The sequence below is a fragment of the Ceratotherium simum genome, chromosome 20, assembly GCF_057802395.1.
Source record: "Ceratotherium simum simum isolate JZ-2026a chromosome 20, ASM5780239v1, whole genome shotgun sequence".
Classification (NCBI taxonomy): domain Eukaryota; kingdom Metazoa; phylum Chordata; class Mammalia; order Perissodactyla; family Rhinocerotidae; genus Ceratotherium; species Ceratotherium simum.
In genome coordinates, this window is record NC_141919.1 from 26,697,420 (window position 1) to 26,761,191 (window position 63,772).

Consider the following 63,772-nt stretch of genomic DNA (forward strand, 5'->3'; position numbering starts at 1 on the left):
CTATTGTATGTCAATTATACTTCAATAAAGCTGTTGAAAAAAATTTAATAAATTTAAAAGACAAAGAAAAGAAGTGTATAGATATGTAACCCTCAACAGACCACTTCTCACCTCCACTAGCCCCACCACTCTAATCCAAACTACCATCATCTCTGTGGAAACATTCCTCACTGATAGCCCTGCTTTTAATCTTGCCCAATCCAATCTCCTTCCCAACAATAGTCTATCATCTACACCAAAGCTGAGTCCTTTTTTAAAGATGTAAAGAGATCATGTCCTTCTTTTAATCCAAATCTTCCCCTGCCTTTCCGTTATACTCAGAGCAGCTCTGCTTTTAACTGATATAGATGTATGGCTCCAACTTATTTCCCTTGAAGAAATGGTTCCACGGCTAATAAAATTTTGAAAGGCCCTTTGAGGGCAAAATAACTGACACTCATGTGTCCTGTCCCTTTCGTCTTCAACCATGAGAAGTCCTCAGGTGGGAGAAAGCCTTTGAGCAATGATGGAAGCATGGAAGGTGGAGCAGGACCAAGGTTTGGCACTCATTGAAAGGAGCCAGTTCACTGCTCTCCCTGTCTAAACCTCTTAGTAACAGGTAGTTCAGATGATGGGCAAACTCAATCACAGCACTCAAAAGAGCTTGACTACTTTACTTGCTCAGTCAACTATCAAGCACTTATTGAAAATCTAGTTCTGTTCTACAGAGCACTATCCTCAAGGGTCTGACTCCCAGAGTTCCAGCCCAGCTGCAAAAGATGGTGTGCATTATTCATTTGACAAACAAGATTGGTTTTCAAGGGCCTGCTACTGAGAAAACTGTGGAAGGCTTCATGAGAGAGACAAAGAGGTACAGATAACCACCTGTGTGGGTGACTTGTGAGGACTGGTTCATATTCAGAAAAGGCTATTAGAAAAGAAAGAAGAGCTTCTAATCCGGATTGATAAAGAGCGCCTTGCTTTCTCTTACCCTATCTCTCCTCTCCTCCAGACAATCAATCTATAATTTGTCTTCCCAGCTCCACTCCACCACGGTTCAATGCTTCCCCAAAAGATTTGTTTACGAGTCATTTCCCTGTTTTCAGGAGTGAGGAAATCACCAAATCATGAGACCCAGCAAAACTACAGAAGGCCCTGATACTTTCAATTGTCTGTTTCAGATCCGGCACAGAACATGTTCCTCCTCCTGCTACTTGTGAGCCTGGGAATGCAGCTTTGTCAGACAGCAGGTAAGAAAGCACAAACGGAGGGGTCTGAGAGAGAGAAGTAGGGGACGGCGCCTAGCTGAAGTCAATGATGAGAATGTGGTCCTCAGGCTGATGGCTTTCTTTGAGAGGAAGTGTGAATACTGGCAATTACAAGCACAGCAAAAAGAATAGTGCCTAGGGTGTGGCTTGTGCACACCCACGTCCCTGTCTTACAGAAACAGGGACCGAGAATATTAGCCCATCTATCCCCACTCTCCAATAAAGGTAGTGACAAGAAGACATGACCACTCAGACCACGCACCCCTGAACTGATGCAAGAGGGCGGGGATTGAGTGTCCTGAAAGGTGAGATGCAAAGCAGCTGTCCCCTTCTCTTCTAGCTGGGAGAGTAAGGAGACAAAGGTCGGGGGGACACCTAAAGGACTCCATTACTCTAAAGAGTTTCCTGCAGACATTCTGCTGATTATTAAATATTCGTTTGAGTTCCTCTTTTAAAAAGCAACAGTAACAGCCATTGGTCATTCTTGCATTAATGTGGATTACTTAACTGCAAAATCAGTCTTTCTATCCTCTAAAGGAATAATGAACCTTAAGGCTATGCCTTTGGATTTTGAAGAACGGAGTTCTCTGGAGGGTGTGGGTGGGCAGGAAGGAAAGTAGTTTCAGAGTTTGTTGCTTTCCTGGGAAAGGTAGTTCAGAATATTTGCGTGTGCAGTCAGGACCATGAGGGCATTATTTTGGGGGAACATCAGAAGGTCAGAGAGGAAGACAGAGGTGGGCACAGGAGATTAGGTCCCTGATGATAGCAGCCCGAATCCCATGGGAAATCATTCAACATTCTGCCTTTGATAGAGAAAGAATAGCTTCTTGGGCACTGAGATCCTTTTGAAGAGCTTTTCTCTCCCTTCCAGGTGGTCCCAAACTGCTCTTTACCCAGTCACATTCCTCCCCCTCCCTTGGGCTGCCCAGCCAGGTCTGGTACTGGAAACGTCGACTTGGGGCCATCCTTGGAGAGACCCCAATATTCTGCTTACTCTAGCCCTGCTCCTGCAGTGCCAGCTGAAGGAACCCTTCATGTTTCCTTTCTAAGGGACTCTGCCTAGCTGGGATTTTAGAGACATTGAAAGGGGCAAACGCCTCCTTGCTACCAAAGAGCTTCACGTTTCCATAAAGAGACAAGAAAACAGAGGGTCAAAAGAAGGGTCCAAAGCTGCCACTCCCCGTTCCCTGACTGGGGGCTCTAGGAGAAACCTTGGGAATTGTGCAGCCTCTGTGGGTTTGCAGTTTAAAAACACTGAGACCCTGTTTTTTTGGTTTTGTTTTTGTTTTTTGCCTTTTTTCTTAGGAAAGGAGTGAGTTACTAACAAGGGGCAGCATTTTTTAGCCCTCACTGGATCTTTCTACAGAGAAAGTATCTTTCCTTCTAAGAGAAGCAGTACAAGGCAATGAAGACAAGCACTATCAGGGACAGCAACAGGGTGTAGGGACGAGAATGTACATTTACTGAGGACTGAGTCCACACCAAATACTGTGCTAGGCAATTTACGTAGGTTATCTCATTTCATCTTCACAATAACCATTTGGCAGGTTGAGGAAACTGAGACTCAGAAACTTTATTTAATTTACCCAAGATTACATAGTTACTAGGTGGCATGGGCAAGCTTCCTACAAAGCTAATGTCCTTTCTACCTTACCATGCTCCAGTGATGACGGTCGTCAAATAAGGCAGACGATCCCTAACCTTCCCACTTTGGAATGCATTTTTGGAGTTAAGTTTGATTATGGACATATATTGTTTATTCTGTACATTCACAAAACCAAAAAATAGGTATGATGAATTATGTTTATGAATTAACCAAAAGGAAACTATAAACATACTGTATTTTTGCTTTCTCCACAAACTTGGAATTCTTCTCTGCTTTCCACCATACACTATGCAGATAATACCAGTTCAAACAAATATTAAATATTTGTCTAAGTTAGAACACCTTTTCTGCACGTTTTTTTTTGTCTTATCATTTCACACCTCCCTAATTAAAGAGTTTTCATTTCAAAGGTTTCTTATAGAGGCTTCCTGAGAAAGAAAGAAAAGAAAACTAAAGAATCTGAGGACTGATTAGAGTCCCCTTCTGGGGAAGGGAAGAGATCTAGGATGGGGGTAAAAAGCACAATCTTATCCATTATGCTTACTAGGTTTGGGTTTGTTGTTTTCTTTTTACAAGAAGTATGCATTTACTTGTATATTAAAAGCAATCAGCAAGAAGTATTACTAGTATTAAAAAATATAATTTTTTTAAATATAAGAATCCTTTCAAAAGCATATGAGAGCATCCAGTGCCCAAGGAGAGCCCTGGCTATCAGGGTGGCTAGACTGATGACTTCACTTCCCTCATTGCCCTTGTGCATCCCTAGACCTGCACTCTTCATTGAAAAGAAAACAAAAAGATATATAAATTGGATCAATATGATTCCTTATTACCTCTCTGTGTAAATTTCTATTTTTAAATTTTAAAAATAATTCTTATAGGGGCCGGCCTGTGGCAATAGCGGTTAAGTGCACGCGCTCCGCTGCTGGCGGCCCCGGGTTCGGATCCCGGGCGTGCACCGATGCACCGCTTGTCCTGCCGTGCTGTGGCGGTGTCCCATATAAAGTGGAGGAAGATGGGCACAGATGTTAGCCCAGGGCCAGTCTTCCTCAGCTAAAAAGAGGAGGATTGGCAGATGTTAGCTCCAGGCTGATCTTCCTCACACACACACACAAATAACGCTTATAGCAGCATTGTTAGTCATTTCAAAAAAACAAAACCCAAATGCCCATTAATGGGCGAATACATACACTGTGGTATATTAGCAAAAGGGAATATTATACAGCATGCCAATAAATTAATTACAAAAACATGCAACTACGTCTAAGAATCTTAGTAGCATAATGTTATATAGCATAATGTTGAGTAAAAAACAAAAAGTCAAGCACAGAAGACAATACATAGCACAATGTCCTTTTTATAAACAATACATTGCTTAGGCGTATGTATTTTTAATATAAAGCTAAAAAATAGCAAGAGATTGATAAACACAATATTCAGGATGGTGATTTCCTCTGGTGGAGCCAGTAGATACACGTCATTAGTAATGTTCTAGTTCTTGGCGTGGGTGATGAGTTCACAGATGTTCATTTTACTTAATTCAATATTTAAAAATTTCTTTTTGCATTTAAACCTTTCTGTTGTAAAATATACCTTTGTGTTGTAAAATATAAAATATACAAAAGATACAGAAAACCACTTGAAACAAACGTAAAGCATCATGTTACTGTAAGGTAAACACTTTTGTAACCACCCAGGTCAAGAAATAGAACTGTGCCAGCCTCTCCAGAAACTCCTCACGTGCCCCAGCTCAATAACACCCTCCCCAAAACACTCCCCATAGCTCTATCCTATCTGCCCTTTTTTTCAGTAAAAGAAATTTTAGTAAGCACTTAGTAAGTATATGTTTTCCAAATCAGCAAATACAGATATCCCTCACTTTTATGTGGCTCTGTATATATTTCATTGGACATGCTATTTATTTAACCAGTCCTCTATTGATGGATGTTGCAGTAATCTTAATTTTTTTTTCTGAATTAACGCTTGAAAAAAATGGGTATCTCCTAAGGACTGTGATGAAAATTGAGTCTGAGTATGACTCAAGTAAACTGTTAATCATGAACTCTTTCCTTACTTGTATGTTCTGTAGATGCTCTACTGTGTTATCTATAAAATAATTTAAAGCTTGAAGTGAAAAATTAGTGGAAAACATTTTCATTTCATTTTTTAAATATGTTCTCATTTTGAAATTGACATACAGCAAAATTTACTCTTTTTCATAAAAACATCTATGAATTTTGACAAATGCATAGTCATACAACCACACCACAGTCAAAATCTAGAACAGTTCCAACACCCGTCAAACAAAAACCTCTCCCCTAACTCTTAAGCCCAGGTACCCATTGATCTATTCTCTGTCCTATAGTTTTAACTTTTCCAGAACGTCATATAAATAGGATCATTCATTAGTTGCTCTTTTTGTCTGGCTTCTTTCACTCAGCATAATGCATTTGAGATTTATCTATATTGTTGCATGTATCAATAGTTCATTCCTTTTTGTTGTTTAGTAGTATTCCACTGTATGTATGTACCACATTTTGTTTATTCATTCCCCAGTTGAGGGACTTTTTGGTTGTTTCCTATTTTTGGCAATTACAAATAAAGTTGCAATAAACATTTGTATAGAGGTTTTTGTGGGAACATGGTTTTCATTTCACTTGGGTAAATACCTAGCAGTGGGATTGCTGGGTCATATGGTAAGTATATTTTTAACTTTTTAAGAAATCATCAAACGTTTCCACAATGTCTACACCATTTTTGCACTCTCATTAGCAAAGTATGAGAGTTCCAATTGTCCCACAGTCTTGACAGCACTTTGTACTGACATTGTCATTTCTTTTTAAAGATTTTATTTATTTATTTTCCCCCCAAAGCCCCAGTAGATAGTTGTATGTCATAGCTGCACATCCTTCTAGTTGTTTGTCATTTCTTTTTATAAGTCACTCTAATAGGTGTATAGAAGTAGCTCCTTGTGGTTTAATTTGCATTTCCCTAATATCTAATGATGATAAGCATATGTTCTTCTGACTATTGGCCATTCATATTTCTTCTTTGGTGAAGTGTTTTTTCAAATCATTTGACCATTTTTAATTGGGTTGTTTCTTTTCTTATTAAGTTTTGAGAATTCTTTATATATTCTGGATACAAGTCCTTTAGCAGATATGTGATATGCAAATATTTTCTCCTCGTCTGTGGCTCATCGTTTCATTTTCTTAACAGTGTCTTTTGCAGAGCAAAGATTTTAATTTTGACGAAATCTGATTTATCAATTTTTTCTTTTATGGGTTGTGCTTTTGGTGGCATATCTAAGAACTCTTTGCCTAACCCAAGATCTAGAAGATTTTCTTCTATGTTTTCTTCTAAACATTTTACAGTTGTACATTTTACATTTAGGTTTATAATCCATCTTGTGTTAATCTTCATACCAAGTATGAACTATAGTTTGAGGCTCTTTTTTTTTTTTGCATATGGATGTTCAGTTGCTCCAGCTCAATTTGTTGAATAGACCATCCTTTCTCCACTGAATCGCCATTACAACTTTGTCAAAAATCAATTGGCCATATTCATGTGGGTCTATTTCTAGACTCTCCATTCTGTTCTATTGATCTATGCATATACGCTTTCGCTTATATCACACTCTTTTGATTACTGTAATGTTATAGTTCTTTTTTTTTCTTACATTTTCATTTCAAAACCTAAGACATCTTGTAACCCAAATTCATTTAAGGGGAAATATTTATTTTTGCACTTTGTCATGTCTTGGAGAAAAAAATTACTCCAGTCTTACTCCTTTCGTTGGTGTTTCCTTCTTTCTTCATCCTTCAGAGATGGACAAAAACCAAGGGGGCACATGACCATGGTGATGCTTGAGGTCACTCTGGGGCAGGGACCACACCCTGGGTCACTCCATTTAGCCCATCTTCAGCCTCCAAAATGACTTCTGCTGACCCCTGAGGTATACAAAGCAGAAAAATCAGGTTAGGAAAAGGATTTCTAAGAGACGAGATGTCTCCATGCAGTGTTCCTACAAAGAGGAGCACATACGTCAGGAACCAGAGTTTTCTGAAGACTGTGGCTGTGCGCAGCAGGCACCCCCCCCCTCATCCCCTTCAAGTATATTAGGTAGAAAGTCTGAAAATCTTAAGCTTCTGTTGTTAAATGGAAAAAAAGTATAAAATTAGCTTAAAGAGGAAGCTATCTTGGGAGATAATGCAAATAATTTGTTTTGTGTTTCCTGGAGATGTGACAGGTGCTGACTCTCATTGATGTCTGATTGCAAATAAAATGCAAAGTTCCCCCAAGAACTTTCAAAAAGGCTCCAGTATTACTCAATCCAGCTGCTTTAATCTGTCTAAAGAACCTGCATGCATGAATTCTTCATGCCCTGGCCAAGTCCTTTACCTTTTAATTTAGTCAAGAGGCCTAAATGAATGGGAAAATCTGTTTTGTCTGCTTAATTTCGTAGTCATGAAAACTTTCCGATTTTCTCCTTTGTCTGATACCTTCAAAAATTCAATGCTAGATTGAAGCTTAATTTAATGACCATGTGGCGTATGAAACAGAACACAAGTGTCTCTTTTTTTTAGCATAAAGTTGAAAAGTATACCTATCTGTTTCATGGATGTAGTATATACATGCCAGTGGATATACAGTCATATCTGTAGAGTTGTTAGGAGTACAGTTGCAAGATAGAGAGATATGAATTTGAAATCCAACTTCATGAGCTACCACTCTTTGACCTTGGGCAAGTTGTATGACTTCTTTAAGCCTCAGTTTCCCCATCTGTAAAATGGGGATAGTAACTCCTACCTTGCAGAGTTTGGGGAACAACAAATGAGATAATGATGTAAAGCTTACCCCACTGTTTGGCTCATTGTGTTTAATAAATGTTAACTATTACTCTACTTCCCAATAACAGTCCATGTGCATGTGAATCACCTCAACCTTATTAAAATGCAGATTCTGCCTCTCTAGGTCTGGGGCAGTGCCTGAGACTCTGCATTCCTAACTAACTCCCAGGTGAAGCTGAGGACATTTTGAATGGCAGGATGATAAAAGATGTTTGCAAGTACAGGTGTTTTATTTCTCTAACCATTGGTTTTCAATATTGTCTGCACATTAGAAGCTCCCAGGGAAATTTTTTTAAAAACTCATGCTGGCCTCACAAAAGAACTAGAATTTGATTTTAAAGGATCCGAAGTGGGGCCTGGGCATTAATGTGTTTTAAAAGCTGCCCAGATTGACAGCCAAGGTTGAGGCCCTCTGCTTAGTGATTCTAATGTGCAGCCAGGCTTGAGAAAAACCTCTTCTCAGAATTGTTTGCAAGAGTGTTTTGGTTTCCTCTGTAATTTACAATAAATAAGAATATTTTAGGATTTCAAAAGTGTGTCGCATTTTCTAAACTCCTCATTTTATATGGGGTAATCAAGCTCAAAGCTTGGCATGTCTTAGAAGCTTTAATTAGGGCAAAATTAAACCAAATAACAATTAATCTTCCAGTTATTCTGAGCTGCTCAGATACTTCATACATGTTTGCTAATTGCTAATTGCTCTTTCCTCTTTTGAACATTAGCTGAAAATGTCACCTGCCTGAGAGGTAGCATACTCTATGCCTACAACTCCTGGACCCATAGACTATCTGGGTCGAGGGGAAAAGCAAGTAGAAAATGGATTTTTGTTAAAGGCCCAGACAGAAAAGAGGGGAGTTCTGCTGTATGCTACGGGGAGTTCCAGAGGAAGTTACAGGCGTTCTCTCTCTCATGAGAAGAAAGCATAACTGTGGTAAATAAACTTGCTATAAATTCAATAGAGACTGCACCCAAGTCCTCTAACTAATTCTTGTTATAGTGCAGACTCAGCAACTAACCTTCCTTGCAAGCCCCATTTCTCTTCCCTGTTTCCTGTTCTATTGTCTGTAATAAAAGAATAGAAAGAAGTAGTATGAGGAGAGTAAAAGTAGTATAAATTCCTGAACCTGGTACACAGAAGATGGTTAACACATATTTGATGGATTAATAAATAAATAGTATTCTTCAGGGTGGAATGGATTTGGTGTCAGGTGGCTCTGTCTTAGTTATAAGGGGAATTAATAACTCAAGTATTTGGAGACGATTCCCATCATAAAAAGATTTACCCTTAAGAGTGTCCTATTCTGGAGACCCAGGTGAGAGTTATTACAAGTGTTCAGTGGATTCCACAAAAATGGAATCATGTAGGAAATTCTGAAGCACAACATCTCTCTGCACACGTATCATCCCAGAGTCTTCTCAACCTGGCCAGGCAGGTGCAGGTGTAATTAGCATTGTTTTACACAGAGGCACTCATGTTATAGCTCTGCCCCTGCCCCCATCCTGCACAAAAGGATGCTGGGTGAAAGTAACTCCTTTCTGTACCGTAGATCTCTGCTGGAAAGGCACATTAATGTTCTAGTTGTGCTTGCCTTGCCGATCTTGGGCAAGCTGCAGTTTGATGAAAGGAAAACAGAAGTGAATACGGTTAGGCTGATCCTTTCTTGCTCCCTCTTCTTCTTTCTGTCATTTATTTGCCAAATGCTTAACTGGAACTTAGTATGGACTGGGCACTCAACCTGGTCACTGCTTTCAAACAAATTCAAACTGGTCACTGCCTTCAAAGACTTGCAGGATAGTAAGAGGAAAAACTTGAGTCAGAAGAGAATTGCAATGTGAATCATTCAAGCAACAGAAAACCCAAAATTACTTATACTGTGAAATCTGTTGCCCAAGGTGGTCAGGAATGGGCTGTCCTAGTTAATAAAATATTGTGGTTAATAAAGAATGGCCACGCGTTCCATGTATGGATTACCACTTTCCCAAGAATTAAAACATGGTACAAAAGAAAGCAACCAAGGTTTGCTGATGGCCTACTGCCTGCCAAAATAAGGCACTTCACATGTGCCATTTTGTCTAGCTGTCACCACAATCCTGAGAGGTAGCTATTAACCTTGTACCTTTACAGATAAAGAGGCTGAAACTCATGGAGGTTAAATGACATGTTCAAGATCAAAAGGCTCATAATCCTGATACAGTCAGAATTTGAACCCAAGTTTGTCTGTCACTAAATCCTATACTCTTTCCATATTGTGTTTTACATGGAAATAACTTCTAAAATAGCATCTGCTTAGACACCACCCCCAAATATTTGTTGAATGGATGCTTTGACTGATTAAATTAATGAATGAGGGCTGGCCCCGTGGCTTAGCAGTTAAGTGCGTGCGCTCCGCTGCTGGCGGCCCAGGTTCGAATCCCGGGTGCACACCGACGCACCGCTTCTCCAGCCATGCTGAGGCCGCGTCCCACATACAGCAACTGGAAGGATGTGCAGCTATGACATACAACTATCTACTGGGGCTTTGGAGGGAAAAAATAAATAAATAAAATCTTAAAAAAATAAAAATAAATTAATGAATGAATGAAGCAAGTTCTACTGAACATCATTCTATCTAATCTGTCATGATTCAGAAGCTCCTTCAAGATCTTGCTGTACCTCAGTCATAATGAATATCCTTCATTATGTTGAAAGCAGCATAATTTTGTACAGTTTCTCATACTTTATTCATGCATCCACTACCTTCATTGGTTTTGCCATGTTTGACCACTCTTTATGCAACTGTTTTTATAGAATTCTTTAAATCAACTCAGCTTTATTTTTTTAATAAAACGGTATATCCCTGTGGTAAACGAATGACCAGTATCACTAGCACTGGGAAATAGAGGATATGAGCAAACATAAATACAATGAGAGTAAGTGGTGTTATTAAATTCTACCCAGATACCATTATCTACCTGGGAGCCTCCTGTTTTATTAAAAGGAAAAATAGCTAGTGTTAGAGGTGTGAGGGTCTAGTTGCAAGTTACACATAATTTGAAGGATTGCAGTAGAATTGAAAAGGGAATAAATTCCTCTCTGAATAATCCAATTCCCTTTAGGCCTGGATTCTGCCCTATCTAAAACCATTTTGCATACTTCTAATGATACGTGCCTCATATTTTGGGAAATACTCTTTCAGTGGAAACTATAGATATTGAAGTGAAACATCTGAGTGGCTGCGAATTTTATTAACTGTATATCCTACAGTGAACCTCTTGGAGCCAGTTTCCTCAACTATAAAAGAGTAATGATAATATATATTTCATGGTCATATTTTCAAGACTAAATGATATAGTTATAAAGAGCCTGGCACATAGTAGGTAATACCCTAAATATTAGTTCCAGTCTTCTTTCCCCTTGTTGATAGAAAAGGAGAAGCTTCTACAGTGGGCTTGTATGATGTGGTGGTTAAGACTACTGGGTGGTTTGTATGATGTGGTGGTTAAGAGCACTGGTGGTTAGGGGCACTCAGGATTTAGCAATACATGGATCTGAGCCTGACTGTGCAATCTTAGGCAAGTTGCTTAACCTTTCTGTGTCTTAGTTTCATTCTTTAAAAAGAGGATGGCTCTGGGAAGACTAAATGAGATCATGTGTTAGCAGAGGCCTAACATACAGTAAGAACAAGTGATGGTTGTTTCTATTTCTATCACTGGTGAGAGGAGGGAGTATTTGGAAGACAATAATGTAATTTGATCCATATGAAGAAAATGAGCCTGGATAATAGGTGGCGGGAGGGCAATCAGCTGCACAGGTGGGGCATGTTGAGAGGTGAGAACTACCTCAGAGCAGTGGCTCAAGAATTCCACTCTTGCCCAAACTGGATCAGGCAAAGGACAGAAAGCAGACCAAGGGATTGCCCAGATAATGACAGGAATCTCCTGGGAAATGGGGGTGGGACGGGTCTCCTCAGCTCCCACTCTGTACAGAACTGAACTGTGAAGGCAGACAATGGGAGAATGTCTTGTTTTCTCTTCAGCTTTATTCATAGTGACGGTCCCTAAGGAACAGTACACGGTAGACTACGGCAGCAACGTGACCCTGGAGTGTGATTTTGACACTGGAGGTCATGTGGAACTCACAGATTTAAAAGCCAGTTTGCAAAAGGCGGAAAATGATACATCTTTGCACAGTGAAAGAGCCACTTTACTGGAGGATCAGCTGCCCCTGGGGAAGGCCTTATTCCACATCCCCCGAGTCCAAGTGAGGGATGCGGGGCAGTACCGCTGCCTGATCATCTATGGGGTCGCCTGGGACTACAAGTACCTGAGTCTGAAAGTCAAAGGTGAGTAGCTTCAGGGACTGGAATCCGTGGAGGCATCTCTTCAACCCAGGACTTGTATTAGCTGCAAGTAAGAGAAGCCCACTAAAGCTAGCTCAAGCAAAAACTGGGGGGATAGTCATAAAGAGACAGAGCTACCTTAGAGAAAACAAAAGTATCTGCCCAGAAATATTTTTTGACATCTGAGTATAAAGCAGCTGAGGTGATGGTATACAGGAGTAGGAGTTGCAGGAATAAAAGGGGTCTAGAGGAAGCCAGGAAAATGAATCCCTGAAAGGCGGGGGGGACCAAAGATAAATTTGCCTAATCCACAATTCTTCCTAGGAACAACCCTGACTTTATTATTAAGCAACTCTTTCAGAGTCCAGAGTTTTTTAAACCATGGTTTGCCATCCATTAATCTCAATTTAGTGAGTAGCAACCAGGTGGCTGATTTTTGCCCAATAAAATGAATAAACCAAATGAATGGAATAGGTCAGAGTCCATCACATAGTAGGGCTGAGTGTGGTTTTGTGAAACTCTTATTTCAGAGGGGTGTATGTGGTGTGTGTGTGTGTGTGTGTGTGTATTGGCTCATGGTGTAAACGTTTTCTCTCACTGAGTTATAGTCTAAAAAGTTTGGAAAATACTACTCTAGTTCCAGGCTCATCTATTGCAGATGAAGCAGCTGAAGTCCAGAGAAATGAAGTGGGGCCCCTGACGAGCCCAGTTAAGTCAACAGCTGTCCCCATTCCTCTGGTTCAGGGCTCTCTCCACCACAACCTGGGCCAAGAACCTAAATCTGAAGAGAATCTTAAAGTTCTTATTTGTTCTGGGAAAAGTCATTGAGGAAAGACAAGTAACAACTGTAAAAGAATAGATTTGGCTCTGTTCCTTGGCTTGTGATTTCAGCCTTCATTGACTTTCTGAGTTAAACTATGCCAGTTTTTTCCTGTCCCCTCCCTATTCCACCCATTAGGCCTCAAAGGCTCTGTTCTGTCTTCTGAAAGTTCTGTGTATTTTGGTCCCTAAAGACCACTGACCTTGGCAGCAATCATGTGACTTTATGATCTGGTACAAAGAAGGACAAACTAGAAAGATTAGACATAAGGGTGAATGTTGTTTTCACCTGTGACCTTGAATGGATTATTTCACCTTTAATAATCTCACATTTTTCTTATTTGTAAAAGGATAGTAATAGTAGCACCTACCACATAGGATTATTGTAAGAATTAAAAGAGATAATGGACATAAAGAACTGAGCGTGTGGTGAATGTCCAGTGATTTGGTTAAAAGACTCTATTATAGGGACAGTGACCTCCTCATACCTCAATTATCAATGAGTCATCAGGAAAGCTATTAGCCTGGATATAACTGCCTTCTATCTTTAATGCATTTCCCACGTCCAGGCATCAGCTGGGAGGAACTCCAGAACATTGAAGTTCATCTGAGTTCAATTAACAGGAAGAAAGAGGTTTATACATTCTCATGACCTTCTAACATACTTGGGTATTTGCAGTCCTACATCACTGCCCCCATGTCTGTTGATCTCTATTTGAAAGCTATAATGCATCTAGGGTCTTTGGGCAATTTAGGGCCAGTCATCCCACTCTTTCTCTCCAGCTGAGGGCTGCCCCTCATTCCTGGGAAGACACTCTGCCTGCTTCCCCACCTAGACCAGGGATGGCTCAGGTGTGGAACAGATTTATTCCTTAAATCTTAATTATTAATTCTTTAAATCCTTAATGGTCTTCAAACTAGGGTATATGGGGGTCACAAAGACTTTGTAAGGGATGCACAGGCACACGCAGTTTTAGGAAATGAATTTCTAGATCTTCATCTTCCCCAAGCACTTTTCCCCCAAATTGAGTGTGCCTGAGAATGTGCCTTCCAGGCAAGGCTCTTGGAGTTCCCCTAAAATACTTCCTCTTTTATTATTGCTTTCTCCCACTTCAGAAAAAGCCCACCTCTCACCCATCATGAATATAGTACATTGTCCCGGGGTACAAAAACCTCCATAGTGCTAAACAAAAGAGTGACTGGAAATATTGATACCTTATCAAACTGTAATAACTAACAAATCCTTTTCAAATCAGATAATATCAAATTCTCTGTTTTAACACAATTGAAAGAGGCTCTAGCAGAGTTAATAGCTGACAATAAAAAATGAAGTAATTTTTGCCATATAAGTCATAAAACATTCAAAGAATGAAATGGCATTACTATAATAAAACTGCTTCCATTCCCACCTACTTATTCATATGAACAAGATTCTTTAGCTCTTATAGCTACAAAAAATGAAAATAGAAATAAAATTGATACTGAACCTTGTCTTATTCCAACCATAAGTTATAGGCATCCTTAGATTCACGAGCAAATTGAAAAAGAGTCCCATTCATCCCATTAAGAGATACGTTTCTAGTAAATTTTTATCTTTATGTTTAATAATTATCAATATTCAGACTATTTTACATTTTTATTTTACACGTGCTGATAATAATGGAAATTAGATTTCAATGCAGAAGAAAACTTTGATCACTTAAAGCCTTATGGTCACAAGAAAAAAATTAATTTCAATAGCTATCCATATTTTGTTGTTGCAAAGAATCATAAGGATAGTCAATAAAAGAGCTTTCATATATGTTGCATTAGGATAAAATCCTGTAGAAAAAGTGGAATGGGAACTGAGGTTCAAGGAACAAAAAGGAGCAATGCAAAGCTCTGACCATTAGAGAAGAATTTTTGTATGTATTTTTCAATGGATGGTTGTGTGTATAAAAGACACCTTCTTTGATATCTAGATGACATTGGATACATATGGAAGAGTGAAATAATTGTTTTACTAAAAATATAAAAGTTCATAAAATGCTAAGCAACATATATTTTCCAATACAGAAACTTAACGAAAAACTTGAAAAGAATCAACTTAATAAATATGTGAGAGGGTGCACACTGCATCACAATTCTTTTAGGAGGAATGCAAGCCAAAAAAAAAAAAAAAAAGTTGAAGATAATTACCTAAGAATATTCTACCTTGTCTCTGAAGGAATCAGGGGAAATCTGGGGCCCCAGTTAGGATTTGCTTAAATGGAATAGGACTAGACGAAGGAAGTGCTTTTACCTTAAAATGCCTGATCTATGGCATAAACCTAGACAATGGGTTTATAGCACCTTCTCTGATGTTCGGGTAACAGTTTGTATTAAATACAGTGAAAAGAGAACTGATTTCAAAAGCACAGGGGGAAAAATACTAGCTAGACTGGATAGTGAGTCTAGAAGAGACAGTAGTAATAAGAGGCTACAGTTTCTGAAAAGCCAGGTTGCGACTATAGGCTGTGAGTAATCTGTCTGAGGAAGGGCAAGAAGTGTGCCTGAAGACAAGAGCACAGTAGCCCAGAAAGGCCTGGAGAGTCCAGGGATCTCATGGAGGAGCTTGGGCTGAGAACTGGCCTGTGCAAAGGCTCTCAGACAGGCACAGAGCAAATACTAAGAACAGAAGGGCCGAACCAGCCTGATGGCCCGGGCAGGGCGTGAGAATGGGCATGGGAGAGAGCCAACACCCGGCATGGGCTGAGGCTTACAGAAGTACTTCAAACAAGAAAAAGGCCCAAGATAGACAGGAGTGCAACTTCAGCAAGTGGAGGAAGGAGGCAGTATGGCTTCCATTTTCTCTCACAAGAGAAATGGCCTTCGCCCTAAGAAGAGAAGACAAAGGGCATGGGGAGGAAACAGCCCAAAAGAAGCAACGCAGCAGTGAAAAGATGACTGTGGTTTAGCCTCTAGGCCCAGAGAAAGCATTTGCTAAAAGAACTTACTGATGGGGCTGTCTGTTCTCAGTGTCTTTTCTCCATTGGAGAAACAGAAGGAAATAAGAAAAGCTAAGAAAACAATGTCCTGAAGTTTGAAGGGGGAAAAAGCTCCTGGGAATTACAAGCTGTTTAGCCTAATGTTCCCCTCCAGGCCGTTTAATAGATGAACTAGGAGCAATCCTAAAAGATTATTTCAGTGATTACTGGAAACCTGCCTGAATTCTCTAAGACCAAGGAATGTAAAACTACATTTTTTCACCTTCGTTACTGTCATGATGATAATAAAGCAGATGAACTAGTAGCTGTGTACAGTTTATTTCAGAAATGATAGAGTTGCCAGTAACATGTATCAGATTGTCAGAGACAATCAGGAAAACAGAAACCATTTAATCCAGTGGAAACTGAAATCTGGAAATAGTGATTCTTTTGATGGAAGAGACTGAGAAGCCAACCAGGGAACAGGAAAGCAAATTAGTGATTTGCAATAGCAGAGAGCTGCCACCACCTCTGGGCTGGAGGGAAAGGAGGAAGGCAGGGGAGCCCAGGGGCCAGAGTCTCTTGACAGACACTGGAACCCCAATGGGCCTATCCAGGGAAGAGATGCAGCTGCTGCTGGAGAGGCCATTATACGCGTAGGGCGTAGAGGAGAAATGCTCTAAGTTCTCCTTATGCTCACCCTCCAGTCTTCCTATCTTGCCCCCTATTGGCTATCAAGAGCCTGGGGTACACAGCCTACAGGAGTCAGCCTTCCCGCAGTATAGAGCAGAGAAGAAAAATTGAAGGATGGATCTGAGGGCAGGCAGGTCCTGGACTCACACAGTGCACATCTTGTGCACAAAGTGGTAAAATGTAGGATGAATAATAGTATAGTTGACTGGATCTATAACAAAATGAATGAAACTAGTACAGTCAAGTGCCACATAACGACATTTCAGTCAACGATGGACCACATATATGACAGTGGTCCCATAAGATTAGTATCATATAGCCTAGGTGTGTAGTAGACTATATCATTTAGGTTTATATAAGTACGTTCTGTGATGTTCACACAATGATAAAATTGCCCAACAACGCACTTCTCAGAATGTATCCCTACCATTAAGCGATGCGTGACTGTAGTTGTTGACTCAGAGCCAACAAAGGGTGATTGATGGTCTTGGGTCAACCTGGAGACAATCTCCAAGTGCCAAGGGGTCTGTTATAGCCAGCCTAGCTGGGCAGTAGATCATTTATGTAAGAAAATTGATCTTATGACCTTAGGCTGTATTAAAACCCTGTGTTGAGCCTAAAGTGTGCTCAGCGCATAAGTAATTAGTCACACTATACTTTGTGCTGCTTAGATAATATCTGGAATATAGGTTGTGTGACATTGGCAAAAATAAATTGAATCCAAAGACCAGTATCCGGAACTGGGTCTGAAAACTGTGTCCTGCGAGATACAGTGGAAGAAAGCAGGCACGTTTTACCTAGACGTGAAAAGACTATATGGAGTCTTGCCAGTTATCTTCAAATACATGAAGTGTTGCCTTATCATATGGAAGAGCCAATAATAATTGCTAACACCAATTGAATATTTATTATGTTCTAGGTGCCTAACTCATTTAATCATCCTAACACCCCTGTTAAGGATAAGTATTATCGCATCCATTTTATAAATGAGAAACCTGAGGCCTTGACAGGTCACGTAACCAGCCCTTGGCTCACGCCTAGTCAAAGTTTTCAGAATCTGAAGCCCACGTTCTTAACTACTATGCTTACCATAGTTGTTTTACTAACCAGACAAGTACGAATGGGTTGAAGCTACAATGAGACAAAATTTGAATTGGCATAAGGATGGTCTTCCCAAGGAGAGTTAACTTTTGTCTAATCATGGCAGTGACTGCTTCTGGAAGTAGAAGCTTCCATTCACAGATATATTTAATCAAAAGTTAGTTATATAGGAGGTAACAATATCAGAAAAGAACTATTATTAAAGGTAAAAAGGGACATTTCATAATGATAAAAATGTCAATTCGACAGGAAGACATAACAATCCTAAATGTCAATATATCTCTAACAATATAGCTTCAAAATAAATAAAACAATAATTGACAGACCTAAAAGGAGAAATAAACCAATCTACAATTACATTTGAAGATTTCAACTCATCTCTATTATAACTGGTGGAACAAATAAAAAAGAAAATAGAAGAGTTGAACAACATAGTTAGCCATCTTGACCTAAGTGGCATATATAAAACTTACACTCAACAGCTGAAGAATACACACTATTTCCAAGTACATGTGAAACGTTCATTAAGATAGTTATCTAGCAAAGTTGCTGCAGAATATATTTCTCATTAAGTAGGAAGTTGGGCTAGTTGAATTTTAGCATCAATTTCACCTCTGAAATTCTAAAATTTACTCATCTTTTCCTAAGAATATCACTCTCAGTCCAGCTTCCCCATTGTGTGTTGCTGATAAGGATGCCTCCTCAGCCACTTCCCAAATACAAAAGAGGCTGTGGTGGCACCTTCAATATTGTATAAATAGGATGTGGGCTCCTGTCCCTTCCCCAAACCTTGCTGATTCTTTTGGTTGAACATCTCTCTCCTCTGATCCCTCATTTCTACATCCCAAGTCAAAGCCTCAGCCCAGCTCCGATTCCTGGCCCTCCTACCTGAAATCACCTCTCAACTGGCCACTAAGATCAGCTTCTTGTCCCAAGCTACCCTGAGGGAACAGGCCAGACTCTCACCCACAACACACTTAACCTATGAATCCATTTATTCTCCTCCATCCCCACAAAGACCCCAGAGCTTACAGAAATAAACTACAATATAATAGGGTGAAATGATTATAAGAGGACATCAAACCAAGGGAAAATAAGTGTAGATAGATAACATAAAACGAGAGATAAAGTGAGTACTCAAAATGTATGCTTCAGATACTGTTTGATTGATAGAGGTAGACCAAAATTTGGCTCCAAGGAGACTGGTGCGTCTAATCAGTTCAAGGCCTTCAGTAGGCTGCTTCAGATCCTGATTCTCCTATATTCTGCTAGTTCTGAGTGCCCTTAAGTCCTCTAAGAAAACAAATCCTTCTTCCTGTGTATGTTGCTCCATCCCTAGACTTTTGCAATTACGTAGAGAATCATCTTTTTATAATGATTCCAGTGCAGAATTCAGAATACCGTGGCCATGAAGGGCATGAGTTCAAGGCACTCCACCCACCCCGCAGATTTCAGCTTTTCCTTATTTACAAAATAGGAATACGCATTTTACCTACCTCATAGGGCACTTCATGCAGTTTAAATGACATAATATATGTTAAGGGGATGGAGTCAGGTTTTAGAGCCTCTCACCCCTGCTCCTTTCCCAGTTCTTGACTAAGTAAGATATACCCAACTGTTGACTATTTTAGGCAGAATCTAGGTTTTTATTTTTTTTCCTCCTAATCTCAAAGAGAACAGAGGAAAGGGGGGAGTGGAAAGTCAATTTTCTCTTGAAGATATTAGAAAAAACACTAAAGAAAGTGAGATATGGGTGTTATCTAGTGATTTTATTTATCCATCCTCTCTCCTGTCTCAGTCCCAACTGCGAAATTATTTACAGTAATACATGAAGCCACCAAGTATGGTGGTGTAAAGCACTGTTGCTCTATAATCAAGCTTACAATGTGCAAATATTGGCTCCACCAGTTATTAGTCCTGTGACTCTGGGCAAAATATTCAACCTCTCTATCTTCAGTTTCCTCCCACAAAAATCTGGAATATCAGCAATGCCATTTTTACTGTGTTGCAAGAACTAAATAACTTAATGTGTGTATAATAGCATGATATCTAGGACAAAGGAAATGTTTAAAAACTTAAAACTATTATTACTTAATATTGATAATGATAATTTTATTCATTTCACATGGCATTGAGTACAGAGCTCTACAGGAATCAGAAAAGAAAGACATTTCTTTTTCTTTCTATTGTCCAGCTTCCTACAAGAAAATAAACACTCACATCCTTAAGGTCCCAGGGACAGATGAGATAGAGATCACCTGCCAGGCAGAAGGTTATCCCCTGGCAGAAGTGTCTTGGCCAAATGTCAGTGTTCCTGCCAACACCAGCCACACCAAGACCTCTGAAGACCTCTACCAGGTCACCAGTGTTCTGCGCCTAAAGCCACACCCTGGCAGAAACTTCAGCTGTGAGTTCTGGAACGCTAATGTGAAGGAACTTACTTCAGCCATCATTGACCCTCAAGGTAAGAGCTGCCCACCCTTCCAGTTCTATCAATCAGAATTCAGGCAAGAAATAGATGGCACACTCAGAACAAGTAATTTGAGGAGAGTGTAATAAAGGGACTGTTTATGAAGGTGTGATCAGGATTTAGCGAAACTACTAAGGATAGTGCAGGCCCCTGGGGCTTCAACAGCGGGGGAGCAATTACCACTGTTGGAGAGGTTACTGGAACCTGGAGAAGAGAGCTGTAGAGAAAGCACCACTTGACAGGAGCTGTGGCTGCAGTAGAGGGATGTTGCCATCTGCAGCAACTCCAAAAGGCGGAAGCTAGGTGAATGAATATCCCAATCTCCTTCTCTTCCCACCCTCCAGTCTCCTGCTGGTGCCTCCCATTGGCTGAACCCAGCTGGAAGTCAGAGAACAAAGGAGTCCACTAATATGGACTCAGGGCTCTCAGAGCTCAGAACAGAGTGTTCAAGTATAGAGAATGGATCTGAAGAGGAAACAGAAAATATCCAGCACAAAAGCCAATCATGATGATTCAGTGCTATGAGTCAGCAGGATAAATATTACTGCTGGCTTCGCCAAGTGGTTTTGGGGATTTCCAGGAAAACTGGACTCCTACAAAAATCTTTCAGAGCCTTCGCTGGCTATGCTGAATCCCATACTTTAGAACTTCATACACCAGCAAAATTTCAAACAATTTTGGGAGTCTGACAATTTTTTATTTGCCCAGTAAGAACATTTATTTGCTAAATAAGGGCAACTAACGTCTAGTATCACAATTATTTCATAAGACACAGATCATTGCATCACCAAGCCCATATGTTTCCTATTGCTCCTGTAACAAATTACTGCAAACTTCGTGGGCTTAAGACAACATAAATTTATTAGCTTACACCGCTGGAGGTCAGAAGTCCGAAAAGGGGTTTACTGGGCTCAGATTAAGATGTCAACAGGATTGCAGAGGCTCTAAAGGGAAAATTTATTTTCTTGTTTTTTTCAGCTTCTAGAGGCCCCCTGCATTCCTTGGCTCATGGCCCCTTCCTCCACCTTTAAAGCCAGCAATTGCATTACTCAGACCTCTGCTTCTGTCATCACATCTCTGTCTTTAACTTTTCTGCCTTCCTCTTCCTTCTTTTAAGGACCCTTGTGATTATATTAGATGCCTCCCTCCTACCTCAACCCAACAATTCAGGATAATTTTCCTATTTCAAGGGCCTTAATATAATCACATCTGCAAAATCCTTTTGCCATGTAGGGTAACACATTCACAGGCTCCAGCTATTAGAACATGGACATCTTTGAGGGGAATAATTATTTGCTATGATACCCATAAAGGATATAATCTCAGAATAAAGGACAGTCCCTAGTACTGATTAAATTTGACTTTATAGAAAATTCACTATGTCGTCATTATATTTCCCTTTTTTCCCTTTGTCTTAGTTAGACAAAATAGAGCCTATGATAGGGACTTGTGTGGCATGCAGGTGGTGACCCCAGGGAGCAGAAGTGAGAGGTTTAGGAGATTAAGGCAGGAAAGAAGGAAAAGCAAATGTAAGGGTGCACTATCAAAGTTGTTGGTGTGGGCGACCAGAGCTCAAATACTCAAGGATCACCTGAGAAGTGTACAGATGGCCTCCTAAGATGTTTACTCAAAGGACTCCAGGCGGGAGACTAATCCATCTGCTTTCACTCCCTGTGGTTGACAGTTGTCCCTAGGAGTGTGAACTCCCTTCTGCTGTGAGCTGAATGAGCACACCACAGCATCTGTAGCATCAGAGACATCCCAGGGCAGAAAGCGAAGTACCCACTTGAAGTGAATCACTAACCCTGAAGTGAGTCGAAGCCTACCCAGAATTCTACTTGATCTGTGGCTGAAATCAGAGGTGAAACTGAGAGGAGGTGAGGCAGGACTACAACAGTCTATCCCTCGCAATGCTCAAGTCTACTCCTGCCCTACATTAAGGCCAGTGTCTCTGAGCCTTCAGGCAGGAAAGCAGACACAACCTCGGCAAAAGATTTCATATACAAGAGTTCGTGGAACAAGCCACAGATCCTGCTGCTGCAATTGAGCCCAAGCCATAATTGATATTTGTTATCTCTCTCATCCATCATACGTTCCAGATTTCCCTCACTCAGCACTCCAGGTGGAATAGTTTGTTTGCCTGGGGGCGAGGTATGAGTCAAACTGTTCACCCTGGGAGATCTGAGCCCTTAGTTGCCTTGCCCTTAACAGACTAAGGTTACTGCAATTGCCTTTTCCTTGTAATTACTGGGCATGGAAGTAACAAGAATCAGAGAATCAGTGGATCCCTCAGTTCCAGACATAGTCTTCCTTGCCTCCATTTTGTAGCGGCATTCATGTTCTTCATGGTAATCAAGATTCCTTACTCCACCAGTACAATAATTCTTTTCTTTGCCTGCCAGTCTGCCAGTGGGTAGAGCTCAAGCTGACGAGGCAGTAGCTATAACTTTAGATGCGGTAGAATATATCCCTTGGTACAACATCCCTCAGTAGACACATTTGCTGCAAGGAAGCTGGACCTTTAATCCAGTAGAGCCTATATTTGTGGAGATGAGAAGCAAAAATCCTACAAGTGGGTCACTGGAAGAGGGACTATCCTTCAGCATTGGGAGAGCTCTGGCACAGAAACAGCACGTGGTTGAGGCGAGATTGTCAGGGGGAAGTGAGTCAGAACCTACACAGAACCATCCATCATTCAGCCACATTCAGCCATGGCTGAAATCAGGGGGGGGACAGACAGGATATGAGTTGGAGCATCAGAGATATCTGCTCTATCTCAAATTAACGTCAATTTTATCATGGACTGGCACCAATCCATAGACCAGAATGAGAACTTTGAAGTGACTCAATGCCCATCTCATTATTAATTTCCTAGTATTCTCTTCTGGAAAAAAAAAAATCCTCCTGATACAGTTTTCAGAGGCAGCCAGCTGCGATGTCATCTCTAACTCCTCAATTCCCCACTTCCCCACCTATCCATACTTCACTACCCAATTCTAACACTAAAGTTAGCCCAGCTGCTTTCTAACTAAATTTTTATGGTAAAGTGAGGAAGTAAAGAGAGGAGTCATGCTAAGGATCTTGATAGAAATAAAGATATTAGAAACATAACATTTTTCGGGTCAGCTTTGGGTAAAAATAGTGAATTAGGCAAGCTGGTCTTTCAACATTCTCTACCTCTCTTTTTGTCACAGCTAAGAGCACCAGACTTGTCACCTTACGAAAAGTGAGCTATAACTAATGCATACCAGAGCTTTAGCGGCTCAAATATTAACAGTTCCAGGGGAATTAATTTTTTCCTGAAATTGTTTACTCAATTATCCCTGTTATGTGGAATTTCCTGCCTGGTTAAGCGTAGATCAGCAGTTTGGATGAAATCTGGTTTTCTAGAAGGACACTTATATAAGGATCTTTGCAGGGAAATTGGGGCCTGGGTAAGGTGAATTTGGAAATAACTAGAACCTACCTTTTGCACCACTGATTACATCAGTGTTTTTTTCTTTGTGGAAGGGCCAATTGACCATTCCTCCAGAGGACTTGAGGCTGTGAGAAGTCAAGAGTGAAGTAAGGTGGCCCCTCTCTCTCTGGGAGCCAACACAGCTGACTAGTCAACAATCATGGGAGCGGCCTGTGAGGTCTGCATCAGAGCTCAGGACCTTTTTGTTACTCATGAATGCAACTGGCAAGGAGATGGAGAAATCTTTGTGCAGTTAGAGATTCTCAACCTAGTTTTACCCATCCTTCCCAGCTTTGTATTCTCCTACTATCCCTGGACATGGAGCCTCTTCTCTGGTCAGCTCCCTTTCCTCTCCAGGTACTCTCTGAACTCGCTGCACCTCTCTCACCTCCATGACTTCTTTGCTCAGGCAGTTTCTTCCACATAAAACATCATTATTCACCCTCTTCTCCAGCTCCAAGCCCACCCTCTCTCCAAGGCACCTCAGGTAACTCCAGAGTACGAGGGGTCTTTCCCTCATCTTGTCTCCTAAGATGGATTACCTGTACCATTTCTTTGTTTGCCTGTGACTGTGCTTTTCTCTTTCATTGCTATTTATTTTTCATGTATTTTAATTGTTCACATGAGTCTTCTTTATACCCAGACTAAAGCGAAAGCAGAGTGCTCTTCCCATAATAAGTGCTCAATAAATGTCAGATTAATGGGTTGGAGACCATGTCTTGGATGACTCTGTCACATCATCCTAGCCGCCAGACTGTGTGGACAGAAAGATAAGAGCAGTCAAATGATCCCCCAGCTTGTGGTATAAATATCAGCAACAAAATAACCAAAGTCACACATCCTCCCATGGGTTCCTTGTTTCTATTTCTCAAAGGCATTTTTGAATTGTCTATGACTTTCCCCTTTGTACTCATTCTCATAAATTGAGCTGCTCACTGCTGACTTCTGTGACCCACCACAAGCTTCTCCAAAAGTCAATGAATAAAACAAATACAGCAATGAGAGTCTGGGGGTGGGAGATGCTCTTAAATGGATGTCTGAGCATCCTAACTTTCTATCAGAAATTAAGGAGCAATGAGATTATTTTCGTTTTGAAATAGGGTTTCTCCTGCTCAGCCAGTTGTTGCTGTTTCATTAGGAAATGTAATGGGACTGGAGCACAGGAAATAACTATACCAAGATCCTTATGGGGTTGGCAGAGAAGCCCTCCCAGGAGACCTAGAGGTGACTCTCTGGCAGTGGTCAAGAGCATGGGCTCCAAAGTCAGATGGACTTGAATTTCAAATCCCTTTCTGCTACCTACTAGCTTTAAGAACGTGAACACACAACTGAGCCACCCTAGAACTCAAGTCTCTCATTTGTTGAATGAAGGTACATAATGGTAGATACCTTATAGTGTTATCGTGAGGATTAAATGAAATATGCTTGTCAAGTCCTTTGCACTCAGAAAGAGTGGAAATAGGGGGGGAAATATGGAACCTCTAGCAAGAGGCATGGCTTCTTGTGAGTGCCTGGGACTGTGGATAAGGATAAAACATATACTTTTCCCTTTGCATCGTCATATCATTGTTAAGTAGCATGCAATTATTATAAAACAATTTAGAAGAATATGTATTAGGATATAGGCTAAGTTGCCATAACAGAGACCTCAAAATACGACTGAATCAAGATAGAAAGATATTTGTCTCTCATGTAATATTCAGAGATATAAGGTGATTTAGAGCAGATAAGTAGCTATATTTCGTAAAGTCATTCAGTGATTCAGATTCTTTCCATCTTGTTGCTCTGCCACTCAGAGGATGCTGTCTGTTGAACTGTCAAAGCTGGGTCATGGCCACATCCATGTTTCAGCTCTCAAAAAGGAAAAGGAGTTGTGGAAGACACATCCAACGTTTTAAGGCCAAGACTCAGAAGGCCCATTCTGGTGGCCTGAACTTAGGTAACATGGCTGGCCACACCTAACTGCAGCGGAGGCTTGGAAATGTAGTCTTCAGAATCCATGTGTCCAGCTAACAGCCTAATACTAGGGAAGACAGGGAGAATGGATTTAAGGGATAAGCAGCAGTATGCCACAAGGTAACTAATGACAGGGAAGATCAGGCTAGGTGGGCTAGGTAGACAGATGATCAGTTCAGCCCAACAAATCCTTAATGACACCTTTCATGTAGCTGGTACCTGGTTCTATAGGGGATTCAGAAGTGACTTAGACAAAGTCTTTGCACTCCAAATACTTATAGTCTAAGCAAACTGATGTCCTGTTGGATGTTCAATGTTAGAAAGTCTTCAGGGACGAGTAGAGCTTCTGTATGTGGAAGGGATTATGCGGGAACCTGCACAGGACAAGAGTTTGCATAAAGGCACTGAGATAAGGACTTCTCCTGTTGTGGGGACAGTGAGGGTCCCAGGACTCCTTGACTCAGTGCTACATGCAGCAAGTGCTTAAAAAGCACTTCCTAGAAGTGAGGAGCAGATTGTAATGAGTATGGGTGATCCAGTGTGTAGATGAGCCAGGCTTCTGAATCCTTTTCTTTTTTAATGTTCATCACAATGTTTTGGATAGAGACAAATATCTGTGGGACCTGAGCTTTGGATAAGACAGATCTGGGTTTGCAATCTTGGCTTTGCTACTTACTTAGCAGTAATAACCTTAGATTATTTAGCATCTCTGAGCCTTACTTCCTGAATTCCAAAATGAAGGGCTTGGATTAAATGAAGTCAAATCCCTTCCCAGGTAAAACTATCTATGGTTCTCAGATGGCATTATCATGGGGAAGGGTGAGGGCAATTGGCAGGACTAAGCCCTCCCTCCAGAGCAGTTTTGCCAAGTTTTTACTGGACCAGGCTGTCATGTTTCTTCTGTATGAATTACTCTGGCTTTTGGAAAGAGCACAGCTTACCTTGGTACCCTTCTATCTCCCTATAGTGAACCCCCCTCCAGCCCTGCCCTTTGTCAGTCTGGGGCCCTCATTCTAACCTGTAGATATCCAGAGCTCTCCTTTACAAGGCTTTCCCCAGGCTCCAAAATTACTCTTCTCATCCACCCCTCTACTAAATTTATCTTTTCTTCAGGGCCAGGACCTTGATTAGCCGAGACAACGAAAAGGGCTAGTTGTAATAATTCACACTAAGGTGTGAATGACTGGATTTTGTATACTAACACTACCTATGATATTCTATTTTTTCGAAAGGATCTTGTTAATCCTTGAAATTGAATAACTAATGGTATAGATTCTAAACACTGTGAGTGCTTTACAGCGGAGTGGGGAGACATTTTGGGGCTGAGGGACTATCCTACTAGAAAGAGAGAGAGATGATGATGATGGTGATAGATAGATAGATAGATAGATAGATAGATAGACAGATAGATATAATATGATAGATGTATCAGAATGATGAAAAGCATAGAACCTGGAATCAGACAGCCTGGATTATATCTCGGCTCAGTTGCTTACTGTATAACTTTGGGAAGGTTTCCTAGGCTCTCTGTGCCTCACTTTCTTCACCAGAAAAATGAGAGTCATAGCAGAGCCTGCCTCATAGGGTGCTTGTGAGGAGTAAATGAGCTAATACATGCAGCACACATAGAACAGTACCTGGCATGGAGTAAATGCTCAGTTCAAATTGGCCATGCTGGGTATAACCCACTCAGATGGCCAACTGGTTGGTTTACCTCTAAGCCACCATGTAATGGGATTCTGGTGCTTTTCTTTCACCAGATGAGATGGAACCCAAGATCCCTTCAAGTTCGCTGCTTCATGTTTTCATCCCTTCCTTCATCATTGCTTTAATGTTCATAGCGACAATGATAGGCCTAAGAAAACAGCTCTGCCAAAAGCTTTATTCTGGAAAAGGTAAGTGAGTTTTATTCATGGTAACCAAATGCACTGGATGTCTGCAGTGTGAGGCCCTGCTTTGCCCCCTTGGCCTACAGCTTCCCAGTTTCACACTAAATCTATTCAGGGCTTATGAATCACTTTGGGCTCATCCTGATGATTTTTCCCCAGAAGAAAATGGCTCTAGTCTTCAGTGAGCTGAAATCCTGACACCGAATATTTTAAAAGGAATGTTTTCTTCCTGTGGCTGAAATAGTTTACTTTGTTCTCTGAGCTGAGAAGTATTATCAGCCTTGTGAGATCCGTGTTGTTTTGCAATGCAGACAGCTATGTCAGAGTTCGCTGGTGGGAGGATGCAGGATCCTTTCTGAGGATTCCTTCAGTTCTCATTCTTCCTTTTCCCATTCTGGGTGTGAGCTGGGCTAAGCCCTCCCCCTACCACCAGGAATCTGAATCCCTGGTTGGGTAAGGAAAGGAGAAAAGTGTGTGAGGCAATTTGGGGGCGGGGAAAGCACCTGTTTGGTGGTGCCCTGAGGTCTTTCACCAGCTCCCCTGGAGTCCCTCCTCAGCCTGTCATATCCTCACCAACCCACTCCTGTTCTATTGTGCCAGCTGGGACAGAGCTTGCCTGCAGCCTTTGAGCCCTATGCCAGAATATCTGCAGGCCTGTCTTGTGCTTTCCTAAACGGTCCCTTTGTCAGTACCCAGTGAGCTCCTCCCAACATATACACATGGCCTTGTCTATGAAAAGGAAATGAAATCTGAGAATAATTCCATATAAATCCATCTAAGAATTTGGAATGGTCACTATTTGAGGATTGAGGGGCTTTTAGGTGGTTGTTATCCTACATTTACAGTCTAACGTCTATATTCTCATCTGCCATGTAATATTATCATACTCTCTTTGTCCGTTGGCCTATGTGTGTGTTAGCTTGGGTGCTAACCACAAAACCCTCTACTGTAGAATCCAAGGAACTATTGTCAAAAGAAAGAGGGAGGTTGGGGGGGAAGGAGGAAGGGGAGAAAGCAGGGAGGAAAAGAGGAAGAAGAGAAAAAGAGAAAAGAGAGAGAGAGAAACTATAGAAGTGAAGGGGAAGGGTGCTTTACCACAGAGGAGGAATTACAGGGTGTCATCTGACAGAACTTTGACTAAACACAGTCACATCTGCAAATCTATGACCTCAGAGAGTCATGGCAGATGCAGCTCATTCTAATGAGAATCTTATCTCCTGCCATTCTTCTTTTACCTCCCTCACACATACCTCTCAGAAACAGCTTTATACCAAGGTTCTAGGCCTACGACCTGAGAACACATTAGTCACCTCCGAAAGGAGCAGCAGAGTCTTCTGTCCCTACCCACTTTGGGAGAATGAAATGGAGTCGTACTTAAAGGTAGAGAGGAAAAAAAATCCTCCCCTCATCCCTCATCCCAATCTCAACAGTGAGTGAGAATATCAGTAGCTCCAAGCTGAATGCAAGGCTCAGGTACCAACTGCGGTGGGAGAGATTTGTTACTAACAAGAGTTAAGTGAGTAAATTTGCAAATGATTCCTTTTTTGTTTTTAATGAACCAGAGTGAAATCATGGTTGCCTATACAATAACCTCCCTCTCTAACTCACGTGTGTTGGGATCCGCTTTCTTACACAGGAGATACAAGGATACGCGTGTGGAAATGCACACAAACTCACACGTCATGGAAAAAGTTTGAGAACTGCTGGTGGATAGAGCTTTAATCCAGGGTCAGAGGCTATGTGTGTACCTGGTGCTGCCTTTTATTGGTTTTATGATCTTGTACAAATCACCTAACTTCTTTGAGATTGTTCTTCTATCTGTAAAATGTGAAGTGACATGACAGTGAACATTACAGCTTATTGACCCAACATCACAGCCACTACTGTGGCTCAACCTGGACTAGAGCAGAGCCCTCTGAACTCGTCTCACTGCATCCACTCCTGCCTCCTCCAATACAGTCTATTTTCACTTTTAGCTGGAACAGGCTTTTAATGATTCTGAGTTTTCTCACGGAGTATTCACTCTTTTTAAAATACTTTCTTCTCCTTGTCCACATGAGTTGGAGTCATCCTTTAAATCTCAGCTGAGCTGTCATTTCAACCCACCCCTGATTCTACTCCCTCACCACACCCATTACATTAAATCCCCTTGTTAGAGGCTTCCTAGCACCGACTTCTCCTTTCAATACACTCAGCACACAATTACATATCTAGGACCTGTTTCAATAGCTTGGACTACAAATGCAATTGCATCCCTTTAATTTTCCAATTAATTCCTCAAGCACCCACCTGCCTATCTTAGCAAGAAGTCCAATGTCTCCCTCTTACAGCATGTACATCCCCACCTCCCACAAACTTTCAAAAGGCTTACTTAGCTTACTTAAGGGCCAGTGCTGCTTCCAAACGGGCAGGAAGGTTATTGGGGAGCTGGGTCAGTTCACCAGAGCACCCTGGTTTTGAGTTGCTGCTGTTTCTACTCCTGCCACACAACATATCTTTTCCCTCTGGGTGTCTCCATCCACCACGCGAAGTCCAGATCCCCACACAGATCAAAGTGATGCAAGAGGACAACCTTTCTGGCTCCCCTCACATGTTCTGCCACTGTGCCCAAAGCAAGACCCTCATGGGCTGCTGAGGCAGGAGGGGCTTCCTGCCTTAACCACAGCTGTGCCAGCCACCTTCTTCTGCTCTCGGCCTTCACGTTGAGCCTGGGACACCAGTTCTAACTTCCTTCTCTTGAGTTCCTCTTAGGGCCATTGCTGTCCTGAACTTCTCAGTCCATAGGAGAGAGTCAAGTAAAGAGGTAGCAGTCTCAGGCCCTTTCCTTCTAGAAGGCCGCTTGGCTCCTAAACAGATTTACTCACCTATGCCTCAAAAACCAGCTCTGCTCACCAAGCTGTATTGGGAGGGCAGCTATTGTCCATCCATAAAAGGCTCTGTGTACCATCTCCACCTCAGAGAAACCATCCAACAGTTCAGGGCTCCAGGGTGACTTGCTGGGTTCCAGAGAAGAATTTGGCAACTGCTATTGCAAAAATAATGTCAAGTTCTGCTTCATCTGCTAGTCTTTAAATTTCCTGAGTGCAGGGACTGTGTTTCTCTTACTCACCAACATACGTCCAGTGTCTAAAACATTACCTGGCATATATAGATGTTCAATAAAATTTTAAACACTGAACCCGCTATATGCCCGTATGTATGCTAACCTGCTCTGTACAACATAGTAGCCATCTGTGGTTATTTAAATTTAAATTAAATAAAAATTCAATTCCTTGGTCACATTTTAAGTGCTCACACATTGTAAGTGTTCAATCGCCACATGGGGACAGAGCAGATATACAATATTTCCATCATTGCTGAAAGTTCTATTGGGCAGTAGTGTGCTAGACCAACTTTATAAACTTCAGTTAACTTCACAGAAACTGCTTGAGGCGAGGAGTAGTGTCTACTTTGCAGATGAAGACATTGGAACTCAGAAAATATTCCTACAGTCATATAGCTGGAGTTTGAACACAGGTCTGACTGACTCCAAAACTTGTGGCCTTTCTGTTGCAAAAGTGCTTAATAAAAATTGGCTCAATCTGAATAGTATTATCTTTGGCCAATGGAAGGAGAGAGTCTCAACCTAAAAGAATTGAGTGACTTGTTCATTGACTTGCTGGGCTGATGGCAAAGCCAAGAATAGAATCCAGTAGGAGTTACTAGCCATAGAGACCAGATCTCTAGAACAGGTCTCCAGATCTTAAGAACAGTATTTCTCAAACTCTCTATGGTGAAGAACAGTTTTGTTTTTTTTTAAATTTCTAATATGTTAGGATCGATGCTTTTGTAATACCTATATACCAAAAATGAATTACTAAAAAATGAAATGGAAAGAACAAAGACATAAAACAATAAGCCCAATTTTTATTGGATTCAATAAATATAATATGACACAAATAAATATGATCCGAAAAAAACATAACATAGTAGAGGAATTACTATAAAAGTTTCTAAATGTTTACACTCGATTTCTGTACTCATCTCACCATGGACTGGTAACAAACAGTTCACCTACCAGCACCAGCCCGTGGACCACACTTTGAGTGGCACTGCCCTAAAGGACTGAGCCAGGACTTTATAGGGATTTAAACCAAAGGCCAAATATGCTAGCTTATAGTTGCATAAGAACCACGGAGAATGGCAGCACTGACCTCAGGCATTAGAGGAGCCTTCTCTGAAACTGCAACATTCAAGGACACTTTCTATGCATTAACCATTGGGCTCCTTTCATATGCAAACCCTCTTGGAGGAGACTGCAATGCTGGATAGAGGCCCTCAAAGTCCAGTCCAAGGTCAGGATGGTCATGAAGGAGTTACTAAAAATCTGGGGTACAGAGCAAAAGCAGAATTAGGGATGGACTCAGTTCAGGAATGCAGGCAACTGCAGGACATGGGCATCAAGCCCTGGAAGAAAATCAGAGTGAGAAGGAACATGTGAAATCAGGGGTTAAGAAAGAGGTGAAACCAGGGAAATACTCGTGAGCAACAACCCATTATGTGAACTTGTGCTTCTGCCCCGCTGAGTTACTGTAAACCAGTGTCAGTCATTTACACTCTAGTGCAAATTAATTGATCAGAACTTCTGCTCTGTGTAGGGCAGATAGGGAGAAGTGACAGTCAAGACTAAAGCAGAAGAGAGAAAGATAATTCTAGAGCTAGACATTTCTTGGGCTGAATACCCAAATTAGTAGTTCCTCAGGATCAGGCAAAGGAATGGGAAGTGGGGGGCCTTCTTTGCTCGCATTTTTTACCTAAAGGTACAGTTTTACATTATATATTACTCAACCTGAGGTCTCAAGCTATGGTGGACATTTGAACTGTATATGCGGATTTATTTGGATTTACTTTTTGTTCTGCCATCTTTTAGCCTATAAACAAAACAATCTTAATCTTATTCCATCACTGGGATTTTTTCTTTTTCAGACACAACAAAAAGATCTGTCACCACAATAGAAGGGAAGTGAACAGAGCTGTGAGTAGTCATGATTTTTCTTTTCTTTTTCACCTCTTTTTCTCTCCCAGCTTGATTTAAGAGATAACCATTGTTCTAGAAATGCACAATGGGCAACTGAATAGTTTAGGCCTGTTCAGGATCTTCCTGTTCGGCGGCATTTCAGCTAGTTTTTCTTGCAACTCTGTGTTGTTCCACACCTTTCTTGGAGAATGAAGATGGTGTCTGCTGTAGAGCCACAGAACAATTATGTTGCTTTTGGTCTGTCCATATTCCTAAGTACTCCTAGGGAATACTGTACAGGACATCTGGGCTTACATACTTAGAAACATGGTTAAAATTTAACAACAAAGGGAAGAAAATCAACTGTGATGCAATCATATCTGATGTTTTTGCAACAATTCAGCACATTGTTCGGGGCTGTGGGTCAACAGTAATGTTGGGGGAATAGAAGTCTCTTCATGAGATTGCCAGGCTTGGAGCTGGGATTTGTGGAATAGAAACCATGTGATCTGGAGGTCAAGAGAAGTGGGGTTGCTGAAATTATTCAGGCTGGTTGGATGAAAATCTTAGACCCTGGGGAAGCGGTGTGTTAGGGGCCGACAGGCCTGTGTCATGTTGTAAAATGGATATTTCTAGTTTTCTTGAGAAAGCTGCCTTTTCTTTTGTAATCTAGGAATCACATGGTGTGACACATGAGTTCATGAGTTCACCAAAATGATGACAGGCAAATCATAGAAATTTCTGAATAACTTTGTATCAGCTGCTCAGAATACTCATAACTGTTCGTTTTAGAATTCTGCTGAATATTATCTCCAAATTCCAGAGGCACCAATTAGGAAAACAACCTTAGAAAACCTTCAAATACCAGAGTCTGTTTCTGGCTTATACATAAGACATGGCAGCTCATAAGCACAAAATGACTGAAAAGAATGAAATTGGCCCCTGCACCCTCCAACTCCCCAGCTCCCACAACTTCTCTGGAAGCCATTTATGAAAATACGTCCTGTCAGTATGTACTCATTCCTTGGCACAGAACCAAGGAACAGATGCAGCTTAGGCCCAGACTGTACTTGAAGTCCACTTATACTGAGCTTCTCTGAATGAGCAGTGAGATTTTCTTGACTCAGAAAAGCTTCAGATCAACAATGGTAGTCCTGACTGAAACATCCATTTCTTGAGAAACAAAAATCCTGTATTCCTATAAATTGGTCTGCCTGGCCTACAGGTGAGTTTCCATGGCAGGGGCCCCACTATTTGTCTGAGATTCATGACCTCAGAGCCTTTGTATAAGGGTCTCTTTCAACTGCTCAGCATGAAGAAGAAATAGTGAAAGGCCTGGGAGCAGAGGTGATAAATTCAGATACCCACCAGGGCCAGCCAGGTGACAAAATGAGTAAAAAGGGCCTTACATAGGGAGTGGGGAGGACTGCGACAAATTGGAGAGCATATTCCCTATCAACTTAGCACTCGCCTAACAGTGCAAGAAAAGATGAAAATCCTGACTTTTATATAAAATGTCCTAGTTATTAAATGCTGCTGAAAGTATTTCAAATAGCAAACAAACCAAACAAAATATGCTCATAGGCAAATTGAGCCTGTCAATGACCAGTTTGCAACCTCTCCTCTACAGAAAAAATATTATCAGAAAAGAGCTTAGGATCTGAGTAATGAAGGCAGAAACATCTATTTGAGGAACTGAGAAATGCACAAGGCTTGCTGCCATCCCAAATGTCTCACCCTAAGACCTGCCACATGGTCTGAATATTGCACTATTACAGAGTGACTTCACTGGATTAACAGGACATCACAACCATTTTAAACCAACACATCTCCTTATAAATAGAAAAATCTCACATCCTCTTTGAATGTATCTGAAATTCAAAATGAAGTAACTATCTTGATCAAAAGTCAAATTAAAGAAACGGGACTAATCCTCCCCCTTCTTCCACCTCCCCCCCAATTATATATAAAACATATATATATATATGTTTACACAAAACATATATAAAAACATGCAAAAAGCCCCTAAGTAGTGTTTATGGAAATGGTCATGTGAAGTAAAAGTACAAAATCAACATGGAAATGATAAACACCAAATTCAATCTCTTAAACTCTCTATCCTTTGTTTTATGCCTGAAATATTTATTTTTATAAAAAAGAGGTCATGACTAAAGTTCAAGAGATTTAGATTCAAGTTTTTCTGTGAGCTGAGCTAGTTACATAATCTTAGGTAAGATCCACCCCCTCTCTGGGCTTCGGTTTTGTCATCTGTGAATTGAGGAGGATGGATCAAATCCAAAAAGGCAAACAGGCCTCGTGGGAGGCGCAGGGGATGCCTAGAGAAGAGATGAGGATGGTTTGGGAGACCATTTCCAGGTGGGGAATGCAGTGATTGATGAATGATATCTGCCTTGGGTGTGGGATGGGGACCTTGGCCATATATTTGCCAAATGTGGAATAGATGCTCTTTTTGAAAAAACAAATATGTGTTTATCTGTGTTTCCATTCATCTTTGTCATGTACATACATATTTTAACACTTATGTAATATTGAGGCATTATTTTGTGTCCTACATGTTCCAGTTGCATTCAGTTATTTTTGCATTGATCCAAGTCTTTGTAATTATGTTTAGAGCTGCATAAAATGCAGAAATTGATTAATGATCAATGGCGATGGAGTATTAAAGGAAAAAGTGGCCCATTTTACTTAGTGGTCCACTGTTTTATGGTTTTGTCAAGATAAGTACCAATGTGTTAGATTTCAGTAGATACTTTTTAAGTTCTTCCCTATAAAGTTGCTCACTAGTTACAAACTCTTTATTGAAAACTAATTTAACATTTTGGATAATATCCTCTGGAAGAAAAGGGAGCAGGACATGGAGATATTGATGTTGGAAATGAAAAGATAGGTCTGGGGCTGTGTGTGGACAGCCAAGAAAAGAGAAACTCTCTCCCCTGACTCAGCCCTCTTTGTTTTCCTTCTGCATTGTACACACAGTCTACACCACTCTTAAGGACATGATCACAGCATTATTTTCTGACTGCTTCCGTGTGTATATATTTTATGTCTACCTGGTCAATGTAATAATATTAATATTAATGTAACTATTGGGTATTTGATGTTTGTCTTATTTTTCCCATTTGTCTGTATTTCTTTTAGTTTATTCTCTGATAAATTTAAAAGAAGGCAACTGATTTTGACCAAATTTGGCTCACTATGAAAGATAAATCTTGTTTAATTTTAGTTGTCCACCAGCTCAAAAAAGAATAACGTAACAATTTTTAGAACACTTTTTAAACTACATAATTTTTTCTGAGTATAAAAATGAAAAATATAGTATAAAGAAAATAAAAATAATTCATAATCCATTGCCCAGAGATTACCAGACTTAATATTTAATATTGCTATTTAATTCCTAATAGTTTTCTATATTTAAATTTTTACAAAATCAAATTACAGTATGTATAGCTTGATATTGGTGGGGTTTTTTTGGTGAAGAAGATTGGCCCTGAGCTAACATCTGTGCCCATCTTCCTCTGTTTTGTACGTGGGATGCTGCCACAGCATGGCTTGACGAGTGGTGTGTGGGTCTGCTCCCAGGATTTGGGCCCACGAACCTTGGGCTGCCAAAGCAGAGCGTGTGAACCTAACCACTATGCCACCAGGCCAGCCCGTTGATATTGTTTTTTTAACTTAATTTTATATCATTAGTATTACCTATATACAAAATATATAACTAATGGCTCTAAGATATTTTATTGTATATATTACCAGGATTTATCTAACTAATTCTCTGTTGTTGGACATTTAGTACCTACCTCACAGAGTTATTTTATTTTTTGGCTATTTAAACATTATCACAATTAATAGCCTGTACATAAATCTTTATGTGCAACTCTGATTGTTACCATAAGATAAAATCCAAGACACAGAATTATTGGGGTAAAGCTATAGGCATTTTTAAGACTCTCAAAATGTGTTGCTGAAATGTGGTACAATCTAAAAAGTTGTACCAATTTATACTAGCGATATATGAAAGAGCTAGTTTTATCACATTCGTCCTGATACTGTTATCATTGTTTTTAAATTTTGCTAATTTGAAAATTGAAAATTGTAAGTCATTATTATTTTAATTTGCATTTTAAAGTTATTAGATAAACCATTTTTCGTGTATTTATAGGTTTTATCTTCCTTTGGGAATTGCTTATGCAAATTTATTTCCATCTTTTCATTTATGTCTTTACTTACAGTTAATATTAACCCATTGTCTGCTATATATTTTACAAGTTTTCCTCTGATTTGTCATTTACTTTCAATTTTCTTTTCTTATCCTGAGAAAACAGGTATTGTATTTAGTAAAATTGGATTTACAGGACCAGGTTATAAGCATTAATGTCCTATATGCTATATATTTATTAAAATAAAGTGTGTTTACTTATAATACTTATGCTAATTAAAAAGCTTATATTGAGTAGGCTCTGCAGTTCCCAGAGTACTAAGGTATAAATTTCTAGAAAGCAGGTGCAGTGTCACTTTCAGTAGGCATCTATTAAATGGGAATTGATGAAAGTTAACACTCTACTGTCCATTGATATGTATCAACTAACAAGCGGTAGGCAAACTATGGCCAGGGGGCCAAATCCTTGACTGTTTTTGTAAACAAAGTTTTAATGAAATGTGGCCATTCTCATTGTTTTCATATTGTCCCCCCAACTTTCATACCTCATCCACCACCTCTGATGGTAGAGTTGACTAATTGCAACACAAACCATATAGCCCATAAAGTCTAAATTTTTTACAGTCTGGCCCTTTACGGAAAAAGTTTGTTGACCCCTGACCTAGAGGTTCTCCCTGGCTTTGTGCCTTCTCCCACAGTCCATGTACTTCTTCCGTTACTATATGATCTAATGCCTCCCCCCACTCCCACTTCAGCTTTATGAACTCTGAGGACAGAGCCCCACTAGGAAGTGCTTAGGCCCAGCCAGCTCAGGTCTTTCACTTTCCCACACCCATTCTCTGCCATCCCAGCTCAGCCTCACCTCCAAACCACCCATGGGGGGACAATGTCGAGTTCCAGGCTGTCCAGGAGCCATCCTGGGCCATCATGTTCTCATTCAGCCTCACTTTGGGAGAGGGAGTCTTGGAACTTGGTCTGAGCATGTCAATCGTACATTCTTCTGAAAAGACTTTTATTTAGATAAATATTCTCCCTTCCCACTTGAGAAGGGAAGGGCTTGCTGGTTTTGCTTCACTGATTAGAAAATGAAGCGAGACCTCATTATTGTGGGAGTGCCCAGCAGGGCTCAGTAGCTCAAGCAACAGCTGCTCAGGGCTGGGTTTTTCACTCCATGGCTCTGCCTCTAACTTTCTAGGCAACTCTGGGAAAGTATTGCCTGTTCTTATTCTTGTAGAAATCTAGACTTCTCAGTCTCCTCAGATGGGCCTTTAAGGCCTTAACTTTAATATTATAAAATAAAAAGACTCAGATCAAACTAAATGTGGCCAAAGAGACAGCTCACTCCCATCCTTCTCCATGGTGGATGGGGTGGTCATTAGCGTTATTTCACATATTTCCTGGATCTCTTGCTTTTGTGTACATAATAGGATTGCACTTTTCTGCAATTAATTTGTAGTTAGGTGTGGTCAGGTGACTTGATTTGGCCAAATAAATGTAAGCATAAGTGGTGTGTGTTACTTCTGGGTAGAGGATATAAGAGCTAGCATGTGCTTTGCCATATTTTCTTTTTCCATCTGGCATGGTAACCAGCAACATTAGAGGTAGTGATTGCTATATCAGCCCGGATCTCTGAGTAACCACAAATAACAGAGCCACCTGCTGGCCCTCAATGAACAGAAAACATGATCAAGAATAAACTTTTGTTTATTACATTGAGATTTTGGTTATTTGTTACTGCAGCATAGTCTAGTCTACCCTAACTGATACAAGAGGGAAAAACTGGAACCTCTACTCAATAGACCCTATGTTACCATTTAAAATTCTGTTTCTGAAGACTAATAATATGGGGAAATGCTTTCTATATAATAAAAAAAGGTAAGCTATAAAAATATACCTTATTATTAGTGCCTTCGAGTTGATTCTGACTTCTAGTGACCCTGTGTACAGCAGAGTGGAACCCTGCTCAGTCTTTTTGCACTGTCCTCTCATCTTCTGGTGCTATATCAGACAACACTCCACTGCTATTCACAGGGTTTTCATGGCCAATCTTTTTGGGAAGTGTGGCTATATCCCAAATATACTTACAAGGAAATTCACAACGTGGCCCCCAACTATCTTTCCCCTTATCTCACACCTGGCTCTTTCCAAACTAGGATCTCATGCCTTTTCCTACAGATGCCCCATGTCCTCCTGCCTCTCTGCCTTTCCTCCCATGTCCTCTCTATCTAGAATAGTCTGCTATTTCTGTTTCTGTCTGGTTCAAATGTCACCTCCTCCATGAAACCTTTCCCCTTCCCTGATTATCTCCAGCCTAAAATGATATTTTTCCCCATCTATGAACTTTCATGTGTTATTTGTACTTCTTGTCACTAGACCTGCCTTAAAAGAAATGTTGAAAAGAGCCCTCCTACTTGAAACCAAAGGCAAAGGTAGGCAAAGTTTTGAGCAAGGTGATAAATAAACAGACAAACTCAGAAAATTACAACTGTATATCAGAATAGGTTATTAAACACTTAAACATAACATAAAATCTAAAGGGAAAGAAGCATCAAAAATAACTATAACCACTTCAGTTTGGTAACAAATTCACAATACAAAAAGGGATAATTTGTGACAACAAAAACATAGGAGGGAAAGAGGAAAAGGACAGAACCTGCATAGGTTAATGGAGGTAAGATGCTATCAGCAAAAAAAATCAGAGATCTTTTATACAAACCTCATGGTAACCACAAAATGAAAAATCAGAGCACAGTCACAAAACATAAAAAAAAGGAAAGTGAGAAACACATCACAGAAAACTACCAAACTGAAATGGCAGACAGAAATACAAGAAAAATGAAACAATGGAAATATAGAACAACCAGAAAACAAAAGATAAAATGGCAGTATTAAGCTCTCACATATCAATAATCACCCTAAATGTAAATGGATTGCATTCACCAACCAAAACACACAGATAGATTAAAAAACAAGACCCAACAATATGCTGCCTCCAGGAGACCTATCTCAGCTCTAAAGACAAACATAGGCTCAGACTAAAGGAATGGAAGATGATACTCCATGCAAATGGCAACCAAAAGAAAGTGGGTGTAGTCATACATATTTCAGACAAATTAGACTTCAAGCCAAAAAAGATAACAAGAGACAAAGATGGATATTATATAATTATAAAAGGGACATTCTCCCAAGAAGACATAACATTTATTAATATATATGCACCTAACATAGGAGCACCAAAGTATATAAAGCAACTATTAACAGACCTAAAGGGAGAAATTGATAGCAACACAATAATAGTAGCAGACTTGAACACCCCACTTACATCAATGGATAGATCATCCAGATAGAATATCAACAAGGAAACATTGGCCTTAAATGAAACACTAGACCAGGTGGACTTAATAGATGTATAGAGAACATTCCATCCCAAAGCAGTAGAATTCTTCCAAAGTGCTCACAGAACATTCTCAAATATAGACCATATGTTGGGAAATAAAACAAGTCTCAATAAATTTAAGAAGTCTGAAATTATATCAAGCATCTTTTCTGACCAAAATGATATGAAACTAGAAATCAACAAGAAGAAGAAAGCTGGAAAAATCACAAATATGTGGAGACTGAACAACATGCTACTGAACAACCATTGGCTTCAGAAAGTATCATTCTTCATCTAACAAGCACCCCTGGTTATTTACAAGCGATACATTGGGACATCCCCCACTCACCTCTCTAAATCCCAGTAGTCAAATGTATTATGTAGGATCCTTCATTGGTCCCTCATCAACTTTAGGGAGGGAAATGCTATACCCTCTTTCAAGGACATATACCAATGTCTTAGTTGTCTTTCAGAGATGCCCTGCCCAGCCAGCCTAGAAAGGATGAATATATACTCCAAGGATGTAAGAGATGAGGTGACTTGCACAGGTCATCTTATAACTTGGTGGTGGAACTAGAGCTAGAGTTCAGGCTGCCTGAGTCCTTGTGTGCAGCACATTGCCCTTTCCATTTGTGGAAGTTCTTCTTGCGGCTAACCTTACTTGCTTGTGCTACTATTTGGGCCCATGGCGTCTTGCTTTTATGCAGGCAATCAAGCTGTCAACCAGTATAACTTTAGGAGTGAATTCTGATACCATGGATATATATCATGCTTCCTTTTAAAAAACAGTTATTCTAGTCATCAAGCCATGGTTTGTGAGAGCTTACAGACCATGTAACCTGATTTCCTCATTTTAGAGATGGTAAGACTAGGGCTAAGCAATGTTAAGTGACTCTCTTGAATGAAATAGTGACAGAAAAATAAAAGGTCTTGAAATTCCCAGGATAGTGCTATTCATTCATTCACTCTCAAACATGTATTAAGTGTCTGCTATCTGCAACACTCTGCATCACGTAGGCCGTGTGGGAATTTTGAGGACGAAGTAAGCACAACATCATTCATCCAAGATTCTTACATCAAATATTGGAGATAAGATACTCAAAAAACTGTACTCATTGGCATAATTTGGGTTAAAATTAAAATAAAAGAGGCCAATTCTCTATATACCTCCTAGCAATTGATCCAATCTGTATGTTTTTTTTTGTTGTTGTGTTTTGCTTTTTTGCATGAGTCTCTTGTCTTCCCCTTAAGAACTTCCACCCGAGGACTGACCACAACCGCAGTATTCCACCACGGAGGTGTCTCCTTTCCCCTTTCCTACCCCAGTAGTTTCCAATCTTTTTCTTTTCTCCTTTTTTGCCATTATAACCCTTTTATAAAGGAAATATTAGACAGAATACCTACAGATACTGAGTGGGAAAAACTTCAGTCCTCCTCCTGTGTCTCTCCTTTACTCTGACACTACTACCACACTCATAACACTTCTGACACCAGAGGCATGGGGGCTTTCCCTCCCACCAAGTAATTCTCTGCACATCAGCTGGGTATCCTACAATTTAACTCAATTCTGACACTTGGAGATGGCATGAGATCCCACAGGTTAAGGGCTCAGTCCCACAACACTGCTCCCCCTCCCTCAGTTCAGAAGCCAATGGCAAGTCCAGGTTGTCACCTGTGCTTCTGACCAATTGGCTATAAACTGAGGTTCCCACGATCCCCTCCTGGGGTTTGATTAATTAGCGGGAGCGGTTCACAGAGCTCAGGAAAACAGTTTACTTACTGTTTACCAGTTTATTATAAAAGGATATGATAAAGGATACAGAAGAACAACCAGATGGAAGAAATGAATAGGGCAGGGTATGTGGGAAGGGGCTCGAAGCTTCCATGCTCTCCCCATGCACTACTCTCCCAGCACCTCCATGTGTTCACCAACCCGGACGCTCTCCAAACCCCTACTTTGGGGATTTTTATGGATGCTTTATCACATAGGCACGTCCAATCATTAAATCCATTTTTAGCCCCTCTCCCCTCTCTGGAGAATGGGGGGTAGGGCTGAAAATTCCAAGCTTCTAATCTAGCTTGGTCTTTCTGGTGATCAGCCCCCATCCAGAAGCCCATCAAGATTCACCCCATTAGAACAAAAGATACTGCTATTACCCAGGAAATTCCAAGGGATTTAGGAACTCTGTGTCAGGAACCAGAGTCACAGACCAAATATTAGAACAAAAGATGCTCCTAGTGCTCTTATCACTTAGGAAATTACAAAGGTTTTTAGAACTCTGCTCCAGGCAGCAGGAGCAGAGACTAATATATATATATATATACATATATTTTTTTTTCTATTGTCTCACAAAAAACAATTAAAACAGTGGTGGAGTTGGGGTAGAGGATATTAACACTCTACCATAGGTCCCTGCAAAGGCTTTTATGGCACCTTGTGCTTCTTGGAACATATTTGGAAAATCATGTAGCTCTTAAATTATCACTTTATTCCAAAGCCCACCTTATTTACCTATCCTCAGAATCCCCAGAAATGTCTACTCTATGTCAAGCTTCCTTTCTGCACAGAGCACAGCTGTCCCAGGGAGGGCGGAGGGGGCTGCAGGAAGAGTCATTAACAGCCTCACTCACTTGGGCTTATGCATTTTTAATGATGTGAGAAGTCTGTGTATTTTTTGTGATTCTCTATGGCCTTACAAGAGGTACAAATAATATGAAAGTTCAGAGATGGGGAAAAAATATCATTTTACGCTGGAGATAATCAGGAAAGAGGAAAGGTTTCATGGAGGAGGTGACATTTGAACCAGACAGAAACAGAAATAGCAAACTATTCTAGATAGAGAGGACAGGGGAGGAAAGACAGAGAGGCAGGAGGACGTGGGGCATCTGTAGGAAAAGGCATGTGATCCTAGTTTGGAAAGAGCCAGGTATGAGATAAGGGAAAAGATAGTTGGGGGCCACAATGTGAGCCATGAATTCCAGGCTAAGGAGATTAGATTCTACTCACCAGGCATGGGTGACTCAGTCAGGTCCCAGCAGGAAACAGAGGGCATGCTCAGAAGGGGTTACTGAGGCAAGTTTACAAGTTTTCACAATTTACAAAGACATGAGCAAGGTTAGGGGAAACCAGCAAGAGATGTTGAGCACGCTGGGACTAGCAGGTGCAGGGACAGTGACCATGCCTCAGCCTGAAGGGGAAAGGAGAGGGAGTAGTTACCAGAATGGTGGTGAAAACAGCAATAGGAAAGGGAGCCCACAAGGAGCTGTGGCCTTTAACAGAGGGATAAAGTCAACCTGCAACCTGTCTGGGAGGTTGCTGAGGAGTAATTACCCCAACCTCACTCTCCTACCCACTGAAATCTCCTTTCTCCCCTAGGCAGAGGGTAAGAATGGAATGGAAGCCAGAGGGAAGAAAGCCCAATGACGCAGTCCACGATGTCATTCCCCTGGGTCAGGAACAGGGCAGATTAGGGGGGAGAATGCGTCTGCAGGAATAAATAGAAATATCTGCCACAATGGGAAACTATAAAAGGTTTTGAATAGGACAGCCCTAGGAACTGTGCTCCAGGATTAGTAAGCTGTCTGCAGCCCAGACAAGGGAGAAGAGAAGGCTCCTGCGATAGGTCTGGAGAGGGAGGCTGAAGACAGGCTAGAGAAATGGTAGAGGGAGTGGAAAGAAAGGTTTTGAACCATGCTGCCTCCAGATAGATGAGCTTTTTTTCTAAAATAGTTTCTCACTCCAATCTGATTTTGAGAGGTTATATATTTTCTAATCAGAAAAGTGATTTTCCTATTTGTGGACTTTTCTTCCCAGATTTGAAGCTGTGGTCTCAGGAGCTGGGGTGATCTGATGGGAGATCCTCAAGAAGCTTCTGGACTCTGAACAAGCATCCCTTGGCCTGCAGAGCTTCTTGTTTATACTTTTCAAATGCCTTTGTATGACCCAGCACTTTAATCTGGAGACTGCAACAAGACCAAGCAGCACCTGGCCGTGGTGTGCTCAGAGGAAGTCAGGCAGCCCACCCCTTCACAGATCCGGGCTCTCACCTCCACAGCCTGTGGCTCGAAGCAAGCACTATTGCACTTTAGAAAATGACCACACTGGGTCCTAGACTCCAGTGCGTGTCCTGAGGCTCCTTCTTGCTGCCAGACTGAAAACAGAGGGAATTATTTCCCCCTACATTTCCAAAATGATTTCCAGAAGCAGAGATGAGTGGAGATTTCCAGTTACAGAAACTTACAGATTGCCGATAGACTTATTTTTATCCATAGTTCCCTCTGGCTACTGGAAAAACCTATTGAGACTATGAGCTGACAGACAGGGCTTCATACAAAGTCAAGCCATAATTGATAAGTTTTAGGGCTTACTGGAATCTTGAAAGCATCCGAGTTGTTCTAATTAACAGAAAGCATTTAAGGACACAGAGGGGCCAACTACAAATCATGGAAAAAAACCTTTGAGTATTTTTGTGAGGTCTAAATCACAAAGCATTTATTTTAACCTATTATGGCACCATATTGAATGGTGTTTTTTAAACTACATCTTTCCTTCAAAAAATCTGTTTTTTTTAAATTTCAGAAACCAATGATCTACATTAAAAAATTATGGCATTCTTAATGCTGTACCTGCAAAGATTTCAGATGAGTAGCCATAATGGTCAAAGTCCCAAACTAGGCCTCCTTTCCTGGTTCTTTATATGACTTTAAACTTAACCTTTCAGTGACTCAATTTCCACATCTGTGATACAGTGATATTCTCTAGTCGAGGCCTGTGATGGTTGACACTATAGAAATCCTGTGGGATCCCATTACGTGTGTGTCAAAGGGGAGGGAATCTGGACTCAGCAACAACAGGTTAATCATGTTAAATTTGGCCTTTGTGCTAGGGCCATGAAGCTCAGGGCATTAGCTGACCCATGAACTATCCAAATGTGTACGTTACCAAGCATAACAGTCTTAGGTTAGTGGGCCTAAAGCAAGCTCTTTAACTGGTGCTCAAACTAAAAAGAATTTGGGGTTAATGGGAATAAAGGGGTGTGAAAGTGAGTAACAGGCAAATGAAATAACATCTCAGTTTCTCAATTCTCTGTCTATACTAATCAAAAAATGCCTTTGAAGAATAAAACTCAATTGTTTATTCTTCAGAGTGTTCCAGATGTTCTTCTTTTGGCTGAGTGGTTTCCTCAAGGCCCATCCATGTCAGTAACTTTAATATTCCATCAGGCCACTTGGCTCCCACAGGTTTGAAAGCCTTTGAGGCACACTTGGATGCCCTCTTCAGAAGGGTGGGGTCCCAGGGCTGTTTCCCAGGTCCCATGTGTTGGTCTTGGGTCCCTGCTGGAGGAGCGGCATCTACTAATGCTGTGGACATCAGGGCAGGCAGACATGGCCTTCTGCCCGGGGAAGCAAGCCCACGTATCCTGGGCCCCAGATACGTGATCGGCATGCTGAATCCTTGGGTGGTGGTGTTTAACTCTATTAGGAACCCAGTGGCATAATGGCTTCTATCAAAATATCACCATCCTTGGTCCTAGATTGGGGCTATTGTCTAGAACACCACACAGGGACAGGGCTCCCCAGTCCCAGTATCCTGAAATTCAGGCTTCTTCGGGGAAGAAGACCATAAAGCAGTGTGTCCTGATATGAGAAATGTTCTACACTACAGCATACCATCCTAACGTCTAACATATATCAAGTACTTACTATGTGCCTGATACTGTTTAGCATGTTATACATATTATTGGAATGAATTCTCTCAAAACCCTCTACAAATGGCACTATTTTATGTCTCCATTTTAAAGATAAGGAAACTGAGGCACAGAGAGGTTAAGAAATTGGGTTTAGGCTGCCTGTTTAGTTAGGAAGGGCTAGAGCTAGGGTGATGAATTTCCATGGATTATGCTGCATGATGTGCCCTGATTTCCTACCGGATGGGACTTTAAGGTAAGACTTCACTGGTTACATACACCCTGTGGTCTCTTTTCCTGGTCAAGGATTAATTTCACTCTTGCTCTTTCTGGAGAGGCACTATAGGAAGGTGGGCGGAGTGCAGGCTCTGATGTCAGAGATTCCAACCCCAGCTCGACTATGTATGAGTTACACAACTTTGAATATTTCAGTTGATCTCTCTAAGTATCAGTTTCTTTATCTAAAAAAATGAATAGTATAAGAAAGGTATTTAGTACCTTCCTTTATCAGGCACTTAGCATGTGCAGCATGTGGTAAATACCTGATAAATACCAACTATCATTGGTAATCCCCCTATGTACCGGCCACTAGCCCTTGACAAATATAGGCAGTGCCCAGACACAATCGAAATAATCTGTTTACAGGGTATTTCTCCTAAATCCTACTCCTAAGAAAGCAGTGAGCTATGCTCCAAGGAATGCCCAGCCGAGGTATATCAGCACGGGTTTTGTGTCCCCTGGGCTCTCCCGTACATGCCGCATTCTCCAGGAAAGTCAAAGGGCTCACTGGTCCTCAAGTATGCCTTATACTGTCCCCTCCACCCAGAACGCTTTCTTTCTGGGACCTCAATTCTCTCTGGCAAAATCCTAACCATCCTTCAGATGCCAGCTCTGCCAGTGAACACTTTCTGATTTTCTCCGATTAAATATGAGCTCTCTTTACTTTGGGCAGAGCAATGCTTTCTTTGTCCCTCTCTGAAGCAGTTATCTTTCTCAGTTTTGAATCATGAGGATTTGAGCACATGTTATATCTTCCCCTTAGACCGTAAGTTCGTGGAGGGCAAGGAGAGAGTGGGATTTTCTCAGTTCTGCAGCCTCTTGTATGTGATAGATACCTCATGTATGATTGTCTCTGAGACAATATTATATATTATAATATTGAAGAGAATGGCTACACTTAACATTCTTACTGTTTATGATCTTAATATGATTGGCTAAAAAGTATATAACGGCAATCCTTAAAACAAAAGATCTAGATAAGTTCTACGTCTTAAAAAAAAAAAAGTACCTTTTACACAGGGAGCAAAAATAGCATTTGGGAGAGTTTGAGGAATTGAAAAAGATGAAACAAACAAAAATCACCTATGATCTCATCATCTAAGCACAAGTATTTTCATTTTTGCTGTTAGCATTTGTCCAGACATATACATAATTTCAGCTATAGTTGTAATGTGTAATTTTCTATCCTTTTTTCAAATTTGTCATTGTATTATAAGCTTATACCCATGTTGCTGACTAGTCTTCCTAACTACCATTTTTAACGGCTGCATGGGTCACAGATCCGCGATGAGATGGAATTGGGCCCAAACTCTTTTTATCACCTGACCACTATAAGCCCCTATTTTGACTAGTGGACCATAGGGGTATTTGGGATTCCTAACGATTAGTGTCATTTCAGAGCAGTGTTTAGGAATCCCTGAAAAGTCTGGGTATTTCCATTTCCTCTATGCACAGACACCTTAGCAAACGACTTCAAGTCACTTTGGGGATGGCTTGAAGGAAGATCTACAGTAAGTATTTGTGGCATTGTTACAGGGTCCTTTCTCAAGGGGTCCAATTTTTCTCTTCAACCAGGGGCTTCAGATCTGTGAACTAGTAAGGTGGGGAATTGAGGAAGAAGCTGTGATTCTCGGTTGTGAGAACTCAAGTCAGATTTCTATTACATAGATCAAGTAATGCTTTGGTAGGCTGGCCATCTATTTAATTCTTAGGGGCAACCACCACCAAAGATTCCTGTGAGTAAAAAATTCTGATTGCCACTCTGGGATCTCATCACCCCCACTGAAATCAAGAAACCCCTCTCAGTGGCAGAATTTCCCACCTTGGACTACAAAAAACAGCCAACTGGAGGTGTCAGGGTTGCTGGGGCTCCCTCACTAATGCATTTCTCAATCCTTTGGTGAAGGGAATATTCCGTGGACCCTTTCAAGGTGAGGAAAGATGCACAGGTTACACATGATAAATTACTCCATTATTCCTATCTCCCTAAGCCTTTAGAATCCTTCCTGTACATTATTCCAGAGAAATTCTATCAACTCAACATCACTGAATGTAGCCTACTGTTGAGCACAGGGTTCAGCCAACCAATTAAGCAAATAGAGAAACTCCCAGCTGCTCAAGTTAATATATTTGTTTCAGCTAGCTTTTGCTGCATAACAAAACTTAGTGGCTTATGTTTATCATTTATGTTTTCTTGATTTTGTAAGTTAGCACTTGGGGCTGGGCTCAGTTGGGGCAACTCATTTCCACTTTCCATGGTGTCAGCTGGGCTCACTCACGCATTTGCACTCAGTCAACAGATTGGCTGGAGGATGCTGGTCTTAGATGGCTTCATTCACATGTCTTGGAGTTGGTGCTGGCAATTGGTTGGGCCATGTGTCTCCACCAGGTTAGTCCATGCTTCTTCAACATGGAAGCTGGTCCAAAAACAGCAAAAAAGAGGGCAAGCCCCAGTGTGCCAGCGCTTTTCAGGTTTCCATTTGCGTTATATTTGCTAATGTCTCATTGGCCAAAGCAAGTCAGATAGCCATGCCAAAAATCAATGTGGAAGAGGATTACATGAGGGCATGATATACAAGGCGGCATAATTCCCTAGGGGCTATTACTGTAACAATCTACCATAGCATTAAGTCCAAAAATCTATCATAAATTTGGCCCGAACCCAATGTTATATTCTGTTCTCCTTGGTCTAATACCCTTAGAATCCATCCCCATATATATTAGCTAAATTTCTTCTAATATAAATTTAATAAAATCTTGTGATTCTTTCGAAGTATAAGCCTTTTCCTCCTGAGCCAGACTCTGCCCTTCTCCCCATGAATATGCTCGGATCTGACTCTAGATAAAAGCCTGAAGGCCATGAGAGTTAGGAGCAGGGGGGTTTAAAAGCAATATGGATCCCTGTGCAAGGTAACTGCCTCATATGTGGTTATTATAGGTTTCCAAGCAAAGGAAGGCTAGTATCATCAAATAGGAAAGGTGAGACTTCTTCCACTATCAAGGGAAGCTCAAGGATCTTGGGGTGTTCAAGGTTCTCAGCTTCATCCAAGTCCACTCAAATGTTCCCATTACTAGTCTCTGAGTCCTATCCTTTCCAAATTACTGCCTGAACTGTCACATTTGAGACCTGCCGAGTCTGTGAATGCTTGATTTGGGTCTGATTTTTTAGACACGTCTGTCTTATAAATAGAAGGAATAAGAGATACTTTGGGGCAGCTTAGAAGCTCTCTGATGCTTTGAAGATGATTTGAGCTGAAAGCTTGGAGCTTGTTATTTTCTTCCTGCAAGCACCATAGTGCAACCAGAAGCAGCCATCTCACCTTACAGTCCTTATAATCATCTTTACCACCATAATGATCAAATGCAGCAGTTAATTGATCTCCAAAAGCCTGCCTCCCACTGGCGCTCAAACCTAGCAAGAATAGATGATAATTTAATGAATTGTGATGCCATTGCACACCATAGATTACCAGTTCCCATTTCCCATTAGCAAAAAGTTCAACTCCAAGTTCAAAGCAAATCAATCCCAGAATCCTGTTTTTGAGAGTCTGTTTCCTAGAATCATTCCTAGTATCAAGTACTGTATCAGCCAGGGTCCAGTCAGGAGCAGAGTGGATTTAATATCAGGAATTGGTTATAAAGATATCAGAAGGCAGAAAGAGAAAAAGTGTACACCAAAGAAACTCATATATTAGAACTGCAGAGAGCAGCTGCCTTTCTGCTGTCTGCTGCTACATTCAGGAACTGAAAACAGGAAGGAATTCTCCTCCTCCCACATTCCAGTCCCCTAGGGTTTCCCATTTATTGAACTTAAAAGAAAGCCGGCTGGCAAGAGAGGCTGGTAAATGAGGCTTGTGAATCCTAGCTCCAGCACAAAAGAGCAGAGTAGAGGAAGGGAGTCTTGGAACTGAGAACAGGAGGTAAATAACCAACTCATTCCTGAATCAAAACTTATCTAAGTAAATGGAGATAAATTCCTTGAGAGAGGAAAGTACAGAGCCTATGGATTCCAATTAGACTGTAGTGCAAGAAACTTTCTTAAACTTTGTGCCATCTGACCATGTAACAAGGGCCTAATATATATTTATTGATTAATTGAACAAGAAAATAGCAATTAGGAACTCCTTCTACCATGAGCATAGGACAAAATTAATTTATTTTTAAATGCATTTTGTAGAAGTTGTATCATTTGGTTGCAAGTCAGAGAAAACCTGATGCAAACTGGCTTAAATTAAAAAACAGCATGGATTGGCTGCAGTAACTGAACAGCCCTGAACCTTGGGCGTAGCAGTCTAACAGTGCCTTTAGGATCCAGGTTCTCTCTAGCATCTCTTCACTCTGCTGCCTTTTTGTTGACTCTATATTCAAACAAGGCCTCCCCTCATGATCACAAGATGGTTGCCAGTAGTTACTAAACCTTCCATGAAAAAAAAGCCAAGGTATTTTTTCCAGCATTCTCAGCAAAATCCAGGGATTAAACTCTGGACAAACTTATGTCGTACACCCTCTCCTAAGCCAACCACTGGAAGAAAAAGAAAGAATATGTGAGTGATGTCTTAAGTCTGGAGCTCCACTCAGAACGTGTGAACTGAAAGTGGGGAGTATGACAGGTTTCAAAAATAGGAATGGATGCTGGAGAGGCAGGCAGCAATATCCACTGTCTAAGCCGTTTATTTAATCAGGCAACAATTGATTGGCTTTTACTATCCACAAGGCCCTATGTTGGAGACTGGGAATTTTAGATGGCTAAGTCATGGTCTTTACCTTCAAGGAGTTCACAACTAGGCTGGGAAGCCAAAGATGAATGTAACCCTGGTGTCTGCTGGTTGTTGGGACAGATGCGTAAGAATCAAGGTGATATCCTTTGTGCTGGGGTGTTGGAAGGGCCCAAATATATCTGTGAAATTTTCCTGTAATGTATAGCACAAGACGTCGGTAGCCTATTTTAAGAAAAATATCACTATTATATGAAACACCTGAGAAAAAATACTTCCAAATTTGAAACAAAAATGTCACATTTTCAGAAGCTGATCGTCCCACCTTTCCTGATAATATACTTCCTACCTGTTGTGGCATATAGATGTGTTAAAGTGCTAGGAAGGGTTTGGACTGTATGCTCCTCCTTGTGTTGAGTTTCAAACATTAGATTGACCATGTCATATTGCTGGTAGCCATCATGAGGTTAATTAAGTTTATTATTATAGCTAATTTTCATACCATGTGCTAGACATTGTTCTAATTGCTTTACATGTATCATCTTATTTAAGCTTCACAATTCAATGAAGTATGGACTATTATTGTCTCCATTTTACATGAAAGCAAACTAAAGCCCAGTGAAATTAGATAAATTGCTCACATTGCACAGCAGAGCTAGATCTAAAGATTCTGCAAGCCAGCCATGGTGACAAGAGGCCAGAGGTCCTAGACCTGTGACACAGTCAAGCCCTCATCATATGGTATTTTATAATTAGGTGTGTGTTTGGTTTTCTCCAAAAGCCTGTGAGGTACCTACGGGCAGGAAATGGGTTTTTACTCTTTTATGTAGGCCTAGAACCCAATACAATGATTGGCACATGGAAGATGCTTAATGAATACTGTGGAATTATATTGAAGGCAATGTACATGGAGTCTAGGGAAAAGAGGCCAAGATGCAAAAATGTGTTAGTGAATCCAAAGCGTTTTCAATGGAGATGGGTCCCTGTCCCTTCGGCCCATGCATTCCTACCACCTGTCAGGTCTGTCCCTCCAGTGGTGATGAATGCATCAGATTCACATAGCTTGATGACATCAGCCATTAAAATCATTCCAGCCACCATCTTCCTTCCCCACCCCATCCTGACTCTATGATTAGTGAGACACCTGATTATAATTTGACTTCTCATATAGACATTTCTATGGGAATAGAATGTTCTGAAGCAACTTCTGATCTGCAAATTAATTGTATTTCTTGTAATAGAAAAGTCTTTTAGGAGTTTAGTTAACATCCAGTTTTTTAGGCAAATTCTGAGTATATTGACAGAATCAATTTTCTGGACCTTTAAGATAAGACCTTGATGGTGCCAACAAGAAACTGTTTTCCTATGAGGATGCTTATGGTGGTCATCAGCTGCCTCCTGTCACATATTTTGTCTACAACTGTGTATTCTCAACAGCAGGATCCTCTTAAGAGAAGTAAACTTAAAGAGAGTAGCATGTTTTCTCCTCAGTTCTGTTTGTTCTATAAAAATAGAATTCCATGTTAAAACAGAACAGTTGCGAGAAGTACAGAGGAAGCAGCTAATGCCCAGAATGTTTGATTGTACAGATCAAAGAGGAATATAATCAGACTGCTTGCTGGTCAAATCAAGCAACTTCCAGTGTCTCAGTTCCCCTTGCTTTAAAATTCAGAAAATGAAATGCTCAACTTACAGGTAATTCAAAATTTAAATTTAAATTTAAATCAAAACAAAACTTAAGTAGGCCTTTTCAATCATTACATTGGCAAAAGCTTTTTAAATTATAACACCTAATGCTCCAGAATATGTTGTTAAATTGGTAGACTCATAAATTGTTAGTGGTCATATACAACAGTACAATTTTTTTGGAAGGGTATTTGTCTATAGACCGGAGGCCATACAATTTGTCATACCATTTGTTCAAGTAATTCTACTTCTGTAAATCTACTCTAAGAGAATAATCCAAAAATATAGAAAAAGCTAGACATGGAGAGTTTCAATGCAAATATAACTATATGATTAAAAAAAAAAAAGCTTTGCCATAACATTGAATGAGAAAAGCAAAGGTACAAAACTCTATGCTCGGATTACTCTTAAGTTAACAAAAAAAAGCAAGAACTCAAAAAAATATGCTTGGATATTTGGCAAGAATCATGTCAAGGTTCATACTTTTACCCAAAAATACCATTCCAATGATTTTTCTAAAGGAAATCCATAGACTAAAGTGAAATGCATATTATATGAAAAAATACATTAATTACAGCGTTATCTAGATGGCCCAAAACTGGAAATAACCTGTCAAAGAAAATGGAAGTGAGATAGTCGTTGGGATTTGGATTTGTATTATAGAGAAAAAAGGAATAATTATGATATAATTTTAAGTAAAAAAAAAATAGTTTCTATATATTGAGCACTTACTCTGAGCTCCTCACTGTGTCATCAATTTACATACACTATCTCTCCTCATGCTCACAGAACCTGATGGGTGGGGAGGGTGCTATCCTCATAGTCAGATGACAAAATTGAGACAAAGTTGCTTAGTAATTTTCCCAAGTTCACACAGTTCGTAGGGCCAGAATTCAAACCTAAGCTAATCAATATCAAAGCCACTTCTCCATATCCGACATGCTATAAAAGCCCTAGGCCACTGAGGATAATAAGAAAAGGTAAAATATATTTAGAGAGAGATACAGAATCAGAGTGGGGCAATGATGTGAATGGTCTTATAATAGCTGTTTGCTTTCAATTACAATGTTAAGTCAAAATAAAGAAATAAGAAAAAAAGTGAGAGTGGGACAAAAAGCTGGAAAGAAGTACACTAAAATATTAACAGGGTTTGGTTAAAGTGGTGGGGTTGTGTGTAATTTCCCCTTTTTCTCTATTTTACAAGATTTTTTGTAATGTATAGTACTTTTGTAAAATATTATTATACATTTGGGGAAAAAAATATAAAAGCTCATATTCCTTCCTTTTTTCCTTTCTTCCTCTCCTTTGCTTTCTCAACAGTAAAATTAGAATGGTAATAAGAGTAACTATCTCTATTGATGTAATGAGGTTATAGGCAATTTTTATTTTTTTCATATTCTTCCTGTATGTGAAAGGTTTTAAAAAACACATTTAACATCTTTAATCTGAAGAGTAATCTTTAAACTTAATGTTTTAAATTAAATTATTAATTTTAAATTTAATTTAATTTAGAATAAAAAGATTTTTTTTTAAATATTTTGAAATTTTAGAATTTCATTGTCTGTCTATTAAAAATCAAAAGGTCACACAAATACCAAATATAATGTTATTTTGGGCAAAATTTTTATATGCACAACCTGGTTTTCTTCCCTTATGTCAGGTGCAAACTTTCACCTCTATTTTTAAGAAAATCTAAAGAGAAACTAAAAGAAAAGTTTACTAAGTGAAAGTTTGAAAAGGCACTGGGGCTGTCAGTGTTCTGCCTGCTAATTAAATGTCGCATCGGCTTCTGCACACAACGCATGACTGGGTTGTGACAGAGCATATGACACACATGTGATAGGATGAGCTGCTCATGTCTTTTCCAAGTAGTGCTCTGGGGACTTGTCCTCAAGAACCACCCTCCTGAAGGCAGAACATTCAGGGGTGGGGAGCCAGAGGGGTCTTTCCAAAACACAAAAACTTTTCTGTGTTCTAAAAATGAAGAGAAGGAAAGAACAGTGTGTGCTAGATGCTGGAATGTGACATTTGAAAGCTATTAGGGAAAATGCCAGTGTGACGGACTCTAGTAATATCCCCGGAGAGGCAAAATGAAAAATTCAAGCCCAGGTTGATAGAGGTTCTAATTTTCCGAGTGTTCATCAATGAGACTGGGGATTCACTGGACTCCCCCCACAGCTTCCCCACCATTTCAAGGCTGTTGAGGGGAACGGTCTAGACCCCAGGATCTATCAGATTCTGTCTTGGGACTTGGAATCCCAAGTCAGCACTGTGCAAGATGTTGTGAAAGATACAAAGTCTGTATTAGATATGTTCCACCTTGAGGAATTTATAGAGAGCTGGAGAAATACATCACACACAGGAAAAGTTGTATAAAAAATAAAGCCACATTCAGTTAAGTGTCTGATGAGTGGGAACAGACTATAAGACTGAAAGGAATTTAGAGGGGGTGGAAGCTCCCCATGGGAGGGAGAAGCTCAAGAGAGTAGGAAAGGAATGAGAAATGCACTGGGCCTGGAAGATTTTCAGTGATGGGTAGGGAGTAGATAAGGAATGAGGGCAGGGCTGATATTCAAAAACCTTACCAACCTGCCCAGCAGTGGCGCTGTCTGATCAGAATGGACACTAGTCCAAATGCTGGAGAAGCAGCCTGGAAGCTCCCTGCTGAGCCAGGAGTTGCTCATGTGGTTATTAGATGGTGGCAATATCAAAGCCTCTGTAGGAGGGGTGAGTCCCAGGAGATGGCTGGGGTGGGGGTGGGGGGCACTCAGGGTGCAGATGAAAGAAGTAGCATGTTGTAAAAGCAGACTTTTTACCCCGAAACACTGCAGGATAGTTCAATACTCTCCCTCAGTAACAATGGCTGGCTTCAGCAGAGATTCACAACCTATTGAGAGGATTAAAGATAATACACTAAAGTACCTGTCACAGTTAGTATACAGCCATATAGCCAAAGCTTAATGAATGATCAGCTACTGGTATAGTAATTTGTCTTAAAAACTATATTGTAGGATAATAGAGTCCGCTGAGTCAGCCTTCATGTAGAAGTGAAAATCCTGAGATTTGCAGGAAACATGCTGTTAACAGTAAATGCCCTATGTAATGAGGTATACCACCTTAGACTAGGGGCAAATATTTCATGAAACCTTAATTGCTAGAAATAGGAAGTTGGGGTGCAGAAGTGGGAGAAGCTGCTATTTCTAAACCAACAGATTTTTTTTCTAGAAGGAAAAATTTAAATTGACATTTGAGATTGATTATTTAAGGGAAAAAAACAATAATTTTTAAAATCACATAAATGTAAAACCAAGATCCTAATCTGAAATGGGAAAGTTGAGACCATTCATTCATTCATTCATTCACTCAACAATATTTATTGAGCACCTGCTGCCTTCACACGAAGCACTGAAAATAAAAGGCACTGATTATGTGAAAAACTGTCTCTAGGTGAGCAGAATTGCAGCCCCGAGACGGAGTTTCCTTGGGCTCTGGGAAGAGGAGGCATGGTCAACGGACTCCTCTTGTCTGCAGGAAACTTGATCCTTCCCACATGGCAGAAGGATAGGCATTGAGGGAATGATACCTTCCTAAGAGGTGAGGGCAGGAGAAGTTTTGGAGGACCCAGTTTGATATGTTTCTTTTCTGCATTGTTATTTCCTTCTGTTATTCTCACATCTCCTTCAGTAAAGTTGTGTTAAATGTCATAGTCTATTCTCTGTTGTTGGGAATTACAAGATGGACTACCACAATGGTTGGCTGGAGTAAGCATTCCTTGGGAATTCCCAGAAATCCCTGGGAGGAGAAGCCAGAGACTGGCCTTCTTGCTGTCATGTGAGGGGATGAGGCTCAGAGTTATTTGGGCATTAATTAGAAGTGTGACCCTTTGAAGGTTGGACACCTCTGTTACACATTTGTCCTTGTGGGTGGCTTGAATGATCCTCACAAAGTGACTAGACACACTCCCATGATACCAGGCCAATGGGCACAGTTTCCAGATCATCAAGCCAGAGCAGCTCACTTTCCTCTAACTGGAATAACATGAAAAACGCGAGTTACTTCACATGCCAGGATACAAATGTCCTAACAGCTGATCTGAAAGGATTAGAGATTGCCAATCCAAGGCTATTTCCCTTTATTCCTATCTTTTCCTTTCTTACCTACCATCCATGTTTCTACCAAGCTTTCTTGGGCCCTGTTGCCCAGGTGAAAGTGAAGAAGAAATTACACGTATGGAAGTCTGCTATGCTAAATATTGCATGGACTGTTCTGCATAAATTATTTTATTTAATCCCATACAACAATTCGGCAAGATAGGTAGCATTATTCTCATTTTTCTGATGAGAAACGGAAGCTGAGAGTCCTCTGTCCAAAGTAAAACAACCAGTAAGTAGGTAACAGCCCTGGGGTCCAAATACAGGTTTATCTAACTCCAAAGTTCTTTACACCAACCACAAAGGAAAGGGTATTTGAGGATTAGTCTAGGCAAAACATAATTAAGAAGAAAACTGTATTGGAAGAAATGCTTACTATTTCCAAGCAAACATAAGTAGTTGTTTATCAGTGGACACTGACCTCCAGCTGTAACTGAAACCCCGGCTGCAGGGGGCTCAGGGACAGACGCTTCCTCTCCACTTAGGAAACTGCCACAAAGGAAAAAGAAGTGGTGAAAGCATTTCCAGGCAGATCATGGCAAAATCAACTCAGCTTTCTTGGGTGATAGGAGTAAAGAGGCCACATCTATCTGTCCTGGGGAATCAAACAGTTGACTAAATTGATATAATCTGTTGTTTGTTTTAAACACAAGTTGTTTTATACATCTGGTCCCAACCATCTAAGCTTAAAAAATATCCTCACTCAGGCAAAATCATGTTTACATATAAAGGCACATATGTGGTCCACAGTTTGATCCTTCACAGGCCTCTTAGGAAGGACTGACCACAGAGGCCTTTGCAGATCAGTAACAGTTTGGGGATGGGCGCAATGCCCAGATCACTCTTTCAGAAGCACTGATACTGTTTCACTTTCAGTTGCAACAGTCTTACCATGGGTTACTTCTAAGATAAACCTAACAGTTTTACCCTCAACTAGGTCTCCATCTAGCAACTAATTGCAAACTATTTCTTTCCTCTTTCTCTTTTTGTCTTTTTTTTTTAACCCAAGCTACCCATGGGCCTGCTTTAATTAAAGCAGTCTTTAATTACTACAGACTTCCTGAAGGAAATAAGAGAGATTAGGAGGTCTAGATTATATCTTCTTTCCAATTTTTGCTGTATAACTCTGAGTAAAACTGTTATTATTATTATTATTTTCTTTGGTGAGGAAGATCAGCCCTGAGCTAACATCCATGCTAATCCTCCTCTTTTTGCTGAGGAAGACCGGCTCTGAGCTAACATCTATTGCCAATCCTCCTCCTTTTTTTCCCCAAAGCCCCAGTAGATAGTTGTATGTCATAGTTACACATCCTTATAGTTGCTGTATGTGGGACACGGCCTCAGCACGGCCAGAGAAGCGGTGCATCAGTGCGCACCCGGGATCCGAACCCAGGCTGCCAGTAGCAGAGCACGTGCACTTAACCACTAAGCCATGGGGCCGGCCCCAAAACTGTTATTTTTAACAAGTGTTGGAGAGGGTGTGGAGAAAAGAGAACTCTCATACACTGCTGGTGGGAGTGCAAACTGGTGCAGCCACTATGGAAAACAGTATGAAGATTCCTCAAAAAATTAAGAATAGAACTACCATATGATCCAGCTATTCCACTGCTGGGTATTTACCCAAAGAACATGAAAACACAAATACGTAAACATACATGCACCCCTATGTTCATTGCAGCATTATTCACAATAGCCAAGACTTGGAAGCAACTTAGATGCCCATCAAAGGGCAAATGGATAAAGAAGATGTGGTATATATATACAGTGGAATACTACTCAGCCATAAAAAAGGATGAAATTTTGCCATTTGTGACAACATGGATGGACCTTGAGGGTATTATGCTAAGCGAAATAAGTCAGAGGGAGAAAATCAAATACCGTATGAGCTCACTCATAAGTAGAAGATAAAAACAACAACAAACAAACACATAGAGACAGACATTGGATTGGTGGTTACCAGAGGGGGAGGGAGGAAAGCGAAAGGGGTGATTAGGCACATGTGTATGGTGATGGATTGCAATTAGTCTTTGGGTGGTGAACATTAGGTAATCTACACAGAAATCAAAATATAATGATGTATACCTGAAATTTATATAAAGTTATAAATCAATGTTACCACAATAAAAAATAATAATAATAAAATTTAAAAAGAAAAAGACTGGGTTTTTTGGTCATGTCCAAGATTAAAGTTGCCTCTGGCAACACTAGAGTAGAACCTCAATATTTGCATGTTTCTTCATCTGCTTTTCCCCTTTCTGGATCCTGCACCCAAACTTTTAGAGGAACCAGATGCCAGTGGGAACGAGGAAGAGAGAACACGTAAGCAGAGCTACTAACTCATGGTAAGCACCCAAATTGGCCTTTTTGTAGTCTTATTGTAGAACTTGATTTAAAACCAAACAGACACCACCATAGCACCACCCTCTGTACCTTTCCTTTGTCTTCTCTGTTTGGTGGTAACATGATATTCTATCACAGAGTGGTGACACCATTACAACCTTAAGGGTTTCTATGCTGAATTCCCAGAAACAGTTTGGGAGAAAAGTGTTATTTCTCTTTTGCTTCCCCTCCCCCAAAGGTCCCTTCTGTGCACCTCAAACTTACTCTTCAACGTACTCTGCTTTTGAGGGGAAATTAGTCAATAGTTTGTAGGGGTACACCTCAGCTCTGACCTCAGTGGCTCACCAGAACCAGAACCAGTCCCTCACTCAGTCAGGTCCAATAATGATCTTCCACAGCTACTGAAGCCCCACTTGAACCTGGATTTTTTTTTCCCCTCTTAGGATTCCCCTTGGAGAGAAAGAATCAGGGAAGCCCGCATGCAGAGAGTTGAGCAGAGACCAGAAACCCCAGAGCCTTCCGGCTTCAACTGTTACTACTGTTCTGATGAGCGGCCTGGGGCTGGAAAGGGAGAAGATCTAGCAGAGGAAAGATGGTGGCTTTTAGAGGCTTTGGGGAAGGGATGTCTCAGGAGATCTGAAAGTATACAGAAAGCCTTGCAGTTATTAGGAAAATGCAGATATCAGTGCCTGACAAACAGTAGGTGCTCAATATATACATTAAATAATTGAATGGTTGGATAAATGAATGGGCAAAAGGAGGAAGCAGAAGAGATGAAGGTGAACCAGGGCTGGGTACAGATGACATTCACCTTCCTTTCTTCCTAGGATCTTTTTTAGGGTTGTTTCTGTTTTTTCCAGTTGCTCCAGGATGATGCTCAGACACCACCTCCAGGCTAAAGGCTTCTCCATCATTTTGCCTTTCCAAACTTAGTGATTGCTAGACTAGGAGTTCTACACCTTCCAGGTGGAGGCTCAAGACAAGCAAGCCTGGAGAGTAAGAAAAAAGAGAGAAAAGGAAAGGGCAAGCAGAGGAGTCTGCGTTCTCTTCCTTGTGTTTTAATATGCTGGTGGTTATGGGCAAGTTAACTTCTTCACGCCTCTGTTTTCCATAACTGTGAATTATAGGTAATATCACTGAGGCAACCTGGAGGTAAATCTATTGATGGTAGATCTGTGAAAGCATAAGAAAAATACCATATTTGGTAATATCTAGAGAATGTGCCTTCAAAGCAAACCCTTAGTTCTCACATCAAGCAGCGCTACTCAGACTTTAACGGGAGCTTATTAAAATGCAAGTCTGATTCAGTAGGTCTTGGATGGGGCCCAAGATTCTGCACTTCTAGCAAGTTGCCTGATAATGCCAAAGCTGCCCTACAGAGAACTATACTTTGAGTAGCAAGGATCTAGAGTCTAGGTCGTAGACCTACAGTGTCTTCCAACTTCAATTCTTGCCAAGTCTCTCCCACCCTCAGCCCCAACTCAGCACTCTGCCATCATCAATGACTTGCAGAACCCCAAACGTGCCACGCTCTTCAAACTTGTGTGGCTTTGTACATCTTCCCTCTGCCCTTCACCCCCCTTCACTGGACAAGCTCCTTCATGTCTCAGCTCACATGTAATCTCTTCCATGAAAACTTCCCTGGCTCTCCATCCTACCAGGCAGTCAGGCCCTCTCTCCTCTGTGCTCATCACAGTGTACTATAATATGCTGTTTACATGTCCACGGCCATAGCATAAGGTTGCTCAGATTATGCCCTACACAAGGGTCCCTGGCCAAGGAGGCAAGAGGGGGCTGAAATCCATCCTGTTCTCCACTTGTCATGTCGGAGCCCTGGTGCACAGCTGTCTCCACCAGGAGAAAGGAATGACTTTTTCCAATTCACGCAAAGGCATCATATGGGCTGATTGTCTGTCTTTTCTACCAGATGTGGGGTCCTTGGGGAAGGAATCAAGACTTATTCATCTTTATGTTTCTATCTCCTAGCACAGTGCTTTCTACAGTTCAGTGTTCAATGAAATGTTTGTTGAATGAATAAATGATGAGAGAAAGAAATGAACAGCTACTGAGAAGAATGCACAGACAATAATTTCATTCAGTTCTAAAGGTAAATCAACTGAATTGTAAGCAAGAGGTCTGGGATTTTGTTAATGTGCTGCTAAAAAGGCAAGGTTCTCAAGGCCCCATTTTACTGAAAGGATTGTAATAGGTGTTAGTAAAAAGGGATGTAAAGGCTACAGTCAGCACCTTTAGAAGACTCATCAGAACCAGCAAAGAAATAAGCTGCCTAGAATCACCACCAAATTGTCATGTGTTTTCAGCTCTAGGGGAAGAAGAGGGAAACTCTGAGGTTATTATTCGGTCATAAGATTTAGAGGCTGCTAGAAACAAAAACATCCTGAGAACAAGAAGAGGTGATGATAAAACCATGAATTTACCTGGAGGGGCTGAAGTCAGAAACCAAACAGAGAACGTGTTGAACTGCAAAAGTGAGGTTCCCACAGCTGCTAAGGGCCTGGGCTTTGTTGAGAAAGGCCTGAGCCAGATAAAGAAGTATGATACATTCTTTTAAACAGGGTTTATCTGATCTGCTCTGCAAGAGTTTCTCAGTTGTTTCCACATGAGTGTCCCTGAAAAGACTGTAAGCTCCTGGAAGTTGGGACCAAGACTTAGACTTTTATTGTCCTGGGGCTGTGTGACGCTCTGTGAAATGAGGGAGGTCCTGGATTTGCAGGGAGTTTACAGCTGTCACTGGTGGTAAAATAAGGAAGAGCAAAGTGCTAACAATCCTCAGCCAAAATATCCAGAATTTCATTCTGGGACTGTGACAGAGATTCCTCTAAGAAACATACCGATACCTTGCAAAAACCCAACCTGGATTTTGCCTTCTTACATCATCTTGTTCTCATCAAGGCCAGTTTCTGCAGTAAGGGGAACTGAGAATCTTGAATACTGTACACTAGCATGTGACTTCAGGATAAAATGTTATTCAAAACAAAACCTAAATTAAACACACACACACACACACACACAGAGAGAGAGAGAGAGAGAGAGAGAGAGAGAGAGAAAGGAAAGTAGGGTAAGATTTCCAGATTTTGATTTCTCTCTTACCAAAATTTAATCCCAGATCTCCACCACCTCAGAGCCAGGGCAGTAAACAACCAGGAAGAGTTTGAAAGCACTTTGGGCCAGATCTTTTCATCTAGGGGACTTTCTGGTCTAGTTATCTAGGACCATCTTTATGATCAGGGTGATGTGGAGTCATTAGTAAAAAGAATAGAGATAAGGTCTTCCTGATAGGACACCATCCTAAGACTTAATACTGATAACCGCCCAAGAACCTATGGGCTATGCTGGAGTCAAGAACTGGGTAACTGCAAAGTTTTATCTTTTTAAAGCTATAAAAAATGCTGACTTCATGTACTTATTCCCTGGGTCATTTCTAGAAGGAAGGCAGGCTAATTTCTTTTTTTCTAGGAAAATAAGCTAAATAGCAAACATTAATTTTTTTTAAAGGCTTTCAATTATAAAAAAAAATGCATGCTCATTTTAGAAAAATTTAGAAAGCATAAGAGAATTCAAAAAAGAAATCCCTCCAAATGCCACTAACACATCCTTACTAATACCTTGCTGTAGCTTTTCAAGTCATAGAAAATAATCAACACATGAAAAACTGTGTTCATATATTTACTAAGTGAACCAAATGCAGGCTATGCTCTTAGACTCTGAGGATCACTAGAATTGTGTAAGTAAAATAATCTGGAAATCTTAAATGTCAAATTCAAAAATTAAGAAAATATGTGAATATTGATCATTATTTTCAGTGGATAAGAATGTAAATTTCCTGATCTGTCACATGACTTCTTTTTTTCAAACAGGTTGGGAAGGTTTTGACACATTTGTTTGCTGTTTCTACATCTTGGAAGAAAGCTGAAAACACCTCAGACACTGGATACTGGTTGGCACCAAAAAAAAAAAAAAAAATCCATTCAGGAAAGTTAGAGAAATCCCAGAACATTATTTATCAAGCAATCCAGATTTCCTTTTGAAAAAGATTGACACTGAAAATTTTATTACTTAGAATGTCAGTTATAAGACATTTCTTCTGAATGTCCATAACATTTTTCCTTCTTACAAAGCTCTTCTTTCCTGGCTTCTTTACCTGGTTCTCTGAAGAAATCTGAAGTGATCTAACTCCTTTGGATACAACATAGTAGGCTACTAAATTTCTTACTCTGTGATATGGAATTGCTTTGAAGCTGAGTTCTGAAGCTTCAAACTTCAAACTTCGATCTAAGCACCAAAATGTTTGAGTCAATATGTGTGGCTTGGCATGTAAAAGAAACAGCAATAATAGTAACAACTACAAACACATAAAGTTCTTACTGTGTGTCAGAAACTATTCTTCGTGCTTTACAACTACTAATTCATTTAACCTTCATAATAAAATCCTCATAATCCTCCTACAAGCTAAATACCATTATTATCCCCATTTTACACCTGAGGAACAGAGAGTAATTTGCGCAGTCACAGAGCTAGTATGTGGCAAAGCCATGATAGGAGACTGGTAGTCGTCTCAGAGTCCATACCTCTAATCACTATACTTGATTGTCTCGTCTAGCAATCCATTTCCCCAGTTGAAAAATTACATTGATTCCTCTATCCACCCTCCTCCTCTGATATATCCACCTGAGTAACTGAATGCAAAGCTCAATACAGCTGCATTCTCTAACAACTCCCTTTCCCAAGGTCCACAGGAGAAGCTGGCTGTTTGCCCATGAAGCCTTGTTCATTCCCTATCTGAAGGGGCATAATGGAGACTAACACTCCGCATGTGTTACTAGGGGAGGAAGATGAGTTTTCTTGTTCATTTAGCATGAAGAGTCTCTTAGGTTGAGGAGTTTCCTTCCCCCTCCCTCTGTAGCTGGCAGCAGGTAAGAAGGTCTCCTGGGTATCAGTTTCACATGATCTGCCTCAAAGACAAGTCTTGTGCTCCTGATACAGCAACTTCTT

At 40.6% G+C, this 63,772-nt stretch overlaps 1 protein-coding gene across 1 annotated transcript; it reads left to right on the forward strand.

The window, feature by feature from the left end:
- The first annotated feature begins 1,159 nt into the window (after positions 1-1,159).
- Positions 1,160-45,006, forward strand: PDCD1LG2 (programmed cell death 1 ligand 2). Its single transcript, XM_014792459.2, has 6 exons — positions 1,160-1,229; positions 11,720-12,025; positions 19,775-20,044; positions 27,224-27,358; positions 32,318-32,366; positions 43,716-45,006. The coding sequence occupies exons 1-5, from the start codon at positions 1,175-1,177 to the stop codon at positions 32,356-32,358; spliced, it is 807 nt and encodes a 268-aa protein (XP_014647945.1). The 5' UTR covers positions 1,160-1,174; the 3' UTR covers positions 32,359-32,366; positions 43,716-45,006.
- Positions 45,007-63,772: the final 18,766 nt, after the last annotated feature.

Bases quoted from the DNA above. Each gene is read 5' to 3' on its own strand.
- PDCD1LG2 (XM_014792459.2), top strand. From the start codon at position 1,175: ATGTTCCTCCTCCTGCTACTTGTGAGCCTGGGAATGCAGCTTTGTCAG. The intron at 1,230-11,719 runs GTAAGAAAGCAC...TTTTCTCTTCAG, and splicing joins GCAGCTTTGTCAGACAGCAG to CTTTATTCATAGTGACGGTC. The intron at 27,359-32,317 runs GTAAGTGAGTTT...TTTCTTTTTCAG, and splicing joins AAAGCTTTATTCTGGAAAAG to ACACAACAAAAAGATCTGTC.